Below are 63013 nucleotides of genomic sequence, written 5' to 3' on the forward strand. Positions count from 1 at the left end.
CCAGGCCTGTGCCCTTGATCGGAATTGAACCCCAGACCCTTTGATTCGCAGGCTGGTGCTCCATCCACTGAGCCAACCCAGCCAGGGTGAGGCCAGAGCTTCTTTTCTGGCCTGGAGGGGTCCTTCCTTTCCTGGGGGGAGGCTGTGATGGTCAAGCCGCAGTGGCCCAGATGACCAGACACCTCCCGCCCCCTGACCAGCCCGCGGGAGACTGGCCGGGTGTGGCCCGCCCCAGCCACGGGGAGCTTCCCAGACCTGGGACTGGCCCGTCCTGCGGCCCAGCAGCCGGGTCAGCCCTCCCGCCAGCCCCGCCTGCCCTCTGCGCCCGAGTTCCCCGCAGGCAGGCGGAGATCCCGCTGCAGACCCTGACCCTGACCCGGGCTGCCCCACCGGCTCCTTCAGAACCACGCGGGTCAGGACGCAGCACGCAGAGTCGCCAGCAGAGGGCGCGGCGGCCTGCTCCGAGGGGGGGCGTGGCCGGCGGTCAGGCGCCTCGCGGTGCCGAGTGCAGCCCTCCCCGTGCTCCTCGGAGACCTCAGGCTCCCGCTCGGACGCCCTCCCGGCTGCCCCACCTTCAGCCCCTCCCTCCCCTCCCCCACCGCACCCGCAGCTCGGCTTCCTGGCTCCCGACTCACGCCCCCGCCCTCCCCACCCACCTGAGCTCTGGCAGCCCGCCCCTCCCACTGGTCTTGGGTGACAGTCTGCGCCTTCTGGGCAGGGCCCCTCTCAGCCTCTCCCCTCCCAGGCGTGTCCCCCTCCCCCCCGCCCGTCTTGGATAGTGTGCAGGGGGGGGCTCCCAGGGCTCCCACCAGGGTCAGGGTGAGCAGACCGCCTGGCCACAGCCTGCCCCTGCCCGCTGGCTCTTACAAAGGTGCAACTTCACGCGCCCTGACCCACCACGACCCCCGCCTCCAGGAGACAGACGCGGGGCCTCGCGGAGAAACCGGTTTAATGTCAGGGCCTCGCTCGGAGTGTGGCTCTCAGTTCTGGGGTGTGGTCTGCAGAGCCCAGGGCTCAGGCCTCCAGGCCCCTGTGCAGCACGCAGGGCGAGGCTGGCGCGAGACTGGCCGGAGAAGTTCCTTTCTTGGGCTCTGCTTCAGGGATGGGGCGGGGGTGTGGGCAGTGGGGGTGTGGGCAGGGGGTGTGTGGTCAGGGGGTGTGTGGTCAGTGGGGGCGTGGTCAGTGGGGGCGTGGGCAGTGGGGGCGGGGTGGGATGTCCAAGGCCAGTGCTTGGGTGAGTCCAGTCCACACCTGCTTCTTGAAAAGGTGCAGGGAGTACAGCACCACCACCACCGCCCCCAGCCACCCGGGGAGCAGAGCACAGGGTGGGCGCTGTGGGCGCTATCTGGGGCCGGCAGGGTGGCTGGGTGGCTGAGGGCTGCTGCCCTTCTGGCCCACAGCCAGCCGGGGGCGGGGGACAGTGGATGGGGAAGTGAGCAGTCATGGGAGTGGGACAGGGTCAGAGTCCCAGTCCCAGGGACCCCTGTGGATGGAGGAGGCCAGAGGCGAGGGGGCTTCTGTGGCCTCAGGGGTAGGTGTGGGGAGAGCTGGGAGGGCTGGCACCTCCAGGCGGCAAGTTTGGCTGAGGTGGGCCTTGGGCAGGGCTGAGTGTGGCGGGGCGTTGCTGAGCCCAAGGGCAGGCCATGGGCAGGAGGCAGGTGAGCTGGCCCCCCGCCAGGTGCAGGCCCCGCCAGCAGCGCACCCCCTCTGTGTCCATGGTACCCCATACATACACATACAAAAATAATACTCCACGCACGGGTGGGGGCCGTGCCGCCCGCAGCGGGTGCTCCCAGCCAGGCCTAGCTGTCGCCCTCCAGCCTCTTCTTGGAATGAAACTTGCTCATGAGTTCCTCCAGCTCCGACCCTCCTTGCTGCTTCTAGGGCAGGCAGGGGGCAGCCTCAGCCTCGGACCGGACGGTCAGGCCCCGCCCGAGAGGCCGGGGAGGGGGGGAGGGGGGCGCGGGGGGCGGGCGCGGGCTCACCTCCAGGACCGCCTTCTGCACGGTGAGCTGGCTGTACACGCGGATGCCCTCCTCCCCGCACACCTTCTTCAGCTCGTCCTTGTTCAGCGAGAAGAGCTGGGGGCCCGTCAGGATGCCCAGGTTGTCGACGATCCTGCAGGACGGGGGGCGGGGTGAAGGCGGGTCCTGCCGGGCGTGGCGGCCTCGCCCACCCGCACCCGGCCACCTGCCTGCGCGCCGCCCGCCGCCCGCTCACCTGGCGCTGAAGGCCTTGGCTTCCAGCCACGCGCGCACCTCGTCGGGGCCCGACTCGTAGGTGAGCGGCTGGCGCACGGGCTGGCTGCGCTCCACGCGGAAGTGCCGCTGCGGCTGCGCCTTGATGTGGCTGATCTTCTTGACCAGCTCGTCGTTGACCTCGTCCATGTGGTGGATGATCTCTGCGGGGCCAGCGGGTCAGGCCGCCCTCGGCCGGGCTCCCCTCCCCTCCCCCCCAGGTGTCCCCCCCCCCACTCCGCCCCGCCCCGCCCCCCTCACCGTCTTTGTTTCCAGCGAAGCCTGAGGGTAGCTTGTGGGTGGGGCTGGCAGGACCCCAGTATTTCAGACCCGCCTGCAGGTGGGGGAGGCGGGGCGGAGCCCTCCCGTCACTCATCTCCCTCCAGCAGGAGCCCCGCCCCCTTCCCTCCCAAGACCTGTCCAGGCCCCCACTGGTCTGGGGCCAGACCTTGGAGCCCCTGCAGCGAGGACTCCAGGTGTAGAGGGGGTCTCTCCCCGAGGCCCATGCACCTGCCCCCCCTCCACCCCCACTGGACCCAGCCTGTGGGGGGACAGGGCCGCTCACCCCCATCACCATCACCTCGTGGGGGGCGCCGGCCTCCTCCGCCCGGATCTCATCCAGGATGTTTCGGGGCACGTAGCCAGCCTGGCCGCTGCGGCTGCGGAGCTTCCACCACTGGTGGTCGTCCTCCAGCACCTGCGGGCGCCCGCCACCGTCACCCACCGTCACCCACCGTCACCCACTGTCACCCAGTCACCGACCAGCAGCCCCCCTGCCCTCCGGCCACGGGCAGTGAGTGCGGGGACCACTGGGTGGGCCCCTGTGCAGATGGTCCAGAGGATAAGGGGACAGTCACACCTTCCTCAGGTGCCGGGCCCTGCCCCCCACCTCCCCCGCCCCCCCCTCTCCGCTGCCGCTGAGCGAGGTGCCCCAGCCTGGCTGCGGATATAGATCACCCTCCGCTCGCCCCACTTTCCTCCCCTGGCGGGTGACCCAGATTTAGGGTTGGCACCAAACCCAGATGGTGCCCAGAGGGGCTCCAGAGGTGGGCATGGATGACAAGCCCTGCGGGGTGGGAGGTTCCCCCAGTGGCACAGGGAGCGCCCACCCTCTGTCCTGAACCAGCACAGCCCCCTCCCACTCCGAGGCCTCCAAGGGGGGCCCTCATCCAGTGTCTGCCTGGAGCCAGGCTGGGGAAAGGGTGGCAGCCAAGCGGGTCCCAGGGTCATGAGTCCGCCCCCCCACCCCCTGCCAGCCCCCCGCAGTCCCCTCCCGCCAGCCCCCCCGCAGTCCCCTCCCGCCAGCCCCCCCGCAGTCCCCTCCCGCCGCCCCCCGCAGTCCCCTCCCGCCAGCCCACACACCTCCAGGACCTCGTCCCTGAGCACCGACAGCTCGTTGGCGTTTCGGGCCGTGAAGTCGTAGAGAACCTTCACGTACTTGGCCATGGCCGGCGTGGGTTCGTAGCCCCTGCGTGGAACAGGAGCAGCTGAGGCCCAGGGCGGGCCGGGTCTCCTGGACCCGGGCCGGGCTGGGGAGCAGCTTCCGGTGTGCGGCTGCCTCCCGGTCTGTTCTCTCCGAGGTTGCAGTGGCGAGCGCGGCGCAGCCGGGAATGGAAACTGTGACAGCCCCAGAGCATCGAGGGTGGGGGGGCCGGGCGCGGAGGTGGGGGTGCGGTGACGGGTGGAGGCGGCGGGACCCAGGCGCCTTGGGCCACCTCAGGGGTCTCCAGGCCCAGCCCCTGGGGAAACCACAGCCAGGCGTGTGCCCAAGAAATGTCAAGGTCACAGCAGCTGCCCAGGAGGGAGGGTCACGGCCACTGGGAGCAGCACAGTCAGTGCCTGAGCTTAGGGTACCGGGGGCGGGGGGCCGAGGCCTCTGGGCGGTCCTGACCTCAGCACTGAGCAAGCCTGTGGCTACCGCCCAGCCCAGCCCAGCCCAGCCTCCTGGTCCACCCTGGCCCCCATCATCATGGCGCCTCCCTCATCCAGGTGTGGCCTCCAGACACTGGAGGGAGGGATTGAGGCTGGAGCCCCCCAAGCCTTGGCGGGGGGACGGGCTGGCAGGATTGGCCAGGGTGGAGCAGCCCGGTCAAAGGACGAGAATGTTTCTTCCACTGCGGCCCAGGCCAGGGACGTGGCTGGCGGGGGCGGAGGGAGACAGGTGGCGGGAACCTGGATTAGGACCTGCCCCTCCTGAAGCTGAATGCGGGGTCTGGCAGGATAGAGCTCCAGGCAGATCCTGGGCCTGAGGGATGTGGTCTTTCCAGATGAGTGTGTGCGTGCGTGTGTGTATGTGCGCGTGCGTGTATGTGTGCACGTGTGTGCGTGTGCGTGTGCTGGGGGAGGGGACCCAGAGCCTCCACCTCCTCCTGGGCTCCGAGGGTGGGTCTAACTCAACCCCAGCAGGTGGCAGGGGCTGGAAGACCCCCGGAAGCTCAGTAAAGGCCTACCCACGACTCTACAACACGAAGTGCAGACACAAGAGGAGGGGTGCAGAGGGGAGTTTAGGGGGGGCTTTGGCCATTTTCCCTTAAATTTACATCGTAAACATTGAGTGAAAACCTGGTTCCAGTGCGAAGAGTGCTGTTTTGAGCCACACGAGGGAGGCAGTTGCTGCCACCTGGTGGCAGGTACCCAGAGCCTGTGATTTGAAGGGGGGGTGTCACCCCCTCGCTGGAGGGGCGCCCACCTGTGCGCGTGCGGGGAGCTGACTGCGGGGAGGCCGTCTCCAGGGGCTGCGGGCTCGGGGACGAGGCTCTGCTTCAGGGAGTTCCGGAAGGGCGGCCGGCCGGCGGGAGTGGGCTGCGGGGACAGTGGGCCGCTGGGCTTGGTGCCGGGCGTCAGGCGGGAGGGGGGAGGAGACAGCAGCAGGGGTGGGGGTGGGGGTGGGGGGAGACAGCAGCAGAGGTGGGGTGGGGGTGGGGGGAGGGGTGGGGGGAGACAGCAGCAGGGGTGGGGGTGGGGGTGGGGTGGGGGAAAGACAGCAGCAGGGGTGGGGGTGGGGGTGGGGGAAAGACAGCAGCAGGGGTGGGGGGTGGGGTGGGGGGTAGGGGTGGGGGGGAGACAGCAGCAGGGGTGGGGGTGGGGGGTGGGGGTGGGGGGTAGGGGTGGGGGGAGACAGCAGCAGGGGTGGGGGTGGGGGTAGGGGTAGGGGTGGGGGGAGACAGCAGCAGGGGTGGGGGAAAGACAGCAGCAGGGGTGGGGGTGGGGGGTGGGGGTAGGGGTGGGGGGAGACAGCAGCAGGGGTGGGGGTGGGGGTAGGGGTGGGGGAAAGACAGCAGCAGGGGTGGGGGTGCGGGTGGGGGTAGGGGTGGGGGAGACAGCAGCAGGGGTGGGGGTGGGGGTGGGGGTAGGGGTGGGGGGAGACAGCAGCAGGGGTGGGGGTGGGGGTGGGGGTGGGGGTGGGGGTGGAGGCGGGTGGGCGCTCTCACCTCCTCGGCAGGGGCACAGCCCAGCCCCTCCACTTCCCAGGGCGCCTCCCTCAGCACGTCCAGCGGGGGCTCCCAGCCGCTGTGGAACTTGGGCACGTAGAGGAGCAGCTGTGGTTCCCGAGGCCACTCGGAGCTGCGGGGGGAGATGGGTGAGATGCCCACCCACCGGGACGCCCCGCCGGAGCCGCCAGCTGGGCCTGGGGGCCATCCTGGTCTGCGCCCCTCCCGTCCTTCCCCGCCCCCCGCTGTGTACCGGGGGCGCGTCCACGTCTCCCCCAGGGAGTCCCACAGCGCCATCTCCTTGGGGACCAGGTGGCCCCGCAGGAAGCCCACGGCGTCTCGGGAGAGCAGGGGGCTGAGGACAGAGCGTGCGATGTCCGGGCCACCACAGGTGCTGACGATCTGGGGCACAGTGGGGTTCAGAGGGGGTCACCCCGGTGGATCCCCCCCTCCCCCCGCCGCCCCCGCGCCCCAGGCACCAGGTCCAGCGGCCCGAAGAGGAAGTGGACCAGCTCGGCGGCGCTCGGGTTCTGGATGTGCTTCTGCAGCTTGGCCTGCGGGCGGGAGGGGGCGCCAGTGAGCAAAGGGCAGACCTCGGGCGGAGGGCGGGGCTGGGCACCCGCAGGGCGGCCGCCGGACTCACCAGCAGGTTGATGGCCAGCTTGGTTTTCTGGAAACAGTCCACGAACTCGGCCTCGGAGGGCGGCCGCGCCCGCAGCGTGAGGACACCCTCTGCGGGGGGGCGGGGGGGGGGCGTGAGCCTGGCCGGTCGCTGCGCCCCGCGGCCTCCCACAGCCTGAGCAGCCCCGCCGCCCCCTCCGCGCCCACACCTGCCGGGCCCTTCTTCCCCTTCTTCTTCCCCTTCTTGCGCTGGTTCAGCTGCTTGAAAGCCTCGGCCGCCTTCTGCAGCCGCGCCACGAACCACTCGATGTCGTCCAGGGCGCAGTTGAGGATTTGCTGCGGGCAGAGCAGGGGCAGCGTTGGCCAGGCGCCCACCCTCTCGGCAGGGACAGCCGCACGGGCTGCTTCTAGGCCCCTGGTCTCGGGAGGGGTGGGTGCAAGGGGGAGGAGTGGGTGCAGGCTGCAGGGGGGAGGGGTGGGTGCAGGGGCGAGGGGTGGGTGCAGGGGCAAGGGGTGGGTGCAGGCTGCAGGGGGGAGGGTGCCCTCAGGCCGAGACCCACCGTTTCCTTCTCTATCCTCTGGGCCAGCACAGCTCTTGGGGGCTCCTCGTCCGCCGCCTCCTGGGAGCGGTAGCCTGGAGCGGGGAGGGGAGCAGAGCTGCTGCCTACTGAGCCCCCGCAGACCAGACGGGCTCAGCCTCCAGCCCAGCCCCTCGCCCACCTGGCTCGCTGGGTGGCACGGGCAGGCCCACTCGGTTCTTGGGGGGCCCGGAGTTCTGGGCGAACGGCTGGAAGGGCACCGGGGCGGGGCCCTGGCGGGGAGGCAGCACAGACAGCCGCTGCCGGATCTTCTCCTGGTGGCCCCTGGGGTGGGGAAAAGGCCGCTCGTTGCCAGCCCTCTTGGGGTGCCCCCTCCCCCTGTCCCTCCTCCCTCCGGGGCCCAAACCTACTTGAGGGTCTGGGGCCGCATCTTCTTCCCCAGGCGGCAGTCGGCCAGCGCGCTCTCGATGTCCTCATGCACCAGCTCCGCCTGTGGGGACGGGTCAGGCTGTTTCCCTGGGCCCCACACCTCCCCACGCACCCCCCACCCGCAGCCAGCCCACCTCCCCCCCCTCACCTCCTCCCCACGCCCCCCAGCCCGCTCACCTCCACCCCAGGGCCCCACACCTCCCCACCCCCCACCGCAGCCTGCCCACCTCCTCCCCACCGCAGCCCGCTCACCTCCTCCCCACGGGCCCCACACCTCCCCACGCCCCACCGCAGCCTGCTCACCTCCTCCCCACGGGCCCCACACCTCCCCACGCCCCACCGCAGCCCGCCCACCTCCACCCCATAGGCGCCCACCTCCTCCCCACGCCCCCCAGCCCGCTCACCTCCTCCCCAGGGCCCCCAGCCCGCTCACCTCCTCCCCATGGGCCCCACACCTCCCCACGCCCCACCGCAGCCCGCCCACCTCCACCCCATGGGCGCCCACCTCCTCCCCACGCCCCCCAGCCCGCTCACCTCCCCCCCCGGGCCCCCAGCCCGCTCACCTCCTCCCCAGGGCCCCCAGCCCGCTCACCTCCTCCCCAGGGCCCCCAGCCCGCTCACCTCCTCCCCATGGGCCCCAAACCTCCCCACGCCCCACCGCAGCCCGCCCACCTCCACCCCATGGGCGCCCACCTCCTCCCCACGCCCCCCAGCCCGCTCCCCTCCTCCCCAGGGCCCCCAGCCCGCTCACCTCCTCCCCAGGGCCCCCAGCCCGCTCACCTCCACCCCAGGGCCCCACACCTCCCCACCCCCCACCGCAGCCCGCCCACCTCCTCCCCATGGGCGCCCACGTCCTCCCCACGCCCCCCAGCCCGCTCACCTCCACCCGACGGGCGCTCACCTCCTCCCCACGCCCCCCAGTCCGCCCACCTCCTCCCCACGGGCGCTCACCTCCACCTCGTCGCAGTGGAAGAAGTGGATGTCGGGCTTGCTCTGCTCCGAGTCCTGGCACACGAGCAGCAGCACCGACGGGTAGCGCAGCTGGTTCAGCACCGTCTGGCTGTGCCGCACGGTGGGCAGCGGGAAGTTCTCCAGCTCCTCCTGGGAGACAAGGGGGCTCGGACCAGGCTCAGCCGGTCGCACAGCCGTGAGCCCCAGACGTGGCTCAAACACGGGCTGGACCCGAGGAACACACAGGGCCACAGCGTGGGCGTGACGTGTGGGCCCAGCACCTGGAGCCGGTGCCACGGACGCAGCCCGGCATAACTCGCAGGCACAGAACGGGGGCGTGGCCCGGAGGCGGGCTCCACGCAGCAGTGGCCACAGATGGACACAGACCCCCGGACCCAGCGGTCCAGGCGGGGCACAGCCTGTGTACAGACTCTTTAAAAAAAGTGATTTAATTGATTTTAGAGAAGAAGGGAGGAGGAGCGAGAGAAACATCGACCCGCTGCCTCCTGCACAACCCACTCTGGGGATCGAGCCCACAACCGGGGCCTGTGTCCTGACCAGGAACCGAACCAGTGTCCCCTGGGTTCTTGGGTAGAAGCTCAACTCCTGAGTCACGTCAGCCCCTGCAGAGGCGGGGGCAGCCCTGTGTGACCTGGCTGCCTGGGCTCTCCCCGGCCAGTCCTCCCTGCCAGCTGCCCTCCACACACACACTCGCGCACACACACACTCGCGCACACGCACGCACACACTGACACACACATATGCACGCGCGCGCACACACGCACACATGCACACTCACGTACACGCACACTCACACACACACTCGCGCGCACACGCACACACACGCGTGCGCACACACGCACGCACACGCGCACACACCGGCCCCCGTCCCATCCCCGCGGGGAGGCCGCCCCACCTGCGACTCCATGTCCAGCAGCCGCAGGGCCTGGTCGTTGACCTGCAGCAGCATCTCCTGCGCCCAGATCTTCTCCTTGGAGCTCAGCTGCACCAGCTTCCGGATGGCGTCGTCCACGGACACGATGGCCTCGCTCTTGTCCATGATGAACGTGGCCAAGTGCTGGGGGCGGCAGGCGGGGTCACTCTGGACAGAGCCTTCCTGGTGCCCCGAGCCAGGGCCCAGGGGCCACGCCCAGGGGCCACGGAGAAACACCTGCCTGGGTCTGACGGGGCGACTGCTCCCTGTGGCTGCCTGAGCCGTGGCGGGGCCCGACAGAGCCTCCACTGCCCTCACCCCCCCCCCCCCCCCCCCGCCTGGTGGGCTCCCACAGACCTCTGCTCACTGTGCCCACCTCCCGCCTTCCATCTCGGAGCCGCCCTCCGGCGGCAGCATCACCGTCACCACTCCCCCGACCGGCCTTGGGTTTGTGTTTTTAAATGTTTTTATTGATTTCAGAGAGGACGGGAGGCAGGGGGGCGGGGGGGGGGGGGAGAGAAACATCAACGATGAGAGAATCACGGGTTGGCTGCCTCCTCAACGTTCCACACGGGATCGAGCCCACAACCCGGGCCTGTGCCCTGACCGGGAATCGACCTCCTGGTTCCTAGGTCGACGCCCAACCCCTGAGCCACAACGGGTGGGTTTCATTCGTCATGAGCTGACGTCATCTTACGTGACAGCCTCTGTGCTCCCTGCGGAGGGCAGGGAGTCTGCGCTGTGTCCCCGGCCGGGGCAGCGCCCGCACACAGCAGACCTCCGGACGGCGCAGGGGACCAGTGCGCGTCCGGGTGGCACCCTGGGGACTCTTGCCCAGCCCAGCCCAGCCCTCCCTTTGCCAGCCCCCCCCCCCCCCCCGCCCCAGGACAGCTGGATGGACAGGGACACCGACCCCAGACAGTGAAGACTTAACCGCAGCACAGGGCCCCGTGAAGGCGTGGGCGAAAGCCCTGGGTGAGTCCTGATCGGCTCAGAAAGGCCTTCGCGAGGGGCGCCCACTCAGGGAAGGAAACCCAGGGGCTCCAGAGAAAGACCATCTAGGTGACGTAATAAAAAGATAAATGCATCTCTCCCCGGGAAGAGTCCAGATGCAAAGGGAAAACAAAGTGGGGAAAGCGTCGATGTCACAGGTCGGCGAAGGCTAATGTCGTCACCCACAGAAAGAGCAAGATGCCACTCCCCGCGGCGTCTTCCCGCTGTCTTCGGAGAGAGCGGAGGGGAAGGGGAGAGACAGACACACCGACGGGCTGCCTCCTGCACGTGCCCCGACCCAGAGCCGGCAATCAAGCCTAGGAACGTGCCCCTCACCAGAATGACTGGAATCGAACCCGAGACCCTGCAGTCCGTGGGCCGACGCTCTCGCCCTGAATGGGGCCAGGGCGATGCCTCACAATGATGGTTCTTACTCTGGGGGCAGCTCTGCTTTGTCAAGTGTGACAACTACGGCACCAACAGCAGGTACATAAATCGATAAAGAAACAAGTGAAGGACTCGCACCTCGGCAGCTAACCTGGCAGAAGAACGAACAGAGCCGACGGGAAAAGATTCTAGCGCTTTTCTTACCGACCACTGTCCGCACGCGCATTGAATGAAAGACACGAGACCGTTCCTTTAGGACTAAATCCCGGTTGGATTTTTAACCTCGTCCGTGGGCCAGGACTGACAAGTCCTTGTGGGTGGGGTGTGCCCTGTGCGGGGAGCCAGGCACGTGGAGAGCCGCCTGCGCAGGTGCCAGGCAGACCCGTTGGTGATGACAGGCTGGACCCAACCCCATGTCCATCCGCCGGCTAGCGAGGTAAGTGGGCAGAAGTGCATGAGAGTCTATAAGGCAGCCCATCCGTCAGCAAAACCCAGCCTCACCAAACCCAACCCAACCCAACCCAACCCAACCAAACCCAGCCTCACCAAACCCAACCCAACCAAACCAAACCTCACCAAACCCAGCCTCACCAAACCCACCCTCACCAACCCCAACCAACCCCAACCAACCCCAACCAACCCCAACCCAACCCAATCCAACCCAACCCAACCCAACCCCACCAAACCCAACCTCACCAAACCCAACCTCACTAAACCAAACCTCACCAAACCCAACCCAACCCAACCCAACCCAACCCAACCCAACCCAACCCAACCAAACCCAGCCTCACCAAACCCAAACCAACCCAGCCAAACCAAACCTCACCAAACCCAGCCAAACCAAACCCAGCCTCACCAAACCCAAACTCACCAAACCCAGCCTCACCAAACCCAACCCAACCAAACCCAACATCGCCGCGGGGCCCGAAAAAAGTCAGTAAACTTCAAATGAGTCAAACCATACGAGTATGTTCTCTGACCATAACGGAATAAACTAGAAATGAATAACAAAAAGATAATTGGAAAATCCCCCAAATAATTGGAAATTAAGCAACACGCTTCTAAACAACCCTTCCTGTCAAAGAAGTCACAGGAAGGTTAGGAGGCGCAGGTGACCCTTGAGCAACGTGTGTCATTAAAACATGAGCATAAAAGAAAGAGAAAAAATCAGAACATAACCTTCGACTCCCCCCAAACGTAACTGCCAATAGCCTACTGTCGACTGGAAGTCTTACTGAGCACATACATAGTCAGTTAACACACATTCTGTATGTTACGGATATTATATGGTATCCTTACGATACAGTAAGCAAGGGAAGAAAATGTTACTAAGAAAAATCGTAGGGAGAGAAAAGACATATTTATTGCAAAAAGTCCACGTCTAAGCACACTCACAGTTCAGGCCCGTTTCTTTCGGGGGGAACTGTGTCCGGACTGAGTGTACGAAAGCGCGCCCAAGCGTAGGGTGCAGCTTACGCCGCTCTTGACGGGCTCGGCGACCTTGTCAGCAAAGAGGGAAGACTTCACATCAAAGGCTGACGCGTCCTCCTCAGAAGAGAAAACCACAAATAAAACCCCACAGTCAGCGGAGGGAGAGAATGAAGATTGAAACGAACACGCTCGTAAACAGACAGACGGACGGACGGACGATGGAGGAAAACCAAGGTCGCCCAGAGCTTGTTCTGGAAGGTGCACGGGACGGACAAACCCTAGCAAGACCGATCAAGAAAAAAGAGAGAAATGATCAGCGACAATGAGGACAGAGGGGACATCACTACAGACCTCACAGCAGGAAGTAAACTCATCGTCAAAACCTCCCGCCCTGACTGGTTTGGCTCAGTGGACAGAGCGTTGGCCTGCAGACCAAAGGGTCCCGGGTCTGATTCGGGTCAAGGGCATGTAAAAAAAAACAAAAGAAGAGCAGAGAAGAGCCATCCCACAAAGCAAGCCCCGTCCTCAGAGGGTCTCCCCGGCTGACTGACCTCACAAGCATTTGGGGAAAAGTCATAACACCCGTTCGTCACTCTTCCTGAAAACACCTCCCCACTCCACGTACTGATTTTTTATTGTGAGAGGACAGTTACTGAAGCTGGGGACACAGACACGGGAGGGCCCGAGATAGAAGCAGCAACAGGAGAGAGCGTAGGCTGGGCCTCCTTGGTTCTCGGAAACGTCACGGGAGAGAAGTGAGCCGAGGGGGCCGCTATGGCTCACTGGGAAGTCAGAGAAAAGGGGGGCCCTGGAGACAGGCCCAGGGGGTGAGCCTGGGACGAGCCGCCACTGCCCACTGCTCCCCAGGTTGCAAGTCTCAGGCTACGCATGCCCCGTGGGGGAGGAAAGGTGTGGGAGGGGAGCACCCCCTTTCCCTATGTGGCCAGCATCACCCTGACGCCAAAACCTGCCAGGGACACCCCAGGAAAAGACAATTACAGACCAATATCTAACCAGCATCGACGCAAAAAAGAAAGCCTTCACGCAGCCTTAGCAATTAGGACACACACAGATAAAAAGGGTGACAGTGAATAATGAGGCTTACTCCAGAAATGCAAGGTTGGCTCAACATTCATGAAAACCAAACAGTGTGATTCCGAAAAGGCGTCTGATACCTTTCAAGCACCTTTCAGGATGGAAAGTCTCAGCACACGGAGGAAGGAAGGCACGTCCTCCCTCCACAAAGCGTGGCTACGAAACACGCAGCGTGTGCGACGGGGATGCCAACGGCCGTCTTCGGAGCCGGGGCGCCAGGCTGGGATTCTATCAAGTGTTGTCTGGCCGGGGGTGGGGTGGGGGTGGGGGTGGTGGGGGTGGTGGGTGGTGGTCCTGGCCAGGGCGATCAAGTAGGAAAAATAAAGAGGCCGCAATAAGAAATTAAGTGCCGCCTTTCTTTCCAGACACATGGATGCGCATCCCGGAAACCCAATGCACTCACAAGCCAAATCCCCGGGAAGGAATCAAGGGCCCTGGCCCGCTTGGCTAATGGTTAGCAGGGGTCCTCAAACTGCGGCCCGCGGGCCACATGCGGCCCTCCGAAAACATTTACCCGGCCCGCCGGGTGTTTCTGCCGCCGCCGCCTGTCCTGCTTAGCAGCCGACGTGTCCCGGCCCGCAGTGCGCACGTGTGGAATGTCTGAGGGACCATGAACTGGCCCCTGCTTAAAAAGTTTGAGGGCCTCTGGGTTAGAGTGTCAGCCGGTGCACCTAAGGGTCGCCGGTTTGATTCCTGGTCAAGGGCACGTAGCTCGGTTGCAGGTTTGATCCCTGGCCCGTTGGGCGTGTACAGGAGGCAGCCAATCCATGTGTCTCCCTCACATCGATGTTTCTCTCTCTCTCTCTCTCCCTCTCCCTGCCCCTCCCTCCCTTCTATTCTATCTAAAATCAATGGAAAAATATTCTTAGGTGAGGATTAACAACAACAACAAAATCAAGGAATTCAGCCAGAACTGGGGGCACTTGGTTACTTTAAAGGAACTCAATTGCTTTTCTCCAGGCTAGCAACAGACAGTTGGAAAATGGACATTTTAAAAGAATAAGCACCATTTATAACAGCGCATAAAAACCAAATGCCCAAGGAGTATTTACCGAAGACACCGTGTGTGAGAACTCGACCGCGAACGCCGGAGAGACTGAGGGAAACGCAAGGCCAGCTCGCCGCTAAGGCGCCAGCGCCCCCTACATCCATCCACAGTCGACTCAATGCCCATCAAAACCCTGCCAGGCGTTTTGGGGTCAGAACTAGACAATTTGATTCTACAGTGTCAATCTTAGTCCAGAGAACTGGGAACAGTCAGGAAATTTTTGAAGAAAAAGAACAAAGTTGGAGAACTCCCACTGCCTGATTTCAGGACGATCAAACTACGATGAGTGAAAAATGTCGGAGTCCAGGAATAGGCCCGTTCATGTCCGATTCATCGGTTTCTGACAAAGACGCCAATGCAGGAAAGGACGTCTTTTAAACATAACTGCACATTCCTAAAGGGAACATTAGCCTTGAGTCCCACACTCAAAAGTGAAGTTAAGCGCTGGCCGGTCTGGCTCAGTGGATAGAGCATCGGCCTGTGGGCTGAAGGGTCCCAGGTTCAATTCCAGACAAGGGCACGTGCCCAAGTTTCGGGCTTGATCCCCGGTAGGGGGCGTGCAGGAGGCAGCTGATCCATGATTCTCATCATCGATGTTTCTCTCTCTCTCTCCCTCTCCCGTCCTCTCTGAAATCAATGAAAACATATTTAAAAACAAACAAACAAACAAACAAATAAGTGAAGTGACAAGTGACATTCGCCCATGGCCCTGGCGGGTGTGGCTCCGCTGGCCGAGCATCCTCCGAGAGCCAGAGGTCACAGGCTGAGCTCCTGGGAGGGCACGGTCGGCTCTGTCCCCAGACGGGGGCGTGCAGGGGGCCGCCGGTGGCTACTTCTCACACTGATGTTTCGCTCTCTCGCTCGCTCCCCCTTCCTCTCTCTCTCAAAAACACCCATAAAAACATATTTTAAAAAATGATTTTTTGCCCTAGCTGGTTTGGCTCAGTGGATAGAGTGTCGCCTGTGGACTGAAGGGTCCTGGGTTCGATCCCCGGTCAGGGCACATGCCCGGGTTGGGGGCTCCATCCCCAGTGGGGGGCGTGCAGGCCGATCCATGATTCTCTCTCATCATGGATGTTTCTCTCTCTCTCCCTCTCCCTTCCTCTCTAAAATCAATAAAAATATATTTTTTAAAAAATGACTTTTTTAGGAGAGTAAGCATTACAGATGAAAAAATTAAAATAAAATACTGAAACGGCTCACTGACCGAAATGTGAAAGCCTAAAGCCCGAAGCATCTGGCAAGGCCGGAAGGAACCCTCAGCGCCTCGGGCTGAGCAATGCCGACCACAGCACCTCAGCTATAACGGCAGAGACGGACGCGATCGGTGCCGTCACAGCGAAGCCTGTCCGCAGCCACCGTGAGCGCAGGGATGGACAGCCACACGGGGGGGGGGGGGGGTTCTGCGCGCCCTGCCCACCGCCTGCCAGGGGCAGTGCCCGCGAGGTGGACAGAGCGGCCGCCCAAGGCATCCCTGCAGCCCCGGCCATAGGAGTCCCGCCCCCCTTCCCATTTTCTTCAAACACTGGGCGAAGCAGAACCAGGTAGTTAGGAGCTGTGTGACGTCATTTCTGGGGGCCTCTCAGGAAGGCAGAACGGTGGTGACGGGCTGGGACAGGCAGCCCGAGGTGGGGGGGGACTGACACAGCGGCAGCACGAGGCCGTGTTGGGGGGATGGAGCCCCAGGCAGCTCCATTCCCCTGGCGGCCCCACAGTCTATGACAGAACTGCAGCCCCACCCTCAGCGCCAATTTCTCTGACACCAATTCAGAGAGAAGTCAGCAAACACACAAAGAAAACACCTGCTGCGGGGGCCTCTGCACCCCCTTCATCCGGCGGGTCTGACCCAGCCCCCACCTCTCACCCTCTCTCTGTGCCTCAGTTTCCTCGCCTGGGAGGAGCAGGCAAACCCTGCCCATGCCCAGCCGTGCTGGCTGCAGGGAGGGCAGACGAGGTGCCCCCGGGCTGCGGTCCCTCACAGGCCAGCTGGGACCAAAGTCCAGGAGTTGGGCTGGGAGGCCTGGTGGCAGAGCCGACCCGCTCACCCTCCCTGCCCTGACCTTGGGCACTGAGTCAGCAGCAGTCACCAGCCTGCCCAGGATGGTGAGGAGGGCGGGTCACCCAACACGGCCCAGTCCAAGAGCCACAGAAACTCCAGCGTCTCTGTGGACCCATTGTATGGATGAGGAAACTGAGGCTCAGAAAGCAGTGACCCGTCTGACCTCTGTGGGCGGGGAGGGAAGTCCATGCCTTCCTGGTCCAGGGCCCCATCACCCTCTCTCTCCTCAGCCATGCCTAGCCCGGCTGTTCCGCGGGCTTGGACGATGACCAGGAACCAGGAATGTGGCCAGCCGCCAGGAGCAGGAAGGTCATGTAGAGAACATGTTTCCTGAGCTCTGAGTGTGAATGAGACGGACCCAGGAGCAAGCGCGGGCAGCTGGTGGGGGAGTGGACCGAGCCGGCCCTCCCGACACCGGGTCAGAGCCAGGCCCCGAGGGCTCCGCGGGCTCCTGCCGGCGCCTCTGTCCCAGCCTCTCCCTCAGTTCGCGGCCTTGTTTGGGGGCCAGGCTGACAATTTCCTTCCCCCCGGGTCTTCCCACCTGAGCTTCCCGACAGCACCAGGCCTTGGCCTCACCTGTGCTGCGTTGGCCACCAGTACCTTCTCCCCCCAGCACAGATGCAGGGCTCCCTGCATCCCCGACTGTGAGGGAGGCCCCCGCTGTGGCTGAGCCAGGGCAGGTGTGGGCCGTCCCTGCCTCTGGTCTGGATGCGGGTGTCAGAGCCGGGCCGACCCCTTCTCCCTGGGCCTCGGCTCCCCTGCTCGGGACCCCGGAGCCGGAGGGGCCGCTCACCTGCACGTGGTACTGGGAGGTCTCGTGCATGATGACGTTGGAGTTGGAGTACTTCTTCCTCTGCTCTGAACGGGGAGACGCCAGTCACCCATCCCACAGGCGGCCCCGGGGTGCCCTGGCCAAGTGGCTGGACCCGCGGGCTGGGCCACGGGGAGGATGGAATGGAGGTGGTGGCCAGCAGGGAGGGGCACCGCTCTGTGGGCCCCGCGTGGCCACCAGGAAAGACGCAGGTCCTGGCAGAAGGCAGCCCTCCCTCCATCCAGGCTGACCTGCTCAGACGGTGATGGTGCCTGGGACTGGGGTCTGTCCCGGTGGTGGGGGTGCAGGAGGCTGCCCCCCCTGCTGCCAGCTAACATCTCCCTGCCCTCCCAGGGCTCCTGGCTCTCCAGACTGGGCAACCTGTCCACACCCATAGATGAGCCCATGCGTGTGGGGCAGGCCTGGGGGAGGGGCAGGGCTGGGGGAGGGGCAGGGCTGGGGGAGGGGCAGGCCTGGGGGAGGGGCAGGGCTGGGGGAGGGGCAGGCCTGGGGGAGGGGCAGGGCTGGGGGAGGGGCAGGGCTGGGGGAGGGGCAGGCCTGGGGGAGGGGGCAGGCTGGGGGAGGGGCAGGCCTGGGGGGTGGCCAGGCCCTCCTGGAGCAGACACCTGGCACCCAGTCCCCTCCGATCGGGTTGCAGCAGGAGCTCAGCCGAATCAATATTGATGGCCCTGAATTATTAGTAAAGGCCTCTCCCCTTACCTGGAGGGGGGGACTGGGCCCGGAGCTTCGCGGAGGGGCCTGAGCGGCTGGTTGATTGGGGTCCCAGAACCTCCCTGGGTGCCCAGGGCTGACCTGCACCTCCCCTGGTGGGGGCCCAGCACAGCCCGAGGGGGTGGGGGAGACCCTCCCGTCCTCAACCCTCACTCACCGAACAGGTCCTTGGCGCTCATCTTGGTGGCACTGTCAGAACGGCCCAGGCTGCCACTGCGGGGAGGGGCTGGTGAGGGCGGGGTTTGCACCCCTTCCCGGGACTGCTTGTGGGGGGGCGGGGGGCGAGGGGAGGGGGGTGTGAGCGGGTGGGTGGGGACTCACTTGGCAGCGCCTGGGCAGCAGCTCATAGACCCCGACTGGCTCATGGCGTCCTCCGCGTGGCCAGTGGTGGAGGGCAGATCTCAGTGTGGCCCGAGGCCAGGGCCCCGTGCCTGGCTCACCCCTGGGGGGAGGGAGAGCAGGGCTGACGCCTCCCGGCCGGCCTGGCGGTGGCCTCACTGGGTCTCCTCGTCCCCCGCCCAGATCCAGGCTGGAGCCCTGACCGCCTGCCCAGGATCCAATGCCCAGGGCCACCTACCCCGCCATGTCCCAGCAGCCGTCACCGCGGCCCCATCTCTCCCCAGACCCTGGGTCCTCCACAGGGACCCCAAGACGGGCCAGCAGAGGGGTTCCACTCCCAGAGGCTGTCTGGGGTGGGGCTGCGAGAAGCTGGTCTGGGGGCTCTAAGGGGGGCGGGGAGGAAGCACCTCTAAGCAGAGGGAATGGTGTCAGAGGCCCTGAGACGGGAGGAGGGCAGGCCAGGATGAGGTTGGAGCCGGGGGCCCTAGGGACCCAGCGCCGCGAGCAAGCCCAGGGGGACCCCCAGGGGCAGGAGCAGAGCCTGGCGCCCCTGGGTCTGCACCCCGTGGGGACGCTGGACCCACATTCTCCTCCTATTGAAGGTCATCAGCAAAGGGCTCCAGTGTCGGGGTCTGTCCCGGCCCCGGCCAGCGGCCACAAACAGGGGCGCTGGCATCCAGGGCAGGGAGCAGCCCAGGATGTGCCACTTTCACCAGGTCCTACCTGCAGGGAGGACTCCCGGGAAGTGTGCGGCCTGGGGGCCTCCAGCCACAGCCCCCACCTGCCCACCTGCCCGAGTCCTGGCTCTCTGGGGAGGGAGGGTGGGGGCTCACCAGCTTCTCCACCCATCAGCGCCTCGAGAATGAACGGAATGCTCATGACCTCAGTGGGTGAGCCGAGTATTTGTTTAATGGGATTCCTGGCGGGCTGAGCCAAGGGCACTAGGCACATGGGCCCAGGTACACACACACCTCGGTGAAACCGGACCTGCGGGCACACTCAGACACGCACAGGCTGACATGGGGCCCCTCCCAGGCTGGGAACCAGTGGCCTTCAGCTCCCGGGCGGGCGGGGTGGGGGGCATCAGGCCCAGAGGGAGGTGGTCCAGCCCCTGGCATCTGGGTCCCGTGGGGGACAAGACAAGGAGGCTTCTTCCGCTGATGGGGCCACCCAGGGCCCCTGGGCCAGGCTGCACTTTGGTTTTACTGCGGTCATTTTCCGGGTGCAAAGGGAGAGCCGACCCTGGTGCCTGGTCACACAGGGCAGGGAGGGTGGAGGGACCCGATCCAGGTTCAAATTCCAGCCCAGTAGCCGGGTGACCTTGGGGAGGAGTCAGCTGAAGGCCCAGGGGGGGCAGGTGAGGCCCTGGCCGCCGGGTGGGAGCTGCAGGTGTGGATGGGGCAGGCGGGAGGCAGGGACTGGGTGGGGGCAGGCAGACGCTGAGCCCCTGGGGAGGCAGGCCCGCCCGGCGCTCTGAGCCACCAGGCGGGGCACCAGGCAGGGACCTGGAGAGGCCTGGGCAGGGCCACGGCGTGTGTGCGTGTGTGTGTGCGCGCGTGTGCGTGTGTGTGCGCGCGCGCAGAGGGGGGAGGGCGCCAGCTGGGCCCGGCCTGGGCAGACTCCACCTGGGCGAGGGCAGCGGTGGCCTGTGACGCTGCGAGCGCCTCCCCACAGGCACACCCTGCGCGGGGCTGCCCCGGGGAAGAATGTGGGCGAGCGGGCGGTCGGACGGCCGGCCGGACCCTCCCCGGCACCTGCGGCCGCGCCTCCCTGAAACTCCCACACCCCGGCCGTGACCCGGGGCCTGACCCCTCCCGCGCCCCGGCCGGTGTCCGCGCCGCCACCAGGAAGCGCCTGACGTCCGACCCGCAGGGAGCCCGCGCCCAGGCCCGGCGCCCGCGGAGGCCCGGCGCCCAGGAACCGGGTGCGGCCTGCGGGGCGGGAGACCCCTCACCACCCTGTCGGCGGAGGCCGGGTGCCCCACTGACCCCAGGCGGCCGGCCGGCGCGGTGTCGGCTCACAAAGGGCCCCGCACCCGCGAGGCCCCGGACGGGCCGGACGGGCCGCAGCGGGACGGGCTCCCGCCCCGAGCCCGGCGCAGCCCCTCGCGCCCGCCCGCCGCCTCCCGCCCGCCTCGGCCCGCAGACCCGCGTCGCCCGCCGCCTGGGGAAGCGGAGGCCGGGGGGCCACCGTCTGTGCGCGGCTCCCACGTCGCTAGCTGCCGAGGCGCGGGGTGGGGGGCGGGGGGCGCTGGGTCCCCGACCCCCGGGCGCTCACCTGCTGCTCGCCGCCCGCTAGTCCCCTCGTCCGCGCGCGCGTCCGTCCGCCCGTCTGTCCACACCGGGCTCCTGCGCAAGGAGGACGGCAGGGCTGGGCCGCCGGACAGGGGCGGAGCCGCCAGAAGGAACCTGAGCGGCAGGTTAGAACCTGGACAACACCGGGAGGGCGGGGCACAGACGGCAGCCCCGCCCCTGCCCAAGCCCCGCCCCCAAGGGTTCCCCGCGGGGGATCCCCAACACCAGCTGGCGGCCCCCAGCCCAGACCTCACCCCTAGAGCTGGGTGCCCAGGGGCGGGCGGGCGGAGGCAGTAGCCCCTCTTGCGCGGGGACCTGCAGGGTGAGGCTCTGAGACCTTCCCGGTCCCCGGAGCTGTGCGCCATAAGGGGTGGCAGGGCCCCGTTTCGGTCCCAGCTTAGGGGCAGAGTCCCCTTTTCTCCAGCCCCCGCCGGTCTCGGAGCCAGGCTGCGGTCAGTGGGTGTCTCAGGGTGGGGGTGGGGGGTCCCTTCCCAATAGGAACTCCTGAAGCCTCTATTCTCCCGCACCAGCCCAGCGGGCTCCGAGGGATGGGGCGTCTGGGGCCGGCTGGGGGCGCTGGGGTCGGGAGCCAGTGGGGGCGGGAGTGCTCCCGGCAGTGCCTCCCCGCTCAGCCCAGCCAGGGACAGGGGTGCTTCCTCCTGCACGGACTCCCTCCTGGGCCTCTGCCGTGAGTGGAGGAGGAGGAAGTGCAGAGGGGCAGAGGGCAGGCCCAGGTGGAGGTGGGCACCCAGGCCATGGGAGGGCCCCGGGTCCAGCTGCTCTCCGGGGCTGGGGGAGCTGAAAAGGCTGCACCAAAAGGGTCTGGGGGCCTGAGCCCAGGAGGGCTGGGCAGTTGGTATGCACCTGCTCTCAGCTGGCACAGCCGGTTTCTTGGGGGACCCCTGGGGGCAGGAAGGCCCACCCACACTGCATTTCCCTGGTGCCTGGGCCCCAGGGACTGGTCTGGAGGCATTGCAGGGGTGCCTGTGCAGGGGGTGCCTGTGCAGGGGGAGCAGGAAGTGGCCTTCGTCCTCAGGCCCAGCCCTGGGAGCACGGGCTTCCTGGTTGTCACAGCGCTGAGCACCCAGAAGGGAAGGCACTCGCCTGCCCTCGCCCCTCCCGGAGGCAGAGCGGCGTCTGAACTCCACGCCCATCATCGCAGGAGCAACACTGACCGGAGGGCCGGGCCTGGAGGAGCCACGGTGCCCCCGAGGTGATGGATGTGCCGAGGGCCCAGCGGGGGCCGCAGGGGAGGGCCTTCACCAGAGCTGCAGGGGCCTGAGCCAGAGGTGGGCCCCGCGCAGTGGGCCCCTGACCAGGGAGCGCTGGAGGAGGCGGCCTCAGTGAGGAGAACTTCGGGGAGGTGTACACACTCTTTATTTTAAAAACACAGTGAGGAGAAACTACACACCCACTCGCACATGCGATTCCAGAGGAACACGGGAGGGGTGACTGGAGGATCAGCTGACAGCAGACGTGGAGCCGCCCCGCTCAGGGCAAACGTGACTGGCCTTCTAATGGCCGAGGCCAGGACACCTGAGCCCTGAAGTGGCTGTCACCTACCCGGGCCGGGAGAGCGGTGGCTGAGCCAGAGCCCGGGGGCAGGAGCTGCGGGGCCCACAGGCACCCACAGAGCTGACCGGCTCCCAGCATCTTCCACCCGGGACTCGGCCTGGGCCGCTGAGGGTCCGGGACGCCCTGTCCCACCCCCGCTGTTTCCCGTCGTGTGGGCCCCACGGAGCGCAGACCTGTGCGGAATGCTGCCGCAGCGAGAAAATGTGTGCGGCCTGGCACACCTCGAGGGGCCGGCCAGGCCGGGCGGTGCCAGGGGAAGCCCACTGCCACCCGAGGTCTGTCCCAGGGCAGGCCCTGACTCAGCCCACCCCGGCCCCATCACCCACACTTGGTTCTGCCCTGGTCCTGCCCCCAAGCACCCGGCAGGAACATGCCTTCCCTCGGCCGCGGGCCCCCGGAGGCCCCGGGCTGTCCAGGGCCTCGAGGCGCCCGGCTAGCTGATGAAGGCAGCGATGGCCACCACCTGCAGGATGGCCTCCAGGCCGTGGAGCACCAGGAGCGTGGCACTGAGGACCGAGTCCGCCCACAGCACCAGGGTCTGCCAGAGCAGGAAGTAGACGGACAGCAGGGAACTGACCACAGTGAGGACCAGGCTGGCAGCCAGGGGCAGCTCGGTCTCCGTCAGGTTGCCCTTGGTGCCTGGAGAGCAGAACAAACACGGTGAGTGCCAGGCCGCGGGCACCCGGAGGGCGAGGCTGGCCAACGCCAGCGCACCCGTGGCGCACTCGCACCTTGGAGGGCGCCAGTGCAGGCCCACCTACCACCAGGCTCAGTGTCGGAAAGCAAAACTCACGGGGCATCGTCCTCGGGAGGGTGGGGACTGCCCGCAGCTCTGACCTCACCCTGGCCTCTGGGTCAGCTGAGTGGGTGGGACAGAGGGTCAGGCTCCCGAAAACCGTCCCGAGTGCGTTCTCCCGCCTTTTCCTAAGATATTTCCCTCTGGGTAAAGGCCCAGAAAAACTAATGTGCAACGGCGCCGTTCACAAATGGGGCGATCGTGGCAAATGCGGATGCCCATTGCCCGGGGCCCACCGTGGGGGAGCTGGGTGGGGCAGGCGGTTCTACTGCTGCTGGCCACCCGCCCACGGCAGGAGCCTGGTCTGTGACAGCGGACACTAAGGCCCACGCACTCAGCAGGAGGGCCCACGTGCTTCTGCGTCCGGAGCCCTCACGGCCGCCGGGGGTGTGGCCGGGGGGGGGCGAACACGCAGCAGCCACAGTGCTAGCGAGGCAGACAGGGCGGGAAGCCGGGCCTGGAGGTGAGCTGCGGAGGGGTGCAGGGCAAAGGGCACGCTGTGCTTCTGCAGAAGCTCCAGGGTCTCCCACCTCCGCCAGCGGTCCTGGTGGGGACGGACAGACAGACAGACAGACAGACCAACCGACGGATCCGGCTTCGGGAGGGGCGCAGGGGGAGCAGAGCGTTTGGCTGCGAGGGGAGCGCTGCTCCCCAGCGGCCCCTGCTTCCCACAGAGCCCTGTCTCCCAGGGCGCGTCCGGGACCAAGCTTCTCAATGAACGAATTAATACTTAATTCACCGAAAGCTGAGCCGCCGGCAACTGGCGGAGCACTCGAGCGCGTGTTCCGGTGTCTCCAGGGGCCGCCCTGCGGGCGCGGCCGCTCAGAGGTCGCGGGGAGCCAGCCGCCTGTGTCTAAGTGCCCGCGCTCGCCCAGGCCACTCACCGCAGTGCCAGCGGGCTGCCTCCAGGGCCGCGGTCAGCAGCAGCAGAGTCAGGTCCAGCAGCAGGCGATCCTGGGGGTAACTGAAGGCCTGGCCTGCGGGCGGGCACCCCGGGGGGCTCAGGTTCCGGCGGCAGCGGCAGCCCCCGCCCCGCCCCGCCCCGCCGGCTCCGGACTCACTTTTGTAGGCGATCAGCAGGAGCGTGGCCAGGACGTACAGGGCGGCGTAGGTGCCGCCGAGGCAGAGCAGCACCTGCAGGAGGACTGAGGGGAGCTGGGGAGCCGTTAAGGACTCGTCCTGCATCCGTGCTGCCCGGGCGCCCACCCAGGGCCGGGCCGGAGGGGCTGCCGGGCCTCCCAAGCACGGCCTCCAGCTTGGGCACCTGTGGGCACGGAGTCCGGCCCCTGGTGCCCCGGGAGCGGGGGGCGGGGGGAATGGGGGCGGGGGGGGGGGAATGGGGGCGGGGGGGGCCGGGACCGCCCCTCACAGCGACACCCAGGCCGAGACCAAGGGACGGGCACAGCAGGCACTAGAGCCGGGTGCCCAGGTGGCATCACCCTGACCACGGCCCGGGTACGAGCCAGGGAGAGAGGAGAGATTGTTTTCTCCAAATAAAGTCTATTTCTCTCTACTGGGAGCAGTTAGACACCGCCTCCAGCTTTCCGGAGCAACGCACTCGGGGTGTGTTCCTGCCACAGGGCTGAGCGCATTCTGAGGGGCCCCCCACTCCCGGCACCCCCACTGTCAGCCCCGGGGGCGGGGGGGGCCCACTCCCGGCCCCGGGCCCTCCACTCCCGGGCGCAAGGGGGCAGGCAGGTGCCCGGCAGCCTCCACTCGGAAGTCACCTGGACCCGCCAGTCGCGGCGCCGGGCACTCGCTCCTGGGACTCGGGGAAGGGGCGGGGGTCAAAGGCCAAGGAGCCGGAAGGGTCCTGGCGCCGAGGACGGGGCGCCGCGCAGGATACGGGCGCGGGGGAAGCGCTCCCTGGAGGGCAGAGCGGCGGTCAGGGCCGCGCCGGGACGGGCTGGGCACGGGCACCGCGCGGGGCCGGTCCACGCCGCCGGCGTGAGGGACGGAGCGGCGGGCAAAGGGGCGGCTCCGGGCGGCTCGGGCCCCGGCCCGTCCTGCCCCGGGGAGAACCGGGCCGCCGCCCCCCCCGCACCCGCCCGGGACCCGGTTCCCCGCGCCCCGCGCAGGGGGCGCCCTCACCTCGCCGCGCGGCCGCCATCTTGCCCGCCCCGCCCCGGCCCGCCCCGCCCCGCCCGCCCGCCGTCCCGGCATGCCCCGCGCCGCGCTCGCGCCCCTTCGGCGGCCCTCGGTTCCGGACTCCAGGCCGTCGGCTCGGCTCGCCTGGGCCCCTTCGTGCCGGTTCGGCCTCCGCTCGGGCATCCTCGGCTCGGCTCGCCGCGCGGCCGGGCGGGCTCGGCGGAGTCCGGATGGAGGACTCGGACGCGGCCGCCAAGCAGCTGGGCCTGGCCGAGGCGGCGGCGGTGGCGGCCGCGGCCGCTGTGGCGGCGGCGGCCGCGGCCGCGGCGGGCAGCGAGGCCGACGAGCCGGTGCTCCACAGGGACGAGGACTCGGAGGAGGACGGTGACTCGCAGGCGGAGCGCGAGACGCGGCGGGTGACGGCCGTGGCGGTGATGGCCGCTGAGCCCAGGCACATGGACATGGGCGCCGAGGCCCTGCCCGGCCCCGACGAGGCTGCTGCGGCCGCCGCCTTCGCAGGCAAGTGCTGCCGGCCCGCGCCACCCGACCGCCCCTCCCGCGCGCACCTCCCTGCACGCACTGCGCCCGACAGTCCACCCCTGCACCGCGTGCACCTGCTCCACACACCTGCACCCCGCACCGACCAGTCCACACCCTCACCCCACAGAGCCCCGCACAGCCCCGCACGCCTGCCGCGCACCTGCCCCGCGCACACTGCCCGCACACCACACCCTGCCCCTGCACACCGCCCTGCACACCCACACCTGCCCCTGCACACCTCCCTGCACACCCACACCTGCCCCTGCACACCTCCCTGCACACCCACACTTGCCCTGCACACCGCCTGCACCCACACCTGCCCTGCACACCTCCCTGCACACCCACACCCTGCCCCTGCACACCTCCCTGCACACCCACACCCTGCCCCTGCACACTGCCCTGCACACCCACACCCTGCCCCTGCACACCTCCCTGCACACCCACACCCTGCCCCTGCACACCTCCCTGCACACCCACACCCTGCCCCTGCACACCTCCCTGCACACCCACACCCTGCCCCTGCACACCTCCCTGCACACCTACACCCTGCCCCTGCACACCGCCCTGCACACCCACCACCCTGCCCCTGCACACTTCCCTGCACACCCACACCCTGCCCCTGCACACTGCCCTGCACACCCACACCTCCTCCTGCACACTTCCCTCCACACCCTGCACCTGCCACACACACCTCCCTGCACACCCACACCTGCCCCTGCACACCTCCCTGCACACCCACACCTGCCCTGCACACCTCCCTGCACACCCACACCTGCCCCTGCACACCTCCCTGCACACCCACACCCTGCCCCTGCACACCGCCCTGCACACCCACACCTCCTCCTGCACACTTCCCTCCACACCCTGCACCTGCCACACACACCTCCCTGCACACCCACACCTGCCCCTGCTCCTGCACACCTCCCTGCACACCCACACCTGCCCCTGCCCCTGCACACCTCCCTGCACACCCACACCTGCCCCTGCCCCTGCACACCCACACCTGCCCCTGCACACCTCCCTGCACACCCACACCTGCCCCTGCCCCTGCACACCTCCCTGCACACCCACACTTGCCCCTGCCCCTGCACACCTCCCTGCACACCCACACCTGCCCCTGCCCCTGCACACCTCCCTGCACACCCACACCCTACACCTGCCCCTACACACCTCCGTGCACACCCACACCGCCCGCGCACCACACCCTGCACACCCACACCCTACACTGCCCGCGCACACCTGGACCGACCATCCCACACCTGCCCCACATGCCTGCCCTAAGCACCTGTCCCCCACATGCACCTCCCCTGACAAGCCCCAGGGCCAGCCCGCCCCCTCCCCGGCACCTGCCTTGCACCTGCTGTGTGCCCTGTCGTCCCTGCACACCTGGCTCTGCATGCACATCGGCTCCCTGACCCCCTTTTCCTTGTGCCAGTCCACTCCCTGCTGTTCCGCACTCTGTGCTCTTTCCAGAACCTTCTCAGCACCTACCCCTGCCCTGCCTGCCTTGTCTGTCTGGTCCGTGTGTGTGTGGGTGTGTGTTCACGTTTAGCCGTGGGGCCCAGCGCCGGTGCCTAGGTGTGGTCTGTTCAGGGTCCTCAGAGGCTGTGTGGCGCGTAGGGTTCATTTTTCATTGCTAAACTCTGGGTCAGCGTTGGGGTTTCACACCGGGAAGTTTTTGTTCAGGTTTTTGTCCTCTTTGCACGTATGTTTCCGTGTGCAGAAATGTGGTGTCACTCTTCATGACGTCAGAAAGTTGTATTGATGTCATTTTTTCCCCCTGCAAATCTTTATGGTTGTGTTTTTTATTTGTTTTAAATATATTTTTTTATTGATTGCAAAGAGGAAGGGAGTGGGAGAGAGAGATAGAAACATCAATGATGAGAGAGAATCACTGATTGGCTGCCTCCTGCACGCCTCACACTGGGGACTGAGCCCCACAACCCGGGCCTGTGCCCTGACTGGGAATGGAACCGTGACCTCCTGGTTCCTAGGCTGAGGCTCAACCACTGAGCCACACCGGCTGGGCTATAGTTGTGTTTTGCATGTGTTGAAGCCGTAAAACCTTCTGTTCCCAGGGACATAGGTTCGGAAGTTTCCAGGTGCCCCCTGAGGCCGCCCCCTTGGGCAGAGGGCTGCAGTGTGGCCTTGAGACTTGAATGTGTGTTCAGACAGGGTTCCCTCCGCACAGGGCTCTGTGGAAGTAAAGGGGGAGGCGGGGCCAGGAGGGCCCCCCCCCACCCCGCTAGGGAGGGCAGAGCAAGAGGAGCTCACCTGTCTGGTGGGCGCGGCTGTGGACCTGCATGGTTCTCTCCTCAAAGGGGACAGAAGCCAGGAGCGTGCGGCGCCCGGGACGCTGGGCGGGCGCATCGGGTGCAGGAAGGGCTCTCCTGGGTGGCTCTTCGCTGCAGCAGAAGGCGCTGCCCGAGGCGGGGCGGCCTCTCCCTGGAAGAACTGACCAGTCAGGCTGTGGTCCAGAGATGTCGCCCAACCTCCGTGCGACGGCCCAGCGTGAGGAGCAGCCCCGCGCCGGGCACCCTGGCGGCGGCGGAGCCTGGGCTCATGGCGCTGAGTCAGGCTCCTGTGTTGCAGAGGTGACCACTGTGACGGTGGCCAACGTGGGCGCCTCGGCGGACAACGTCTTCACGACCTCGGTGGCCAACGCCGCCTCGCTCTCGGGCCACGTTCTGGTGAGCTGCTCCGCTAGCCGTCCAGGGCCGGGCTTCCGCTCCGCCCGGCCCCCTCCTTTAGCTGTGCCGCTGCCGGGGGCGGGGGGTTGGGGGGGTAGAGCTGCAGTGGGACCAGCCGTGCAGTGTGGGCGGGTGGAGGGACCCTTCCGAGCCCCGGGGTCAGGAGACAGCGCTCCTGCCCCCCTCGCCAGGTGGCCGCGCAGGGCCCCTGGGGTGGGAGCGCCCGGTGTCCACCGGGGCCAGTGTCCCCCGTGGCCCGGCCCTGCCTGCTTTCCCGCGGGACGTCGGCCGCGGCCTGCCTCGGGCTTTTCTGGAGCAGCTGACTGTAGCTTCGGCAGGCGGCCCCGGTGTGCTCGGGGCCTCGCAGCCTGGCATCGACTCTCCCCGTTGTAGGCTCTGCGTTTACGTTTTGGTGACATGTTTGAAAGAGACCCACGAGGCGTGGCAGGCGTCCCCGTGGTGACATTAGGGAGAACCTCGCGGCAGGGGCAGGCCCAAGGGCACCAGGTGACACCCCCGCGGCCGTCACCGAGACCGTCCCCGAGACGACTTAGGGTGCACTCTCCCCTCTAGTCCGGCCGGACCGCCCTGCAGATCGGGGACAGCCTGAACACGGAAAAGGCCACGCTGATCGTGGTGCACACGGACGGGAGCATCGTGGAGACCACGGGGCTGAAGGGGCCGGCCGCTCCGCTCACCCCAGGTACGGGCCCGCCCGCCCCACAGCCCGTGGGGTGTATCTGGGATTGACTTGCTTATTTTTGTAGTCAGTTTGGAATAGCAATTATTGTTATTTTGTAAAACATATCTTTATTGCTTTCAGAGAGGAAGGGAGAGGGAGAGAGAGATAGAAACATCAATGATGAGAGAGAATCATGGATCGGCTGCCTCCTGCAAGTTGGACTGAGCCCGCAACCCAGGCATGTGCCCTTGACCAGAATCGAGCCTGGGACCTTTCTGCCTGTAGGCCGATGCTCTGGCCACTGAGCCACACTGGCCAGGGCTGGAATAGCAAATGTTATTAAGTGGGATTTTTCCCAGCGGAGGAAGAGCTGCTTGCAGGGCCTCATCTGGAGGGGAGGGCGGTGCTGCGGGGACCGCCTGGGACCCGCCGTGGGAACTCGGCGAGGCCACTGACCGTCCTGGTTCCACCCGGCGCATTCGGGGTCTCACCGCCAAATGCTTTCTGTGCCAAGGTCCTCAGTCTCCTCCCACCCCCCTGGCACCCGGGCAAGAGAAAGGGGGCAGCAAGTACAACTGGGACCCGTCGGTGTATGACAGCGAGCTGCCCGTGCGCTGCCGCAACATCAGCGGCACCCTCTACAAGAACCGGCTGGGCTCAGGTAGGCAGGCCCTGCCGCCTCGCGTCGGAGACCCCTGCCGTGGCAGCCCCACGGCAAGCCTGGGCCCGCAAGCTAGTTAAGGACACAGGCGAAGTTACGGCTTCCCAGGAGGTCCGGGTGGTGGTGGTGGTGGTGGGGAACCAGGAAGCGCGGTGACCCAAGCGAGGGAGAGGCGGGACCGAGGAGCCTGTCCCTGGCTCCGATGGGGACCCGAGGCCACGGGCTCTGGCTGGGCAGCTGCCTCGAGCTCAGCGTGGCAGCGTGGGCAGTGGCTGCAGACCCAGGACGCGGGCAGATCTGCCCCGCAGCCGGGGTCCACGCCGGAGTGGGTGAGGTCCCGCAGGCCGGGACCAGCCGGCAGGAGGCGGGAACCGCGTCCTTCTTTCCAGGAGGCCGGGGCCGATGCATCAAGCAGGGGGAGAACTGGTACAGCCCCACGGAGTTCGAAGCCATGGCCGGGAGAGCCAGCAGCAAGGACTGGAAGCGGAGCATCCGCTACGCGGGCCGGCCGCTGCAGTGCCTCATCCAGGTGCACACGTCCCCCCTCCCCGCGTCAGGGCTGCGCTCACACCGCGGGCAGGCCCTTGGGCAGCCACGTGGTCACCTCTGTGTCTCGTCTCCCGATGCTTCGAGCGGGGCGATGGCGACGCTTGCCCGTGTGGTGGCGGGAGGCCTGGGCGAGGCGCGGCGTCTTCTGGCCCAGCCTGGCTTTCTGGGAGTTGATACGGGGAGGATGCTGTGGAATCGACATCCTGGAAAAAAGGGTCGATCCGACCACCAGCAGCAGCATCATGGAGGGAGTGTAGGGAAGGTTCTGGAAGGCGCAGGATCTTGTCTTTACGGACAGCTCACGTTCAGGGCAGTCTGACGGGTCGTGGCACTTTCTGATTCCAGGACGGGATCCTGAACCCTCACGCGGCCTCCTGCACCTGTGCCGCCTGCTGCGACGACATGACCTTGGTGAGTGCAGAGGTCAAGCGCCTGGTGGCCCTGGCGCCCCTCCACCTTCCTCTTCCTCTGCCGTGCACAGAGGTTGTCCTCACTCCTCTTTGGCGTGTGCCCCCTCCTGCCCCCGTGTCCCTGGCACCCCTTCAGACCAGTTTCCTGCTCAAATTCTGTTTCCAAACTCTACTCTGGGGATCGATCGATGGCTTGGCTGGGGCACGTGGTCAGCCCGGAACGGTTGTTAGGGGAACATCAGAGGAAGCATCTTGAGATAATGGAAAGCTGAACCCCCAAACCAGACACTTTTAAAACAGATTTTTATTGATTTCAGAGAGGGAGAGGGAAAGAGAGATAGAGGCATCAGTGATGAGAGAGAATCACTGATCGGCTGCCTCCTGCACGCCCCCTACTGGGGATTGAGCCCCCAACCTGGGCCTGTGCCCTGACCAGGAATCTCCTGGTTCATAGGTCAACGCTCAACCACTGAGCTACACTGGTCAGGCCCAGACACTTAAAAAAACACACAACTTTATTGCTTTTCAGAGAGAGGAGGGAGAGGGAGTGGGGGAGAGAGAATCGGTTGCCTCTCACATGTGCCCTCACTGGGAATCACACCCAAATCCTTTGGTGTACGGATGACGCTCCAGCCAGCCCAGCACCCTCCAGGGCCAGGCACTTTTAATGACTGCGTCTCGTCAGAGGGAACTCTCAGGAAACACGTGGAAACTGCCCAGGGAACCAGATAAAGCTCTAGACTCAAAAGCCAGGCTCCCCAGCTGGTGGCCGAGAAGGTCGGCCCAGGCCCCTCTGCACACCGAGCAGGTGGGCCTTCCTGGGCCTCGGGGACCCGCGAGACTGCGTCCCTGAGGCCTGGGCCTCTCCCACGCAGCCATCGGCCGGGCCTCCCCGCGGAGCTCCCGCTACCTTCCCGTTTCCTGGTGTCACTGGTCCCCGGGGTTGTTGTTAGTTGGTGACTGCGGTGCCTCCTCCTGCGTTGGGACCAAGGGCCTGCGGTCCCTCTCCTTCGCCTGGTCCCTTGTTTTCTCGGGCTTCCTGGACGTTCCGTATGGTGACCGGACTCTCCTGTGTTCCTTCGAAAGTATCTGTCCTGTCCTTGGAAGGAATTGGGGGCCGACAGAGCGGGGGTTCTGAGCGCAGCTTGCCTCCTGCTGGCCGCGTGGACAGCGGAGCCGGGCCCCTCTTAACCCGTGGACAGCGTGAGCCGCGCTCACGCCAGCGCCCGTCTCTGTGCCCCTCCGCAGAGCGGCCCTGTCCGGCTCTTTGTCCCCTACAAGCGGCGCAAGAAGGAGAACGAGCTGCCCGCAGCCCCGGGCAAGAAGGAGGCCCCCAAGAACATCACGCTGCTCCCGGCCACGGCCGCCACCACCTGTGAGTCCTGGACACGCTTCTCTCCTCCCGCGCACGCTGCTGTCAGCACTCCGGCCCGCTGCCCCTCCCTGCCCCGCCCACCTCTGCGGGCAGCCCCGGGTCGCCCCCAGGCGCCGGGCCGTGAGGGTCCGTTTCTCACGGCCGCGGAGGAGTCTGCAGCGCGTGGTGTCCCCGCGGCCGGGCTCCTGGGTCCTCCGAGGCCCGCCGAGCGAAACCCGCCTCTGCTCTTGCAGTCACTGTGACCCCCTCAGGACAGATCACTACCTCGGGCGCGCTGACCTTCGACCGGGCGTCCACTGTGGAGGCCACGGCCGTCATCTCGGAGAGTCCGGCCCAGGGGGACGTCTTCGCGGGAGCCACAGGCAAGTGGTCTTGGCACCGCCTGACCCGCACGCGCCTTGCCGCCTCGCCCTGCCCAGCTGGGCTCGTAGGCGGCCCGGCACCTGGAGGCGCCTCGGGCAGGGAGTTCCGTTGGTGGGGAGCCATGTGGCACCCGGAGGCATGAGCTGGGGGCGTAGGGAGCTCGGGGGGCGGCAAGGGGGCTGATGAGCGGGGCAGGACCAGGCCACCTGAAAAGCTCACAGCTGCCAAGCTCGCTCTAGTCCAGCGCTGGCCCGTGGGGACACGCGTGACCACGTGTGCAGTGTGTGTTCTAGCAGCCACGCTGGGGAAGGGACCCTGGGAACTAATGTTTGCTGCGTCCCAGTCCCGTCACCGGCACAGTTAGACCCACCCGTCTCGGGCCGCTGCCCCGCGTGGCGGGAGCTGCCCCGGGGGACGTGCGGCCGGTCACGAGCGCCCTCCTTTCTCGCTGCAGTGCAAGAGGCGGGCGTGCAGCCCCCGTGCCGGGTCGGCCACGCGGAGCCCCACTACCCCGGGTACCAGGACAGCTGCCAGGTCGCGCCCTTCCCGGAAGCTGCGTTGCCCACTGCGCACCCCAAAATAGGTCAGTCCGGACGGCTCCCGCATGCGCAGGCGGCTGGCCTCGGAGCCGCTGCTTTGGCAGGGATCCTGCGTGAGGAGGGCGTGCTTGGCTTTGTCTGCTGATGCCCCGGGTCGGGGCCGTGCCCACCCCGTTTGTCACAGGGATTTATGAGGACCTGGGCTCGCCTGGGCACGCGTGTGTCCGGAGACCGTGTGACCCGAGAAGCCCGGGTCACCTTCCCCACGAGGACCTGCACGTTCCGTACCGTGAGGGGCTCGCCCCACAGACGGGGCCGCAGTCTCCCTTGCTTGTTCCGTTCCCCCTTTTCCCGTGCAGATCTCCCCCTGACATCACGCTGCTTCTGCCCCTTCCCCGGCAGCACCTCTAGCATCCGGGCCGGGTGAGGGCCTGGGCTGGGCCTGGGTGGTGTGCCCGCGGCGGGTGCCTGGAGGCCGGGACCGATGGCTGCTCTCAGCCCGTCCTGTCGCTGCTCCTGCGCTGCGCCCGGTCTGCCTGCTGTCCGAGCTCCCGGCCTCTGGCACCGCGGGCGCCGGGGGCTCGGGTCGGGGTCTGGTCCTGACCCTCCTCGCGGGGATGGTGCTGCAAAGCCGAGGGCCGGCCCGGTCCACGGGCTGGAGCTGCTGGTCCGGCTCCAGCACCACGTCCGGTGACGGCAGGTGGGGAGTGCTTACACCAGGAGGGGGCGTGTGCTCCCACGAGCGCTCTCCCTGGAGGGCTGGGTGTGGACCCCGGGCAGCCCCCAGATCCTGCTGCTGGGGGCTCCGCCCCAGGCTGTGTGTTGAGTCCCCGCTTCGCCCAAAGCACAGAAACCACAGGGTCCGGGTTCCCTTCCCTCCCGTCTTTGTAACTTTCTCCTCTGAACCGAGAAGGCTGCGCTCTCTCACCCTCTATCGGTGCGACACAGACGCCCGGCCCCCTGCAGCCGGGGCCGCGGACTCCACGCCTCCAACTGCTCGCCTTCAGATGGAGGGTTTTTCGCGGCTGCTGTGGCAGCTGCTGTGGCTCCGTGGTCAGCGTCAGCCCGCCGACCCAGGGCCGAGGGTTCGATTTCTGGTCAAGGGCATGTGCCTCGATGGCAGGTTCCCCAGCCTGGTCGGGGCAGGTGCAGGAGGCAACCCGTCAGCGTGTCTCACATCGATGTCTCTCTCTGTCTCTCTGCCTCCCTTCCACTCTCTCTAAAAATCAATGGAAAAATATCCTCGGGTGAGGATTAAAGAACAATAAAAACAAATAAAAGTGAGGGTTTGCATTTTTGTTTTTATCTTACCCAAGGACGTGTTCATTGGTTTTCAGAGAGAGAGGAATGGAGAGAGAGAAACATGGATCAGTTATCTCTCGCATGTCCCCGACCGGGTATTGAACCCGCAGCCTAGGTATGTGCCATGACTGGGAATCGAACCTGTGACCCTTTGGTGTAAGGGATGGCGCTCCAGCCAGCGGAGCCACCCCGGCCAGGGCTCAGTCACTCACCTCTAGGCCGAGGTGGCTGTGCTGACGCCGAGTCCCAGGTGTGCCCCTGTGATGTGCGTGTTTCCTGTCACGGGCTCCCAGCAGAGGCCCCGCCCGGGTCTTGAGGTTCCCTCTTGTGAGGCTCATGCTGGAGCCCCTTCCTCCCCTTCGCTGTCCCCTCGGCCGGGCAGTGAAGCTCGCGGCCGCCCTGCCTGGTGCGTTTTGCTCGCGGTTTGTGTCTGTCACCGAATGTCTGGCCTCCCGCCTGGGCCGTGGAGCTAGGAGACCCTGAGAGAGTGGCCTCCCACATCCGGAGCATTGAGGAGCAGGCCCCGCGGCATTCAGCCACTGACCGCCCTGCGTTCGCTCGTGGATGAGGTTCGGGCGGCACTGGGGAGCGGGGCGCCGCACTGATGCTGGTTGTCTTGCGTCCAGTGCTGACCTCCCTGCCGGCCCTGGCGGTCCCGCCCTCCCACCCCGCCAAGGCCGTCTCGCCCGCCGTGGTCAACGGGCTGGAGCTGTCGGAGCCGCGGAGCTGGCTGTACCTGGAGGAGATGGTCAACTCCCTGCTCAGCACGGCCCAGCAGCTGAAGGCGCTCTTCGAGCAGGCCAAGCAGGCCAGCTCCTACCGCGAGGCCGCCGCGGCCCAGGCCCGGGCGCAGGACGCCGAGCGCAAGGAGGTAACGTGAGCGCGGAACCGCGGGGGGTGTGGCCAGAGTCAGGTCGGAGTCAGGGAAGGTGGTGAGCAGCGTGGCTCCGTCCCTTCTCGCGCCCAGCGTGGGAGAGGCTGGGAGTGCGTGGGGGGATGGAGGGGGCGTGCTGTGTGCTGTGTGTGCTGGGGGTGGCGGCGTGATGCTCACTGAGCTTCCTCACTCAGAGCAAGTGTGCGTGGGCTGTGCAAGCAAAAGTCAGGTCGACTTGTTTCCATCAGATTTCCTAAGAAAAAAATTCTATGCAAGAAAACGTTTTCACTTATTTCTACTTCTTAGAGGTCAAAGGATAGAAGAGCTTTTACAGTTTTTCATTTCCTAAATGACTTCTTAACGTGTGATTAACTGTTTTCCTTTAAAAATGTTTCACTCTCAATTACAGTTGACGATGACATTACACTGATGCTGGGGCGCTCAGTGGTTAGGCATTGCTGCACCTCATCAGGCGTCTCCCCATAAGTCTAGAACCCGCCCGACGCCATAGTGATTAATTTGTCTTCAAGGAAGAGAAATGTTGCTTCTACCCATGAAGAGAGAGATGATTTTAAATACTTAAAACATGTCGTGCCAGCCTGGCCGGTCACTCAGGGGTCAGAGGATCAGGCTGCACACCGAGGGGTCGCAGGTTTGGTTCCGGTCCAGGGCACGGACCCCGGTGCGGGCTCAGAGCCGTGTTCGGGAGGCAGCCGGTCCGTGGGCTTCTCTCCCATCGCGGTTTCTCTCCCTCTCCCGCTCCCTCTGCCCACCTCCCTTCCACTCTATCTACACGGCCCTGGGCGCGGTCACAGTATGTGCACACAGCTCCCACTAATCCCTGCCGAAGGCCGAGCTTCAGGGCAAGAGAAAAGCTCAAGGACCAGAAGATTTGCAATTATTCACCCAAATAACGTGGGTTCGGCTCTGTGCCCTCAGGCCCCCGGGTGGTGGGTTTTAAAACGAGAAACCAAGTCTTGGCACCAGTGGCCTGCGGATGAGCACTCGCTCTCGGAAGGCGCCACCAGCACGTCCCGCAGCGTGGACCCTGCAGCGTGGACCCTGCAGCGTGGACCCAGCAGTGTGGACCCTGCAGCGTGGACCCTGCAGTGTGGACCCCGCAGCGTGGACCCTGCAGCGTGGACCCCGCAGCGTGGACCCAGCAGCGTGGACCCTGCAGCGTGGACCCCCAGCAGCGTGGACCCCCAGCAGTGTGGACCCTGCAGCGTGGACCCAGCAGCGTGGACCCCGCAGCGTGGACCCCCAGCAGCGTGGACCCTGCAGCGTGGACCCTGCAGCGTGGACCCTGCAGTGTGGACCCTGCAGCGTGGACCCAGCAGTGTGGACCCTGCAGCGTGGACCCGCAGCGTGGACCCCCAGCAGTGTGGACCCTGCAGCGTGGACCCCGTGGGGCTGAGACCATAAATAACGTGAAAACGGGAGTGGCTGAGCTCCCGGCGGAGAAATGAAACCAAAGTGACAGCCGCTTGGTGCGTGGAGCCGGACCAGGCACCTGCCTCCTCCACCGAGAAATGAAACCAGCCGACCAAACGGAAAGCGAGCTGTGAGCCAATTATTTTGTTTCTTTTTACAGAGAAATGCCCTTCGGGCAGTGAGTTACATGGTGACCGTTTCTGAGGCAAAGATGCTTGTAGAGAAAGTACCAGACCCGGTCCCGGCACCCGTGTGACCCGGCCTGTGCCGGGACCTGCGTCGCCCCCCTTCTGGTCCCCCCTCCTCTGCGTCGCCCCCCCCTCATCATTCCCCCCGGGAGAGCTTACCTGCCCCTCGCTGGGGATACTGGGGGCTTCGTCTTCTGGTTGAGGAGCAGGTGTGGCGCCTGCAGGCTGTCCCGGCGGTCCCGTCCTGCTCGTGTCCCCGCTGCCCCGCCGTGGGCCCGTGGCCTCCAGTGCGCTGAGCGTGTTCCTGCCTCCTCAGCTGACCCGGCGCGGGGGCCCCGGGTCTGTGCCTGGGACCTGCTTGGCTCCGTGGCTGTGGCCACGCTCTCCTTCCTGCGTGCCTGGTCGTTTCCGACGGTTTACTGGACTCTGGCGTGTGCGTGGGGGACGGTTGGAGTCTGCTCCCCCCCCCCCCCCCCCCCCCGTGCTGATCTCCTCTGCACCGTTCAGTTTCAGTGCATGTGCTGCCGAAGCGAGGCCTGGGGATTGTTTTAAAGGGCGGTGATGAGGGACCCTGAGGTGCCGGGGCGCTGTGGGGCTGCCCGTCCTGCCCCGCCCGCCTGGCAGTTCCTGCAGGGGAGGGGAGCGGTCCCGGTGCGGCTGCCGCAGGAAAAGGCCCGTGTGCGTGTCTCTGGCTCAGGTTGTGCGGAGGAGCGTGAGTTGGGAAACAGACACTTGGGTCCTTACTTACTAGTAGAATGACCCCGAATCGTGCCCAGCCCCCCTCGCCCAGGCTGCTGAGCGCCGAGTGTGGGGACACAGGACAGACGGCCGGAGGGGCAGGTGGAAGCTCGGTTTGGGGGCGCCCGCTGCGCTGGGATCTGGACTTGGGGCCGGCGAGGAAACGAAAGGGGAACACTCTCCACTCCTAGTTCCACATCTTCCTTCCTGCCCCCCCCCCACCCCCCAACGCTCTCCAGGGGTGAGCGGGACAGTTGCTTCCCCGGGTGGGGCGGGGCGGGTGGGGCGGGAGCAGCTGCTGCCTGCCGTTCCCACGAGGGAGCAGCCACAGCTCAGCCGCTTCTTCCTAGGGGCCAGGCCCAGGTGGCCATCCGTCACTGGCAGGAGGGTGCGGCCCTGTGCCCTGGGGCAGCCAGGCCCCGCCCTGGGAGGCTGGCTCCATGTTCCTCCGACACCCTCTGCCAGGCGGCTCAGCCTGTGAGGAGGGGTTCGGCCGACCCCCCGCTGGAGCCCCCGCCTTTGAAGTGGCTGGGCTGTCACAGGCCTTTCTCTCGGGCTGTAGATACAACGTGTCCTCTTTTTTAAAAAATACATTTTTATTGATCTCAGAGAGGAAGGGAGAGGGAGGGAGAGATGGAAACGTCAGTGATGAGAAGGAACCACGGGCCGGCTGCCTCCTGCACACCCCACGCTGGGGATCCAGCCCGCACCCCGAGCCTGTGCCCTGACTGGGAATCGCACCGTGACCTCCTGGTTCACAGGTCGAGGCTCAGCCACTGAGCCCCGCCGGCCGGGCTACGATGCGTCGTCCTGAGACAACGTATGGACTCACGGGCACAGTTTGGTGACTGCCGGGGGGTGGGGGGGAGACAAGGGTAAAGGGGTGAGTGTAAATGGTGATGGAGGACTTGACCTGGGCTGGTGAACACACAGGACAATGCACAGGTGATGTGTAGAATTGTTCACCTGAACCCAATGTCACCCCAGGAAATTCAATCAAAAAGAACTATTTTTTATTGAAAGCTGAGCATGGAGGCCCCGAGATGGTAGGTCCTCACCCCTGTCAGGCCGAGCCACCCCTGCCCGACACATGGGCCCAGCACCTGCCAGCTGGTGCACAGACTGGAACGGTCACGCCCATATGGTGAGAGCGGGCCACCCTCAGCACCTCGTTCCTGCGAAAGGAAGGCTCTCGAGGCAGACTTCACCCCTCGGAGGCTCCCTCCAGCGGCCTCGGGGGCCTGGGGGCCGTAGGCACGAGGGAGAAGCCCCCCACGAGGGAGAAGACCCCACGAGGGAGAAGCCCCCCACGAGGGAGAAGACCCCATGAGGGAGAAGCCCCCCACGAGGGAGAAGACCCCACGAGGGAGAAGACCCCCACGAGGGAGAAGACCCCACGAGGGAGAAGCCCCCCACGAGGGAGAAGCCCCCACGTCCCTGGAACACGGCGGCGACAGCAGTGACCTGGGGTCGCGGGTACGGTAAGGCGGGCGAGGACGCACGTGGTCCAAGCGTTTCCTGCGGTCGGTCGTGCTGAGTGGCCTGTCGGGGACTTGCGGCGACATGAATGACAGCCAGTCACGCGTGAATCTCCGTCCCTGGGCCCACACCGTGGGAGGACCGAGGCCGGTTCTGTGCCTCTCGCCTGTCATCACAGGCGCTTCTGGTTGACGCGACATTGGAAGGAGTCGGGGTGGGACGGGCAAACCCTGGTGACGAGAGGGAGGCTCGTGAGGAGCCCGCCACACTGTCCTCGCGGAGTCCGCAGACGAGGCCGGCGGGAGGCCACGGGTCGGAGGGCGAGACCGCGCCCGGCCCCATGACGAGGGCGCACGCAGGGCTGGGTGGCCCTGGACGGCCCGCTCCCCGCGGCCTGGAACTTAAAAGGCCCCGTTTAGTCAGCCGGACGCTCAGGAGGTTGTCCCAGCTCGGACGTGGCCGCCGCATCCATGTGTGTAATCAGCGCAGCGATGAAACAGGCAGGAGAGCGGTGCCCTTGGCCGGCCGGGCACGGGTCCAGCGTGTGGCCGCGTGGTTGGGCCGCTGCACCGCAGCCTCCGTGGGGGGCATCCCGGGCCGCCGCCTCCACCCCTGCTCCCCGGCCAGCAGACCCGCCCTCCCTGCGGAACCCTCCCTCCTGCAGCTCCTTCCGCCCCCCCCACCCCCCCCAGGTTTCATCATGAACAGCCCCGGCCGGGGGCACGTGGACCCGGGTGATGCGAGCGCCGCGGTGGTTTTCGGAGTGGAAGCGCTCGTGTGTTAAATATAGCCTTCTGCGAAGCAGGAAGCCGAAGTTCAGAACAGAAACCGGGCGGCTTGCCGGGCGCTCCCGCCTGCAGGGCCGGCGGGCACAGGCAGGTCCCAAAGCAAGGGTGTCACCCCACAGGCTCACACGGGCCACACAAACAGGTGTAAGTGTCTGTGGCCGCAGAAAAACAAAAGCTTCCATTTTCACAGAAACGTGGTTTATTCCGATAGAGACATGCTGACGCAAAGGGCTGAAACAAATGAGTCATTGTTAACATAATAGAACATTGGAATAAAAATTAATATTTTTTCTTGAACATTCACTTACCAGACACTGACTAACTGCACAAATTAATAAGCGTCACACAAATAAGCCTATTTTTCTTGTTCTCCGAAAGCGAAATATTTCCTGTTGCGCACACCCAACAAGTCAGTCCGAGACTAATGACATGTCCATCGGCTGCTAAAATATTCGCCGCTAGTGTTAGTGGAGAGAAATGGTGTGCCTGCGCGTAAGGCACGTAAGGGAAATGAATGCAACACGATTATAGTCATCAGTCATTAGCGAACATTGTAGTTTGTTATTAATAATGATGTCTAAGAGGATATTGGAAAAATTAAGTTACAAAATTTTTGTTAAAAATTTTTTTTTATTAATCCTCACCCGAGGATACTTTTCCATTGATATTTAGGGAGAGTGGAAGAGAGAGGGAAAGAGAGAGAAACATTGATGTGAGAGAGACACATCAATTAGTTGCCTCCTGAATGCGCCCTGACCAGGGCCCAGGCCAGGGAGGAGCTGCAATGGACGTATGTGCCCTTGACCGGAATTGAACCCAGGACCCTTCAGTCCGCAGGTTGACGCTCTATCCACTGAGCCAGACCAGCCAGGACTTGACATGTTTCTTATGAACCGTTATACTGGCTGGGCTGCAGAAATATATGTTGTGGGCTGCATGCAGCCCGTGAGTTTGACATCTTGTTCTAGCGTGTGCCCGTCTGCTGCCTGTTGTGCTTGCGCTTGGAGCTGACCTTAGGCCTGGTGTCTGCCGTGTCACCCGATCGTGCCAACTGAGGTCCGCCAGAGTCAGGCTTGCGTCCCTGTGTGCGGCCCTCAGCCGATCAGAGAGAGAAGCTCCAACCCTGTAATTTACACAAAATGTACATTTCAGGGAGCCTCATGGCTGGAGGGCTGGGGGAGGGGGGCCGGGGACAGGGTGTGGGCCGCTTGGCATCTGCTGACCCCCTAGCCCCTCGGGCCAGCCCCCCATGTCCGGCCCAGGCCTGTCACCGCCCATGGAGAATTCTGTCCCCAGCCTTGGCCCTCTGCACGCAGCGGTAACGGGACCAGCTGCCCTGGAGGTGGCGGGCATGGGTGTGGGCGTGGGGGCGGCCCTGGCCCTCCCGCCTGTGCCCGCACTGGTTGCTGCGTCGCCCGGCACTGACTGGCCCTGTCCTTGCAGCAGTCCTGTGTCAACTGCGGTCGGGAGGCCCTGAGCGAGTGCACCGGCTGCCACAAGGTCAACTACTGCTCCACCTTCTGCCAGCGCAAGGTAGGCTACTCCCCACGGGGGCGGGGGGCGGGGGGGGGGGCTGCTCACCGTGGCCTTCGGCCTTGTGGTCAGCGCCCCAGCCCAGGGCCCCTGTGTCTGTTCCCACCGTTCGGCCTTCCATCGAAGGAGGTTAAACGGGTGTTTTCCCGGGGCCTCGAGGCCGCCTCTGCGGGCCCCGCCTGCTCTCTCCTCGGCCTGTTTGGGGATTTCTACGTGAAGGAGGATGGTGGTGGGAGGGCGGGCCACACAGCTACACGTGTCCCTCAGCCTCTCCCGGGCCAGGGACGCACCCGTGGGGCCCAAGCACTGTCCATTCTCAGCAGAAGTCCTCGGGTGGGCGACGGAGCGGGACTGTGTGGGTGGGGCACGTGGCAGGGCAGGGGCTTCCTGGGCCCGGGGGGGGGGGGGGTGCCGCTCACAGCACCCGTAGGAAGTGAGGGGCAGGACAGCGCAGAGCCCGCACATCTCCGTCGGGAGCCCCGTCCGGGGGGCAGGCACCGGCTCCTGTTCCTCCAGGTGTGCGTGTCCAGTGCCTTCCCGTCACGTCACTGGGTACCACACCCTCACCCCGCCCTGTGCCAGGCCACTTCGGCCTGGAGGGACAGCGTGGCCGTTGGCTTCCCTGGCGTCCAGCCTCCTGCAAGCCCTGGTCCAGGCTCCATGCCCACCTGGGGGTTGAGGGAGCTGGGGCCTTGCTCAGCGCTCGCCCCGTCCTCCCCGGACCCCAGCCTCCGCCGCCCCCGGCTCCAGCTGCGGTTTTCATCGTTGTGATGATAAACCGTGCTGTGGCAGCACCACAGATACAAGTATTTCTTTGACGGGCAGTATTTTTTTTTTAATGTATTTTTATTGACTTCAGAGAAGAAGGGAGAGGGGGAGAGAGACATCAGTGATGAGAGAATCATCCATCGGCTGCCTCCTGCACGCCCCACTCTGGGGATCCAGCCCGCAACCCGGACACATGCCCCGGCCGAGAATCAACCGGCCTCAGCCACGCCGTCCATTAGGTCCCGGGACACCTTCCACGGTCTCAGTGTCTGAGGCTCCTCCGGGTTGCTGGCCTGGGCGCTCGTCCCTCAGATGCAGGCGGGCGAGGCTGGCACACAGCGCCCCGGCTGCGGCCTTGGCGGAGACGCCTGGCTGCTGCTGGGGGCAGCTCCTGTGACGGTGCCTCCCCTGCAGGACTGGAAGGACCACCAGCACATGTGCGGCCAGGCAGCATCGGTCACCGTGCCGGGGGACGACGTCCAGGTCGCCGAGGGCGTGATCGAGAAAGTCGCCGTGTGAGGGCACCGGCCCCCCCCCCCCCCGCGGTGCCCGGCTGTCTCGGGCCCAGGGCCCCTCGAGGACTTCGCAGTGGAGTGGGGGTGGGAGGGCATTGAAAAGGGGAAAAAACTTGCTGGCCAAGTTATGAACAGAGTTGGGGTGACCTGCGCCCTTGGAAGTGAACCCCGCCGCCCGGAAGCCCCCAGGAAGGCCGGGGGAGAGGCGTCTCACGGTGCTTTTTTATTGGATCACGAGGGTCCGGTCGTACCCACGGGTGTGTTGTGTGTGTCACACGCGTGTATATATATGTGTCTCAGTAAAGTCGATCCTTCACCCAACCCCAGCTCTCACCTCCCAGACACTGGGAGGCGGGTCGGCCTGCCTCAGTTTCTCCTGATCTTGTGGTGAGAAAGCCTCGACGGAGAAAGGGCACAGACCTCGGGGACTCCAGGCCCTGCAGCCGTCTTCCCGCCTGGCTGGCACCCCAGGAGCAGAGGCAGGAGCGTGAGGGCCGCGCTGCCCAGGGACGGGTCCCGCAGGCCTCGGAGCTGCCATCCAGTTTGGAAGTCACAGCCTGCGTGTAACCTCACCCCTTTAGCTCATGCCTGCCCGTCCGGCACTGACCACTGAGCCCCATGGTGCTGGGGGGGCCACCTCAGGGCTCAGCACCTGCGTGGAACCTGGTCCTCAGGCGGCGGGAGACCTCACGGAGGGTCGCGTGGGGCCTGTGCCCAGGCACCGGCTCTGCCCCTGCTCCCCCCACCCCTGCCCCGAAGCACCTCTGCCTGGCGGTGCCTCGCTCTGCGGCTGCCCTGGCTCCTCTGGGTTCTCTCACTTGTTTACCAAGCGCTTGTGAGGCGGCTGTGCGCTGGCTGTTCACTTCCCCTTCCCGCCTCCGCCACCGTCTGGGGAATGAAGGCTGCGGACGCGGCCGGGCAGAGGTGGGGCACCCGCTGGGTCTGAACCTGGCCCACCTGCAGCCCGACGCCCTCCTGGCCCTGTCCTGGGAGGGGCTGGTCAGCGGGTTCTGTCCGCAGTCTGCGGCCTCCGGAGCGTGGACAACAGCACCGGCTCCTCCCAGGCCAGGCCCTGCAGGAGCAGCTGGCCTCCTGGGAAGGTCCTGGAGCTGTGGACAATCACACTTCCCCTTTTCTCCACAATAGAGAGGCCTCAGGCCCAGCCCGTGTGGCTCAGGGGCTGAGCGTTGACCTGCGAGGCCTCGGTTCAATCCCCTGCCAGGGCACACGCCCCGGGTCGGGCTCAATCCCAATGGGGGCGTGCAGGAGGCGGCCGACCAGGGAATGTTTCTCTCCCCCTCTCCCTTCCTCTCTGAAATGTGTACAGAAAGAAGGTGCCCCAAACTCAAGCAACCACCAAAGCTGGGCTCTGCCCAGGTTCCCCGCACCCCCACCTCCATCCATCAGATCCTTGTCCAGCAGGAAACAGTCTTATTATTCAGCAGGGACAGGTGGCCATGGGACAAGTCTCCAAGGGGATGGGGGTGGCCAGGGAAGCTTCTTGGAGGAGGCGGCAGCAGAGACAGGAGAGGGTGCGCACCCAGAGAGGGGCCATCTTCGCAGGCAGAGCCGTGCCTGGTGCCCGGCACCGCACAGCCGTACCCCACAGATGCAGGAGAGAACTCGGCACACAGCTGCCGTCTGCGGGACAGACAGCTCCCAGCACTCCTCCCATGGGCAGACAGGAAGTCCGCGCGGGGCTGCACTGGTTGGAGGGGCTGAGAGCTGTGTCTTGGGGGGGGCAGCTTGGGTGGCTCTGCCCTGCCTTGGCCTTGGGCCCCACCACTCGGGCTGAGGGTAGCTGAGTGCCCTTGGGGGAGGAGGGAGTCTCCTAGGTGGGCCCACCAGCACCCAGCCCTCTCCTCAGGCTTTGGGCGGCTCTGGCAGGAGCTGTGCTCTGACCTGGAGTCAGCTCAGCTGTGTTTTCACAGGACAGCAGAGCAGCCACCTTGGCTGGTCTGGGGGGGACGGCCCACTGCGGGAAGCTTTGTCCCCAGCCCAATGCAAAGCCCCTGCAGGGTAAACTGTCCACTCTGTCCCTTGGGGCGGAGCAGGGGGGGTGGGGAGGAGGGCAGTGGGGGCATGAGGGAGGAAGCTGCTAGCCCAGAACGCTGGATGGGGGCTGGGCCCTGCAGCTGGGGCTCAGGTGTGCGGGAGGGGGCCTGCTGGAGCTGTGGGCACTGTGGTGAGCCCCAGGGCACCCCAGGGAGCAGAGCCCGGGCCTGAATGCCTCTCTTTGGGCCGAGCTGAGCACTCCCCAAGTTCAAACCCGCCAACCCCTCACCCCACCCCGTGCTCCCACCTCACCCTGAGCCAGGAGTCAGTTTGGGGGGGAGGGTCTGTTCTCTGGGCTTCCTTGGAAGAAAGGAGGGACCTGATGGGGGTCAGTGGGTGTCTGGGCTTCATGTGGGGCCGGCTCCTCCTCCTTGGGCCCCTCCAGGTCTCACCCAGAGGGGCCTTCTGGGCAGGTGTTTGGAAGGAACCTGTTTATTTATTTAAAAAAAGAACACAGGTGTCTTTATTGATTTCAGAGAGGAAGGGAGAGAGAGAAACATCAGTGATAAGAGAGAACCATTGATTGGCTGCCTCCTGACCAGGAATCGGAATCGACCCCCCCTGGCCAGGGCCTGGCCCCTGAGGCAAGGTGGGAGCTCAGAGACGGCTGGGGGCGGGGTGGGGGGGTGCTCTGCTCAGCTGCAGGGGCGCAGGGCCTTGCGGAAGACGGTGCGGAACTCGGCGTTGAAGACCGTGTAGATGAGCGGGTTGAGGGCGCTGTTCAGGTAGCCCAGCCAGGTGACCGCGCTGACCAGCCGCGGGGGCACGGCGCAGGCGGGGCACAGCGCCCGCGTGATGTGCACCACGAAGAAGGGCGTCCAGCAAACCAGGAAGGCCCCTGGGCCGGGGGGGGTTGGGGGGGGGGCGAAGTGAGCCAGGGCCCTGCAGAGCCCACGGGGCCCCGGGCCGCCGCCCCCCGCCCCAGGGGCGGGCACCCACCGACCACCACGGGCAGGACCCTCATGGCCTTGCGCTCCCGGCTGGTGATCTTGGCGCGGCTCCTGCGGGCTTGCGGCGGGGGCGGGGGCGGGCCGGCCTCGGGGGGCGCGGCGGCGGCGGGAGGCGGCGGGCCGGGGCCGCTGGGCCGGCGGGGCGCGCGGGCGTGCAGTTTGGCGCGGCGCGCGGCCCCCCAGCGCCGCAGGCCCCGGAAGGTGGCCCAGTAGAGCAGCAGCATGAGCGGGCAGGGCAGGAGGAAGGAGCACACGGACGAGTAGACCACGTAGGCGCGGTCCTCCAGGCGGCACGCGGTGGGGTCGCGGCCGCGCGTGTCGTTGAGGCCGCACAGCACGGGCGCCGCCACCGCCGCCGCCAGCAGCCACGTGGCGCCGATGAGCAGCAGCTGCCGCCCGCCTCGGCCCTGGCGGTTGTAGCGCAGGGGCACGGCCACGGCCACGAACCTGCGGGGAGCACGGGCAGGGCGGCGGGACTTGTGGGGAGCTGGGGGCGGGGTCAGAGGAGAGGGACAGGGAGCTGGGGGCGGGGTCAGAGGAGAGGGACAGGGAGCTGGGGGCGGGGCCCGAGGAGAGGGACAGGGAGCTGGGGGCGGGTCAGAGGAGAGGACAGGGAGCTGGGGGCGGGTCAGAGGAGAGGGACAGGAAGCTGGGGGCGGGTCAGAGGAGAGGGACAGGGAGCTGGGGGCGGGGCCCGAGGAGAGGGACAGGGAGCTGGGGGCGGGTCAGAGGAGAGGGACAGGGAGCTGGGGGCGGGTCAGAGGAGAGGGACAGGGAGCTGGAGGCGGGGTCAGAGGAGACAGGGAGCTGGGGGCGGGTCAGAGGAGAGGGACAGGGAGCTGGGGGCGGGTCAGAGGAGAGGGACAGGGAGCTGGGGGCGGGTCAGAGGAGAGGGACAGGGAGCTGGGGGCGGGTCAGAGGAGAGGGACAGGGAGCTGGGGGCGGGTCAGAGGAGAGGGACAGGGAGCTGGGGGCGGGGTCAGAGGAGAGGGACAGGGAGCTGGGGGCGGGTCAGAGGAGAGGGACAGGGAGCTGGGGGCGGGTCAGAGGAGAGGGACAGGGAGCTGGGGGCGGGTCAGAGGAGAGGGACAGGGAGCTGGGGGCGGGTCAGAGGAGAGGGACAGGGAGCTGGGGGCGGGGTCAGAGGAGAGGGACAGGGAGCTGGGGGCGGGTCAGAGGAGAGGGACAGGGAGCTGGGGGCGGGGTCAGAGGAGAGGGACAGGGAGCTGGGGGCGGGGTCAGAGGAGAGGGACAGGAAGCTGGGGGCGGGTCAGAGGAGAGGGACAGGGAGCTGGGGGCGGGGCCCGAGGAGAGGGACAGGGAGCTGGGGGCGGGGTCAGAGGAGAGGGACAGGGAGCTGGAGGCGGGGTCAGAGGAGAGGGACAGGGAGCTGGGGGCGGGGCCCGAGGAGAGGGACAGGGAGCTGGGGGCGGGGTCAGAGGAGAGGGACAGGGAGCTGGGGGCGGGGTCAGAGGAGAGGGACAGGGAGCTGGGGGCGGGGTCAGAGGAGAGGGACAGGGAGCTGGGGGCGGGGTCAGAGGAGAGGGACAGGGAGCTGGGGGCGGGGCCCGAGGAGAGGGACAGGGAGCTGGGGGCGGGTCAGAGGAGAGGGACAGGGAGCTGGGGGCGGGTCAGAGGAGAGGGACAGGGAGCTGGGGGCGGGTCAGAGGAGAGGGACAGGGAGCTGGGGGCGGGTCAGAGGAGAGGGACAGGGAGCTGGGGGCGGGTCAGAGGAGAGGGACAGGGAGCTGGGGGCGGGTCAGAGGAGAGGGACAGGGAGCTGGGGGCGGGGCCCGAGGAGAGGGACAGGGAGCTGGGGGCGGGTCAGAGGAGAGGGACAGGGAGCTGGGGGCGGGTCAGAGGAGAGGGACAGGGAGCTGGAGGCGGGGTCAGAGGAGAGGGACAGGAAGCTGGGGGCGGGTCAGAGGAGAGGGACAGGGAGCTGGGGGCGGGGTCTGAGGAGAGGGACAGGGAGCTGGGGGCGGGGTCAGAGGAGAGGGACAGGGAGCTGGGGGCGGGGTCAGAGGCGAGGGACAGGGCGCTGGGGGCGGGGCCCGAGGAGAGGGACAGGGAGCTGGAGGCGGGGTCAGAGGAGAGGGACAGGAAGCTGGGGGCGGGTCAGAGGAGAGGGACAGGAAGCTGGGGGCGGGGTCAGAGGAGAGGGACAGGGAGCTGGGGGCGGGGTCAGAGGAGAGGGACAGGGAGCTGGGGGCGGGGTCAGAGGAGAGGGACAGGGAGCTGGGGGCGGGGTCAGAGGAGAGGGACAGGGAGCTGGGGGCGGGGTCAGAGGAGAGGGACAGGGAGCTGGGGGCGGGTCAGAGGAGAGGGACAGGGAGCTGGGGGCGGGTCAGAGGAGAGGGACAGGGAGCTGGGGGCGGGGTCAGAGGAGAGGGACAGGGAGCTGGGGGCGGGTCAGAGGAGAGGGACAGGGAGCTGGGGGCGGGTCAGAGGAGAGGGACAGGAAGCTGGGGGCGGGGTCAGAGGAGAGGGACAGGGAGCTGGGGGCGGGGTCAGAGGAGAGGGACAGGGAGCTGGGGGCGGGTCAGAGGAGAGGGACAGGGAGCTGGGGGCGGGGTCTGAGGAGAGGGACAGGAAGCTGGGGGCGGGGTCAGAGGAGAGGGACAGGGAGCTGGGGGCGGGGCCCGAGGAGAGGGACAGGGAGCTGGGGGCGGGGACAGTTAAGGGGGCGGGAGCTGGGGGCGCCCACCTGTCCACGCTGATGGCGCACAGGTTGAAGATGGAAGCGGTGCACAGCATGACGTCCATGGCCATGAGTGCGTCGCAGAGGCGGGGGCTCAGCAGCCACACACCGCCCTGGACCTGGGCCGAGAGGAGGGGGCGGGCAGCAACAAGGGACACGACGCGCTGACTCCCCAGCCAGGCCCAGGCCGCAGCCCGTGGCCGGGTCCCCCCCGCGCCTCCTTTTGTTGGAACTGGGAAAGGCCTGGGAGGTCAGGGGGACGGGGGGAGTGGACCCTGATCTCTGATGACATGGGGCCCAGGGGGTCCCCACCCCGGGCTGCCCTGAGGGCCGCCCGCCGCTCTTGTCTCCCCAGAGCACGGCTGAGAGTCGGTCTGGGGATAAGCTGCCACTGCTCTGGGGTTTTGGACAAATGGCTTCACTTCTGTGCCCTCGCCTGTGAAATTGTCCGGAAAACAAACGAATTAAAAATATCAAGGCCTCCTCACTGTACCCAGCGCCCCCGCCACGGGCAAAGGAGCAGACAGCCCCCACCCCCACCCCGTCCATCTAAATCCCCTCCCGCTGATTCGGGACGATTAGGAGCTTAAGACCTGCACGGTGACGTCTGCTGCGGCTCTCGGAACCGCAGGCCATGCATGTCCTTGCCCCGCTGGCCTCTGCCCCAGCAGCTTCTCCGCCCAGGCCTTGGAGTGGAAGGGATGGCACCTGGGGCCCCCCAGGCCCAGGCTGGGTCTAGAGCGGAGGCCCGCCCGGTTCTCCACGAGGCCACTAGACCCCACAGCCACCCCCTCAGTTCTGCTGTCCCCCCAGACCTCCTCCCCCCCTTCACTGCCCCTCCCACGGTGGCTGCGCCTGTGCACGAATGGGGGGCTCCTTCCGTGGGTTGCATGAGTGTGTGATCTTGGTCACGCGCGGCTGTGGCCTGTGCAGTGATGTGTGTCTGTGCCCCAGGGGGAGCGGGCGGGGGAAGCCTGACCCTGCCTGTCCAGCCGGCTCCCTGGGAGGTGAGGCCCCGCGGGGGGGGCGGGGGGGGTGCGCCTGGGCCGCCCCAGTCGCCTGCCGTGGGGTCCCCGGCTTGAAGGACAGAGGCCCCTCTTGGGTGGTAACAAACGCTAAGACAGGAAGGGCTCCTGGGAAGGCAAGAGGCAGGGTCACGCTGGGTCGTCGCGTGGCGGGGACAGGGCACGAAGGAGCGGGAGGGGGCGCCGCGCGTGGGCTCCGCGCTCACCTCGGAGTAGACGAACAGCGGCAGCACGAGCAGGGCGAGCAGCAGGTCCGCGGCCGCCAGGCTCACGATGAAGTAGTTGGTGGGCGTCTGCAGGGCGCGCTCGGCCGCCACGCTCACGCACACGAGCGAGTTCCCCGCGAGCACCGCGCCGATGAGCAGCACGCCCCCCACCAGCGCCGCCGCCGCCCCCGCGCCGCCGCCCGCTCCCCGCCCCCCGAGCAGCCCGTCGGCTTCTGCGGCGCTGCGGTTCCCCATGGCGCCCGGCCCGGGAGCCCCGGGAGCCCCCGCCGGCGCTCAGCACCGCGGACAGCGCCCAGGTCGCGACCCGGGAGCGCCGCCCACCGGCACGCCCCCCCCCCCCCCCCCGCCCCGTCCGCAGGGTCCCCCGGGCTGGCGCCCCGGTGCACATGTGTTTGCCACGTCGGGGGCGGGTAGGTGGGCCACGCAATGGCCAATGGGACGCAAGCTGAGCGAGGTGATGGGCACGCGCGGGACGGGTCAGGGGCGGGTGTGGCGCGCGGGTCTGGGCTCCAGGAAACCCACGGAGATGGAAGGTCGGCCGAACCACACCCCGAGGCGCGCTAGCACCCACGCCCGCGCCGTTCCACCGGCCGCGGGGGTCCCCGGGTCCCCAGTGCCCAAGCTGAGCTCCACTTCCCACGGACACTCGTGGAGGCCCCTGGAGGCGTTGGTGGGGCCGGTTCACGAGGCGTGGGAGGACCTACTTCTCAGGCTCCCCCCGCGCGGAGACTCCACCCGCTGGCTTGGGCGCTCAGGCTCCGCCCCCTTGGGTCCCGGAGGATCCTGGGTGCTTGAGGCCCGAGGTCCACCCTCACCCTCCCTCCGCACCCCTCCGACCCCACCCCCGCGTGCCCTGGCACGTCCCCCACAATAACGGCCTCCAGCCCAGGCCCTGCACCCATTGCAGGAAGCAGCCTTTCGTCTGGTACCCGGGACCCCTCCCCCAACACCTCCATCCCACCACCCCCCGCCACTGCCTGACCCTCCAGCCTCCAGGCGGGCAGCCAAGTGGTCAGCCCCAAACCCGCTCTATCACCTTGGGGCCTGTGACCTGGAGCCCGTGTGCGCCCCCCTCAGCCCGGGACCTGGGACCTGGGAACCGGCGCTGACCTCCCATCTTAGGTGAGAGAAGAAGGGGGGAGGGAGGGGATGAGCACTCGGGGTGCATAGCGATGCCTGCGGCGGAGAAAAGAATAGCCCCAGTGAGCTCCCCTCACCCTGCACCCGCCAGGCCTCCAACTCACTGGGCCCATCACCCCACCTGCCAACACCATGGGGGGGCGGGGCCGGGAGGGCGGGGGAGGCCCTGGTGCACGGCTCCCCCCCCGTCAGCGGGACTGTCTGTCCTCTCAGATGAGCGCCGGGCACAGAAAGAGCCGCGGGAAAGTGTCCCCAGGAGAAGGCTCACTGGACGCCCTAAGTCGGTGACACCAGGCAGGGAGCCCTGTCCGTAGGGGGCGGCGAAGGGCCCTCTGGGTCCGGTGCCACAGGAGTGCTGGCTTCAAGGCCCCGTGGGGAGGGCTCCCTGCCCCTCACGTTGTGCGATAGATTGCATGAGACTGATACCGACCCTTCCCGCGGAAGGCATGGGGCCAGGAGTTTTCTTCGTTGGACAGAATTTTGTTGTTGTTATTGTTAATCCTCGCTGATTGTGAGAGAGTGGAGGAGAGGGAGGGAAGGGAGCGAAAGAGAGAGAAACATCAATGACTGGCCGCCTCCTGCACCTGGTGGATCGAACCTGCCGCTCAGGTATGTGCCCTGGGCCTGGGATCGAACCCGGGACCCTTCGGTGCACCGGTCCGTAGGCCGAAGCTCCAACCATTGAGCCCCACGAGCCAGGGCTTGTGGACAGGATTCGCCGGGAAGTAGCTTCTCCAGCACACGCCGGACCGACTGCTCAGGCTCCTTCCGAGTGGAGTAGCCTGTGGCCGAGGAGCGATTTCCGCCTAGTGGGCCCACGATGTTCCCACGCCTGTGACAACACCTCTCCCACCCGCATACCTGTAAGTCGTATCTTTCCTTTTTTTCCCTTGGTCAGTCTTGTCAGAGGTTTATCCATCTTATTGATCTTTTCAAAGAAACAGCTTTTGGTTTCATTGATTTTCCCCCTATGTTTTTTGTGTGTTTGTTTTCAGTTTCATTGATGTCTACTCTTACCTTTGTCATTTCCCTCCTTCTGCTGGCTTTGTACTTAGCGTCCTTTTTCCTAGTTTCTTAAAAGGCCGTCGTTTTTCTTTTCTACCCTGAGCATGCAACGCTGCAGATTCCCTCTACGGTGCGGCTCACCTGTGTTTGTGCTTTCAGTTACGCTCGGGTCAAAGTCCAGCCGACCTCCCCGAAGCTTCGTCCGTGGCCGTGGATGACTTGGGACTATGTTGTTAATTTCCAATTGCAATAGAAAACCAACAAAACCCTGATACCAACCTCACGCTTTATTTAAAAACGAACTCAAGATGAATCATAGGCTTAAATATAAACCTAAAACTATACAATTTTTGGAAGAAAGGCCGGGAGAACATCTTTGTGACCAGGACTGAGGCAAAGAGATTGTAGGTGTGACAGACCTAAACATAAGCAAAAACAGGTAAACTGGACTTCATTAACTGTAACCCTTCCAGCCACAGAATGGAAGAAAATATCAGCAAACGACTTGTCTACGAAACTCTCGGAACTCAAGAGAGAGGGCATCACAAGAAGGAGAACGCCGCATCGGTGTTGCCTGTGACCCCGCTCACGAAACTCAGGACAAAAGGAGCAACTGAATCGGCAGCCTTTCTGAATGTGTGATCCCAAGCGGAGATTTACGGCCGGATCCCAAGGCCGAGTCAGCAAACAGAACTCAATCGACGTCGTCCTGCAGCGCATTGGGGGGGTGGGGTGGGGGGGGGCGCGCGCACCTAATCATCTCAGTGGGAGCAGAAACGCATCTGACAAAACCCAGCCACTCTCGTAACCCAAAGACTCAGTAGGCGAGGGTAGAGGGCAACGTCCTCAACGCGATGGAGGCCTCCCCTGAGAACCGCCCAGCTGACCTGAGAAAGGACAACTTCCCCCTCTAGGATGAGGAACAAGACACGGACGCCCGCTCCCCACCCCCATTCAACAGCCTGCAGGTGCCAGGCAGGCAGGAAAGAGCAGAGATCCACGGCCTGGCTGGTGTGGCTCAGCTGTTCGGGCGTCCTCCAGGCACCAAAGGGTCGCTGGTTCAGTTCCCGGTCAGGGCACGTACCTGGGCTGCAGGTTCAATCCCCAGCCCTGGTCGGGGCAAGTGTGGGAGGCAACCAATTGATGTATCTCTCTCACATCCACATTTCTCTCTCTCTTTCTCACCTCCCTCCCTTCCACTCTCTCTCTAAAAAAAAATCAATGGAAAATATATTTTCTGGTGAGGACCCAGGAAAATCTAAGCAGCAGGGACAGTGGGCGAGAGCCAGTGACAGAACCCTCTGTGACAGCAAACCCCCCCCCCCCCCCCCCCCCCCCCGTGCGGGGCGGGCGCAGGGCAGCGGGAGGGCTCTGTGCTGGGGACGCAGATGTGCAGACGCCTGGCCAGGCAGGCGGTGGTTTCTCGCCGTCAGACCCAGCAATTGTGCTCCTTGGTATTTACCCAAAGGAGCTGAAAAGTCATGCCCACAAACAGCCTGCACATGGTGCGGACAGCCGCGTCATCATCACCGCCAAGGCCTGGAGCAACCGCGATGGCCTTCCGGGGCGATGGGTAAAGAGGCCGCCCGTGGGCGAGGAATAGCGCTCCGAACGTTCGGAGACATGAGCGGCCGCTCCGACCAGGCAGGGAGGGACGGTCAAGGCCAGAAGCGGCCGGCGGAGGCTACACTGTGTGGTTCCAACTCTGGGACTGGAAAAGGCCGAGCTGTGGGGACAGCGGGACCCCTGGTGCCGGGATGCAGGGGGGGGGGGGGGACACAGGTGCAGCAGGAGAGCCAGGGGGCGGGAAACTGCTCCGAATGAGCCTGGGACGGCGGACACGGGTCACTTCACATTTGTCCAAACCACAGAAGGCCAACACTGCGAGCGGCCCCACTCAGCGGTGGCCTCCGTTGTAAGTGATGTATCCGAATGGGCTCCCGCGCAGCCCGGCGGCCGGAGGGGCTGGAGCTGGGCTGAGCCCAGAACGGCCCCGGGAGGGCCGGCTGCTCACTGCCCCTTAAACGCACCGAGGTTCCGCGCCAGGATCGGTTTATGACTCGTTTCCTAGACGTGCGATTGATGGTTACGGATTTCAGGCGTCCGGACCGGCTGTTAAAAAGCCCAACTTAATCCCCTATCGATCCCAGCTGCCTCCCCACCTCCTGCGGCGGCCCCACCCCTGATCGCCCCTGACTCAGGCTCACGTCTCTGCTGCCCGGAAAAATACTAGCAATGGCGAGGCACCCGGGCTCGGGTCTCCGCCCGCCCCTGCGCCGCAGTGAGTGGCAGTGAGGTCACAGGTGCCCCCCCTCCCCGAGCTCCGCTGGCCCCGCGCCGCCTCGCCGGCCGGGACCTCTCCAGGGGCCCCGCGACCAGCTCGCCCAGCCTTTCCTCCCGGCCCAGACCCGCCCGAGCCCATCTCCCAGGCCCTGGGCGCCCAGGTGCGGACGCTCAGCACAGCCAGCCCGTCACCCCGCCCCCACCCGGCCCCCGCGGGGCTGACTTCCCCCCAAGCCCGCCCAGGGGCGCCGAGGCGGCGGGACCTGGGGACGGGCCGCCAGCCGGGGCGACAGATGGGGGGGCGGCCCTGACCTTCCCCGCGGATCGATGGGGCGTGACCGGGGCTGAGCGGAGCCGGGGCGGTGCTGCGGCCCCCCGCCCGCCCCTCGCGGGACCCGCTATAAGGGCCGCGCGGGCTCAGGCCGGGCAGCCGCGCTCAGCTCGCCGGCCGCGCCCACCATGGCCCCCCGGGCCCTGCTGCTGCTGCTGCTGCCGCTGCTGCCGCTGCTCGGGGGCTCCGCCGCGCGCCCCGCGCCCCCCAGGTGAGCCGCGCGCTCCTCGGCCCCCGCCCCGCTGTGTGCCCCGCCCCAGCCCCGCGTCCGCCCTGCCGGCCCGGCCCTCACCCTCCCGCGCCCCGCGCCCTCCCCAGGGCCCCCCGGCACTCGGACGGGACGTTCACCAGCGAGCTCAGCCGCCTGCGGGAGAGCGCGCGGCTGCAGCGGCTGCTCCAGGGCCTGGTCGGGAAGCGCAGGTGAGGCTGGGCTGCACCTGGGAGCGGGGACCCCTGAGGGGGGCGGGCCCGCTGGGGGCGCGCCTCACCTGCGCAGTCTCAGGCCAACCCAGGACTGATTCTGATTTGGGGCTGGGGGCAGCGAGCAGGACACCGAGAACAGCACGTCCTGGACCAAGTCTGCGGAGGGACCCTTCTGCCTGCTGTGGTCCAGCTCGCCCGCCCTGCAGACCTGGTGAGCGCGGCCAGGCCTCCGCCTGGAAGCCCCGCCCCCGGGCCCGTCCCCTGGTCCGCTGGGGCCCCCAGGGTCAGGGCGCGCCCCCGGGGTCAGGGCGGGCCCCCAGGGTCAGGGGCGCCTCGGACAGCCGGCGGGCCAGGGGTCTGGGAGTGAGACTGAGCCAGTTCACCAGGTGGGCGGGGTCTCCAGCTCCAAGCCCCGCCCCTAACCCGACTGTGGCGGCAGGACGCCCCTGAGGGCCCCCCTGGACCAGGCCTGGTCCCCCAGGCTGCCTCCTGGACCGAAGTCTGCAGTCCTGGCTTCCGGCCCGGTGAACCCTGCGGAGACCCAGAAGCGGCTGTGACGACGGAGGAACCCCCCTCCTCCCCGCCTGGACCAGGGCGCCCGGACGCGGGAGGGGTGCAGGGGGAGGTGGCTGGCACTTGGCACCAATAAAGGAGGAATTCAGCCCGGCCTGTGAGCCCCTGTGTGCGCGGCGCCGTGGGGGCAGCCGGGGGCGGAGCTGGGGGGGGCGGCGCATCGCGGAGTCAGCGCTGAGGCCACGCCCACTGCCCTTTAAACCTGGGCAGCCACCGGGGCCTCACCTTCCCGGTTCCTTATCTCTGGCATCGGTGCCACCTCCTGTTCCATTGACTGAGCTCCCCAGCACCCCCCGCTCCCCGCACCCCTTGTCATCCATTCAGCAAACATTCAGGGGCATCTGGGGGGCTGAGTTTGGGGGGGCTCAGGATGGGCTGGAAGAGGTGACAGGTGGGGAAGGGGGCGTCACAAGGGGCCAGGAGTCTGGGCTCTTGTCCAGGTGTGTGGTCCTGGGCGAGGGGCTTGACCAGCCCAGACTGTGGAGCAGGGACAGTGCTGACACCCCAAGGGGTGCCGGGGTGCAGGAGGCCACACAGGCACCCGCACAGGAGCTGCGGTCGCTGCGGGAGCCAGCAGGGCCCCTCCTGCCTCCTGACCCCCGAGGCCTCTCCCTGGATGTGGGGTTGGGGTCCAAGGGAAGGCGAGGGCAGGGCAGTTGGAGGCCTGGGCCAAGGAACCTCTCCAGAGTCGCCTGCTGGTGGGCACCGTGGGGACCCAGGACCCCTGAAGCACCGTCTTCCCCAGGACTGCGGCCCTCCAGCTCCACCTGAGGGCGCGGCTGGGTGCTGGGGCTGGCAGGCCTGTCCCCAGGACACCCACAGCCTCTCCTCACAGACTGAGATGGGAGGTGTGGGGACGGGGGGGGGGGGGGTGTCCCAGAGGAGAAGCTGGGGTCCCCACCACGTGGGGCTGCCTTAGGGTCTTTGCCCCGAGATGGCTCTGGCACAAGAGCCCAGCAGAGGGAGCAGGTACAGCAAACTCAGAAGCCAAAGGCCAGCCCCTTCCCAGTCTTCTCCCCCGCCCCCCGCAACCCCCTGTCCTTGTGACTCCCCCGCTCCCCCCCCCCCCCCCCGCGACCATCCCCCCTCCCCCACCCCCACCCGGTGCCCAGAGAACCCCCTGGCTCCTTTCCGCCTCACATCTTGTGGGTTGAGCCCCTGCATGTGACCTGGCTCCTGCCCAGCAACCACCAGGCCTGGCGCTCGGCCGGCGGGAGCCCCCTTGGTGGAGGCCAGTCCCCGGAAAGGCCATAAAGTGGGGCGGTGCCCGCAGGGGCGAAGGTCGTGGGCAGAGACTGCACCGGCACCGGCACCAGCGCCAGCACAGCTCGGAGGGCCCTGGACGCCGGGCCCGACCCGACCCCCTCCGCCCGAGATGGGGGCTTGGGCCCTGCTGCTGGCTCTGCTCCTGGCCCTGGCCCAGGCTCAGGGTGGGCTTGGCCGGCAGGAGGGCTGGGCGGTGGGCGGGAGGGCTGGGCAGTGGGCGGGAGGGCTTGGCGGGGCGGGTGGCCGCAGCGGCGGCGGTGGCAGGAGGACTGGGCGGTGGGCTGGGCAGTGGGCGGCGCTGACCCTCCCGCTCCCACTCCCCAGGCTGCTCTGTGAACCAGACCCTCTTTCAAATCGAGGAGAACACGGTGCTCAGTGGGCCCCTGGTAGACATCCAGGTCCCCCAGGGCCAGCAGGTGACCCTCGGGCCCTTGTCCACCCCCCACGCATTTCGGATCCAGGGGAACCAGCTGTTTCTCAATGTGACGCCGGACTATGAGGTGCGCTGTTGGGCCCGGTGGCCCTTGTGGAGCAGGGCTCTGCCCACAGGCAGTGACTGGCCCCTCTTGGTTGAGGGCAGGCCGGGGCCGGGGGACCCGGGCCCTTGGGGGACAAAGCTGCCTGGGCCCCTGGACTATGGGCGAGCACCTGCCCCTCGGCCTCGGTCTCCCCTCTGTGGATGGGGTGGTGCTGCGCCCGGCTGGGCAGGTGGTTCCTGACACACTCGGCCCACAGGACAGAACGATGCTGCTCGCAGACCTGGAGTGCAGGAGAGGCGACACTGTGGTGAGTGCCCCCCTCCCGGGCCAGCGCCCATGTCCGCCCCTCCCCTGGGACTTCAGAGTGCTCCCAGCTCGGGCCCTCTCCAGGGACCTCACCCAGTGGCCTGTTGTCAAGCGTCACCTGTGCTGGCAACGCCCACACGTCCTCCAGCCAGACTGTCCCCGAGCTGCAGACTCACAAACCCCACCACCGAGAGCGCCCGCCCCCCACAACTCCTGACCCTTCAGTGGAGGGGACCGAAAACACGCAGACACAGTGGAGATGGCCGGGGAGCTCCACGCACCTGCAGCTCAGCTGCGAGCCGCACCCCACCCACCTCACAGCGCCCACCTGTGCAGAGCTCAGGGTGTCTCCTCTAAAACATAAGGGCGCCTCTTCTTGGCATAACACCCACAAGGGCCGGCGCTCAGCACACGGGCCCGAGACGCTCGCTGCCGTGGTCACAGGGCGTCTCTAGGCCCCAGGCTGCTCATGCAGCCCCTTCAAGCGCCAGGCTCCCCGCGCCCGGCTCCCCGAGCTCTCTCTCTGATTCACAACGGGAGGAACTGTCCTGCCTTGTCCTCTCGGGATTTGGCTGGCTGCGCCCCCCTCCCCTGCGTTATTTCTCCCCAGGGCACTGGCACCCACAGTGTTTCACAAGTTGGGGGGGGGGGGTCTGGGCCCTGCGGAGCAGAGCTGTCTTGTGACGTCTCCGCGCCCGGAGAGCAGGGCCACTTGCATGCGGGGGAAGAAGGGGCGCTGACCACCGCCTGTCCACCAGGTGAGCCAGCTGAAGGTCTTTGTGACCGTGCTGGACGTCAACGACAACCCTCCTGTGTTCCCCTTCAAGGTCAAAACGAAGAAGGTGCCCGAGGTGAGTGTGAGGCAGGGAGGGGGCTAGTGGGGGCCTTGGCCTGGGGATGGGTCCCCAGGGGTCACAGGCGTGGCCAGACCAACCCCTCTCTGTCCCCCAGGACACGAAAGTGAACACCATCGTCATCCCCCAAGAGGAGCTGGCGGCCACGGACCTTGACAAAAGTGACATCTTGTTCTATACCCTCCAGGAAGTGACGCCGGTCAGCACCCCTCCCTCCCCTGCTCCCTCCTTCCCAGGCGCCCCTGCCCCCCCCTCCCCAGCCTCCCAGGGTCTCAGCTCTGCCCCCCTCAGGGTGCTGGGAGCGTCTTCTCCCTCGTGGGCACAAACTTCCCTGCCCTGCGGCTGGCCCAGCCCCTGGACTTCGACAGGAGTCAGAACATGACCCTGCGGCTGCGTGTGCGGGTGAGCAGGCCCTGCCCCCGGTGGGTCGGTCCCTCCTGGCCCCACCGACCCGCCCCAGCCCGGCTCCAGGCTGACTGTGGGGCTCGGTCGCAGGACACCCAGGACGAGAGCGCTGTGCCCAGCCACAGCGCCACGGCCACCCTGGTCCTGGAGGTGCAGCCCGCGGACCGGCGGCCGCCCTGGTTCCTGCCCTGCCTCTACTCAGACCTTCTCATCTGCGTCCAAGCCCAGTACCAGGGGGCCATCCCCACAGGCCACAAACTGGTACTGGAGGGGGGGGCGTGTGGGCTGGGTGCCCTGGGCCCAAATTGAGTCGTGATTTTTTAACAGCTGTGAGCATTGTTTTGTAAACCAATCATGTCTAACCCTCTGCCCGGGAGTGGTGAGCCAACGCCTCTGAAATGAGAATGAAGTGGACAGGGCCCAGCTGTCCTGGGGCAGAGCCAGACCCAATGGCGGGGGACTGGTGGGCCCTGAGGGGCTGCCTGTCCCCGCTCCTGCCCCGAGGGGTGCACAGAGGCACCTGAGGGGGTCTAGAACCTCCCCTCGAGCTGCCCGTCCCCAGGGGTGCCACCCTCTGAGACACCCACCGCTCAGGCCAATCCCATGTCTTTGGGAAGATGACTCATTACCAACGGGTCCATGAGGGTGTCGTGGGTCATCCTGCGGACGGCAGGCCCCTCCCGGGGCGTGGAAGGGCGGAATGTTCCAGGCACTGTGAGGGGAGGGGAAGGGCCGAGCTGGAGGCTTCACACCAGCCCAGGGACTCTCCTCCCGCCGTCCCCACAGCCAGCCCCTCTCACCCTGCGACCTGGGCCCATCTATGCCGTGGACGGGGATCGGGGCATCAACCAGCGGATCATCTACAGCATCCTGAGGGGTGAGTGAGCCAGGCCCCCGCGTCTCTCCACTAAGCACCCGACCCAGACCCACCCCCACGTGGGCAGAGCCAGCTGGGACCCTGGACCGCAGGCCACTGGAGGGGGCCGGCCCAACCCACCTGCATCCCCCCAGGAAACGAGGATGGCACTTTTGTCATCAACGCCGACTCGGGCAACCTCACCATGGCCAGGAGCGTCCCCAGTCCCAAGACCTTCCTCTTGCTGGTCAAGGTGGGTGCCCTGGCCCGGTCTCCAGGCCCCTCCCTGAGCCCCAGGGGGCAGGACTCGCCCTGCAAGGACTCACTGGTCACTGCTGCCGCCCCCACCCCAGGGTGAGCAGGAGGACCGGGCCCGGTACTCAGTGACCCAGGTCACCATAGAGGCCCGGGACGCCGCGGGGAGCTTGCCCCGGTTCCCGCAGAGCCTGTATCGCGGCGCCGTGGCTCTGGGCTCTGGTGTGGGCGTGGCGGTCAAGGATGCAGCGGACCCCTCCCAGCCCCTGAGGATCCAGGCCCAGGACCCCGAGTTCCCAGTAGGTGCCGCCCGGTCCCTGGGTGGGCCTGGCCTCCCCTCTGGGGGTGGGTGGGGGCCATGGGGGCAGCCTGGGCCCAGCGCTCACTGGGGCCGTGTCCAGGACCTCAACTCGGCCATAACCTATGAAATCACCAACAACTCCGACTTCCGGATGGACGGGGAGGCGGTGCTGACGGCCGCCCCGCTGGGGCAGGCCGGCGTCTTCTATGCGGAGGTGAGGAGCCGCAGCACCTGAGGGGCGGGGCCCAGGGGGGACCCCAGAGGGACAAGCCCCCTCCCGTCCCTAGGTGCAGGCCAAGAACACGGTGACAGCGGGCACAGCGACCACAGTGGCGGAGATCCAGGTCTCCGAGCAGGAGCCGCCCCCCACAGGTGAGTCTCGGCCTGGTCACCTCAGGGAGGGATCTTGCTGGGGCCTGCTGGGGACAGAGGCAAGCGGAGCTGTGTCCCCGGCCCCCAGGCCCCCCAGGTTCCCCAACACCCCCAGAGACTGGAAGAACAACCCGGCCCTCAAGCAGCTCCACTTCGGAAGCCCCCAGGCCCCCCGAGCCTTCTCAGGGACCCTCCACGACCAGCTCTGGGGGGAGCACAGGCCCGCACCCCCCCTCAGGCACCTCTACTCCGGAACCCCCCAAACCTTCTCAGGGACCCTCCACGACCAGCTCTGGGGGGAGCATGGGCCCGCACCCCCCCTCAGGCACCTCTACTCCGGGACCCCCCAAACCTTCTCAGGGACCCTCCACGACCAGCTCTGGGGGGAGCACAGGCCCGCACCCCCCCTCAGGCACCTCTACTCCGGAACCCCCCAAACCTTCTCAGGGACCCTCCACAACCAGCTCTGGGGGGAGCATGGGCCCACATCCCCCCTTAAGCACCTCTACTCCCGAAGCCCCCAGGCCCCCCAAACCTTCTCAGGGACCCTCCACGACCAGCTCTGGGGGGAGCATGGGCCCACATCCCTCCTCAGGCACAACTCTGAAGCCATCTGCCTTGTCCACCACGCCTGGGGGGCCCTCGAGTGTGGGAACCAGCACTTCCCCCTCATCAGCCACATCTAGTGGGGGCTCACAACAGACCTCAAAGCCAGGTACCTCCCAGAAGTGCCCAGGGCCCAGCAGAACCCCTCACCCTCAGTAGCACCCTCGGACCCTGGAGTCACCCTTGTTCCCTGACCATGAGGCTGGGTGATCCTGGGACTCCCTGGAGGGCCTGCCCGGCCCCGCCCCGCCCCAGGTTGGACCAGCAGGGCCATGTGGACTGTGAAATCCAAAGGGGGGAGCCCTGGGGAGGTAAACGGGTGCGTGGGGGGGGGGGGCAGGCCAGAAGCCACAGTTCCCAGGCTGCTCACCCCACTGGCCCAGCACTGTCCTCGCCTCCCACCTGGACCCTCCCTTCAGCAGCCTGGCCCCGGGGGGTCCCTGGGAACACAGCCTCTGGGGGCAGGAGAGCTGGGGGGGGCGGGGCGCTGGCCTGTCCTGTCCCAGGGCGTCTGAGCCTGACCACATTGGTAAGGGACGTGATGGGCTGAGCTGACAGAGGGGCGGTGGTGTGGCCTGCAGGCTCGACTGGGGCTGGAGGCACTGGGGACGGTGGCCACGCGGAGGACCAGCGCTTCTCGGCTGTGGAGATGGGGGTCCTGGGCGGGGTGCTGGGCTCCCTGCTGCTCCTGGCGCTCCTGGCCCTGGTGATCCTCTTGCACAAACACTACGGCCCCTGGTTCCAGTGCTGCTCCAGCAAAGCCCTGGTGAGCCAGGTGCAGGCGGGCAGCGAGGGGGGCGCAGAGTCGAGAGGAGATGAACAGATGGGCAGGGCTGTGCCCCGGGCTGCAGACCAAGGATGGGGGTGGGGGGAGAGCAGAGGACACGGGAGGGACTAGCGGGGACCGGGTCTGCGCCCAGGCCCAGGGTCCCTGCTGATGCCGCGGCTCCCGCCTCCTCCCCAGGAGGCCCAGCCCTACGGCTTCGACAACAAGGCCTTCCTCCCCGACGACCGCGAGCCCAGCTGGGCGCCGGCCCCCAGCCCCGTCCCCGAAGGCACCCCAGCCGAGGTCCCGCCCGAGCCCCCGGTGCCCCCGCCGCCCACGCCCCCGTTGCCCGCGCCTCCCGCCTCGCCGTCCCCCAGCCGAGCCCCCGAGTCCCCCGCCGCCGCCCGGGACGAGGGCGGGCCGGCGGGCGTGAGGTCCATCCTGACCAAGGAGCGGCGGCCCGAGGGCGGCTACAAGGCCGTGTGGTTCGGCGAGAACATCGGGGCAGAGGCCGACGTGGTGGTGCTCAACGCGCCCGTCTCGGACGCGGACGGCGCCGGCGACTCCGGCAGCGAAGGCGGCGACGGCAGCGACGACGAGGGCGCGGACGCAGGACCTGGCTGGGGACCCCGCGCCGACGCGCCGGGCACCGACTCCACCTACATCTAGCGCCCCGGGGGGCGGCCGCCCACGCCCCCCCCCCCCGCCCCGCACTGCGCGGAATAAAGTGTCATTCGAACCCCCGGCGGCGCGTCCGTGGCTGGGCCCCAGTTGGCGCGCGGGGGCGGCGGGCCCCGGGGCGCGGGGGCGGGGCGCGGGGGGCGTGCAGGGCGATCCCTCCCGCAGCTGCGGGGCCTCCCGGGTCCCGGCCCCCTAGCGGCCAGTTTCCCCTCCCGGGGCTCCCGGGGCAACCAGGCCGAGGAGGACGCCTGCACTGGGGAGCCCCCTCTCCACTCGACGCGGCGACTCTTGGCCTGGAGGAGGCTCAGGAGCCCCCTCGAGAGCACAGACCGGGGCGTTTGGGGGCACAGCCCGTGCCCTGTGGGCGGGTCCAGCTGGGGCGGTAAACACTCAGGCCCCGACCGTGGCCTCGGGTGCGGGTGGGGCGCCACCCGGTGTGGCGGGAGCCAGGAGCAGTGGCTAGGCCGGGGCGGGGGATGGCGGGTGGACCCCTGCGCCCCTCCGCAACCTCCACCCCCGAGTGGGGTCTGGCCCGCACGCTCGGCGCGTACACACCGCGCCCTCCCTGCCCACACGGTACAGTGGCCGCCGCACGTGACGCCGGCGCCCGCCCCAGGCTCCGCGGTGCCCGCCCCGCCCCCCGCCGCCCCCGCCGCGCCCCGCCCCCCGCCTCGCCCCCGCCGCCCCCCGCCCCCGCCCCGCCCCCGCCGCGCCCCGCCCCCCACCTTCCCAGCATAAAAACGCGGGCTCCCGGCCCTCCGCTGAGATGAAATTTCCCGTTCCGGCGGCTCCGGTTCCAGGTATGCGGGACCCCTGCCCGTGTGGAGCCGGAGGGGCAGCTCCCGGTTGGAGGTGGAGGCGGGGACGGCCGGGCCCGGCGGGAGCGGGGGCGCCCGCCTCGCGGCCGCGGGTGCTTAGGTTTCGTTTCGTTTCGT

General features: G+C 66.8%; 7 protein-coding genes across 17 annotated transcripts in view; 4 read left to right on the forward strand and 3 right to left on the reverse strand.

Moving 5' to 3' along the window:
- Window positions 1-931: 931 nt before the first annotated feature.
- Window positions 932-20465, reverse strand: EPS8L2 (EPS8 like 2). Of its 2 annotated transcripts, none has more exons than XM_036295701.1 (21): window positions 20315-20465; window positions 18020-18140; window positions 17856-17911; window positions 16949-17013; window positions 9125-9286; window positions 8209-8358; window positions 7239-7318; window positions 7010-7152; window positions 6850-6923; window positions 6499-6625; window positions 6312-6400; window positions 6148-6222; window positions 5922-6070; window positions 5669-5801; window positions 4927-5039; window positions 3600-3705; window positions 2818-2934; window positions 2499-2571; window positions 2221-2401; window positions 1986-2118; window positions 932-1880 (listed from the first exon to the last, which is right to left on the reverse strand). In XM_036295701.1, exons 2-21 carry the CDS (start codon window positions 18061-18063, stop codon window positions 1803-1805), a joined length of 2148 nt encoding a protein of 715 aa, XP_036151594.1. In that variant the 5' UTR covers window positions 18064-18140; window positions 20315-20465; the 3' UTR covers window positions 932-1802. The 2 variants fall into 2 exon arrangements, with proteins under 2 accessions (XP_036151594.1, XP_036151593.1); XM_036295700.1 differs by having other exon boundaries at window positions 2803-2934.
- Window positions 20466-21690: 1225 nt separating this feature from the next.
- Window positions 21691-24822, reverse strand: TMEM80 (transmembrane protein 80). The gene is made up of 5 exons (XM_036295708.1): window positions 24794-24822; window positions 24549-24568; window positions 23764-23857; window positions 23587-23679; window positions 21691-22545 (listed from the first exon to the last, which is right to left on the reverse strand). The coding sequence occupies exons 1-5, from the start codon at window positions 24810-24812 to the stop codon at window positions 22340-22342; spliced, it is 432 nt and encodes a 143-aa protein (XP_036151601.1). The 5' UTR covers window positions 24813-24822; the 3' UTR covers window positions 21691-22339.
- Window positions 24823-24880: 58 nt separating this feature from the next.
- Window positions 24881-42539, forward strand: DEAF1 (DEAF1 transcription factor). 4 transcript variants are annotated; one of them, XM_036295703.1, is made up of 12 exons: window positions 24881-25309; window positions 27923-28020; window positions 28594-28723; window positions 29217-29363; window positions 29753-29892; window positions 30258-30323; window positions 31571-31697; window positions 31931-32059; window positions 32515-32643; window positions 34528-34772; window positions 40846-40935; window positions 42118-42539. In XM_036295703.1, exons 1-12 carry the CDS (start codon window positions 25021-25023, stop codon window positions 42220-42222), a joined length of 1695 nt encoding a protein of 564 aa, XP_036151596.1. In that variant the 5' UTR covers window positions 24881-25020; the 3' UTR covers window positions 42223-42539. The 4 variants fall into 4 exon arrangements, with proteins under 4 accessions (XP_036151596.1, XP_036151597.1, XP_036151598.1 ...); XM_036295704.1 differs by lacking the exon at window positions 34528-34772; XM_036295705.1 differs by lacking the exons at window positions 40846-40935; window positions 42118-42539 and adding an exon at window positions 35185-36332.
- A 2201-nt stretch (window positions 42540-44740) lies between these two features.
- On the reverse strand, window positions 44741-49410 carry DRD4 (dopamine receptor D4). Its single transcript, XM_036295707.1, has 4 exons — window positions 49156-49410; window positions 47931-48043; window positions 45213-45670; window positions 44741-45111 (listed from the first exon to the last, which is right to left on the reverse strand). Exons 1-4 carry the CDS (start codon window positions 49408-49410, stop codon window positions 44909-44911), a joined length of 1029 nt encoding a protein of 342 aa, XP_036151600.1. The 3' UTR covers window positions 44741-44908.
- A 4611-nt stretch (window positions 49411-54021) lies between these two features.
- Window positions 54022-55006, forward strand: SCT (secretin). The gene is made up of 4 exons (XM_036295556.1): window positions 54022-54146; window positions 54254-54355; window positions 54477-54569; window positions 54798-55006. The coding sequence occupies exons 1-4, from the start codon at window positions 54064-54066 to the stop codon at window positions 54913-54915; spliced, it is 396 nt and encodes a 131-aa protein (XP_036151449.1). The 5' UTR covers window positions 54022-54063; the 3' UTR covers window positions 54916-55006.
- A 1202-nt stretch (window positions 55007-56208) lies between these two features.
- On the forward strand, window positions 56209-62131 carry CDHR5 (cadherin related family member 5). Of its 4 annotated transcripts, none has more exons than XM_036295917.1 (15): window positions 56209-56361; window positions 56522-56697; window positions 56933-56983; window positions 57741-57833; window positions 57934-58035; window positions 58128-58238; window positions 58332-58502; window positions 59028-59118; window positions 59253-59350; window positions 59451-59651; window positions 59754-59867; window positions 59941-60025; window positions 60114-60740; window positions 61213-61397; window positions 61596-62131. In XM_036295917.1, the coding sequence occupies exons 1-15, from the start codon at window positions 56307-56309 to the stop codon at window positions 62064-62066; spliced, it is 2631 nt and encodes an 876-aa protein (XP_036151810.1). In that variant the 5' UTR covers window positions 56209-56306; the 3' UTR covers window positions 62067-62131. The 4 variants fall into 4 exon arrangements, with proteins under 4 accessions (XP_036151810.1, XP_036151811.1, XP_036151812.1 ...); XM_036295918.1 differs by having other exon boundaries at window positions 56210-56361; window positions 60543-60740; XM_036295919.1 differs by having other exon boundaries at window positions 56211-56361; window positions 60621-60740.
- Window positions 62132-62788: 657 nt separating this feature from the next.
- IRF7 (interferon regulatory factor 7) overlaps window positions 62789-63013 on the forward strand; it is a 2950-nt gene continuing 2725 nt past the window's right edge. For all 4 annotated transcript variants that reach the window (XM_036295615.1, XM_036295617.1, XM_036295616.1 and 1 more), the window contains exon 1: window positions 62789-62878. The gene's annotated coding sequence lies outside the window, so the exon portion shown is untranslated. The remainder of the gene's footprint in view (window positions 62879-63013) is intronic.

This window comes from Myotis myotis, unplaced genomic scaffold (assembly GCF_014108235.1).
Source record: "Myotis myotis isolate mMyoMyo1 unplaced genomic scaffold, mMyoMyo1.p scaffold_m19_p_27, whole genome shotgun sequence".
In the NCBI taxonomy this organism is placed as follows: Eukaryota; Metazoa; Chordata; class Mammalia; order Chiroptera; family Vespertilionidae; genus Myotis; species Myotis myotis.

What these genes read in the sequence shown, in the direction of transcription:
- SCT (XM_036295556.1), top strand. Translation starts at nt 54,064, where the DNA reads ATGGCCCCCCGGGCCCTGCTGCTGCTGCTGCTGCCGCTGCTGCCGCTG. An exon ending in GCGCGCCCCGCGCCCCCCAG is followed by an intron (nt 54,147 to 54,253) that starts GTGAGCCGCGCG and finishes CGCCCTCCCCAG; the next exon opens with GGCCCCCCGGCACTCGGACG. An exon ending in TCGCCCGCCCTGCAGACCTG is followed by an intron (nt 54,570 to 54,797) that starts GTGAGCGCGGCC and finishes CTGTGGCGGCAG; the next exon opens with GACGCCCCTGAGGGCCCCCC.
- DRD4 (XM_036295707.1), bottom strand. Translation starts at nt 49,410, where the DNA reads ATGGGGAACCGCAGCGCCGCAGAAGCCGACGGGCTGCTCGGGGGGCGG. An exon ending in CGCTGTTCGTCTACTCCGAG is followed by an intron (nt 48,044 to 49,155) that starts GTGAGCGCGGAG and finishes CTCTCGGCCCAG; the next exon opens with GTCCAGGGCGGTGTGTGGCT. An exon ending in GGTCCTGCCCGTGGTGGTCG is followed by an intron (nt 45,112 to 45,212) that starts GTGGGTGCCCGC and finishes CCCCCGGCCCAG; the next exon opens with GGGCCTTCCTGGTTTGCTGG.
- EPS8L2 (XM_036295700.1), bottom strand. Translation starts at nt 18,063, where the DNA reads ATGAGCCAGTCGGGGTCTATGAGCTGCTGCCCAGGCGCTGCCAA. An exon ending in GGGGAAGAAGGGCCCGGCAG is followed by an intron (nt 6,401 to 6,498) that starts GTGTGGGCGCGG and finishes GCCCCCCCGCAG; the next exon opens with AGGGTGTCCTCACGCTGCGG. An exon ending in ACGAGGTGATGGTGATGGGG is followed by an intron (nt 2,572 to 2,802) that starts GTGAGCGGCCCT and finishes CCCCACCTGCAG; the next exon opens with GCGGGTCTGAAATACTGGGG.
- DEAF1 (XM_036295703.1), top strand. Translation starts at nt 25,021, where the DNA reads ATGGAGGACTCGGACGCGGCCGCCAAGCAGCTGGGCCTGGCCGAGGCG. An exon ending in CAAGAACCGGCTGGGCTCAG is followed by an intron (nt 29,364 to 29,752) that starts GTAGGCAGGCCC and finishes CCTTCTTTCCAG; the next exon opens with GAGGCCGGGGCCGATGCATC. An exon ending in GCTGCGACGACATGACCTTG is followed by an intron (nt 30,324 to 31,570) that starts GTGAGTGCAGAG and finishes GCCCCTCCGCAG; the next exon opens with AGCGGCCCTGTCCGGCTCTT.
- TMEM80 (XM_036295708.1), bottom strand. An exon ending in GGAGCGCTTCCCCCGCGCCC is followed by an intron (nt 23,858 to 24,548) that starts GTATCCTGCGCG and finishes ACGGCTCCCCAG; the next exon opens with CTCCCCTCAGTCCTCCTGCA. An exon ending in CCTGCTGATCGCCTACAAAA is followed by an intron (nt 23,680 to 23,763) that starts GTGAGTCCGGAG and finishes GCCCGCCCGCAG; the next exon opens with GCCAGGCCTTCAGTTACCCC.
- CDHR5 (XM_036295917.1), top strand. Translation starts at nt 56,307, where the DNA reads ATGGGGGCTTGGGCCCTGCTGCTGGCTCTGCTCCTGGCCCTGGCCCAG. An exon ending in ATGTGACGCCGGACTATGAG is followed by an intron (nt 56,698 to 56,932) that starts GTGCGCTGTTGG and finishes CTCGGCCCACAG; the next exon opens with GACAGAACGATGCTGCTCGC. An exon ending in TCCCCACAGGCCACAAACTG is followed by an intron (nt 58,503 to 59,027) that starts GTACTGGAGGGG and finishes CCGTCCCCACAG; the next exon opens with CCAGCCCCTCTCACCCTGCG.